This window comes from Strix aluco, chromosome 7 (genome assembly GCF_031877795.1).
Source record: "Strix aluco isolate bStrAlu1 chromosome 7, bStrAlu1.hap1, whole genome shotgun sequence".
NCBI lineage: Eukaryota > Metazoa > Chordata > Aves > Strigiformes > Strigidae > Strix > Strix aluco.
In genome coordinates this window covers 17,102,762-17,173,570 of record NC_133937.1, presented here as the reverse complement: position 1 = coordinate 17,173,570, position 70,809 = coordinate 17,102,762, and the positions used below count along the sequence as shown (strand labels likewise).

Genomic DNA, 70,809 nt, shown 5'->3' with positions numbered 1-70,809 from the left:
TAGGCTTTTACCCTCTGCAGCATCCTGTGGCAAGGCATTATACAGCTCACCTAAACCCCCTCCTCTTGTTTCTACTGACATAATCTCATGCCCTCAGTTCTTGTACTGGAAAATAAAATTAAGGGAAGTTTCCACTGGAATTTTACATGGCTCCCCTCAGGTGACACTGTGGTTTTGTGATTACTTTAAGCAGATTTAAGTCTGCCACAGCTGTGGGTGGGACAGTCCCTTTCACTGTGCTCTCTGCTCACAGGCACACCCTCGCAGCTGCCGCTGAGCTGGCACTAGCCCTCATGACCCATTTGGTAAGGTGGTTCAGGAACAGGATCTAGATGAAAATTGCTCTCAAAAGAACAAAAAATTGATTTTCAGATCCTCTTCAGAGGACGTCTAACTCTTCTTTCTGGTATAGGCCTTTCCCATGGGAGTAGCTCATTCCTGAACTGTATGCACTCTGCTGTGGTCTTTGTCAGATGTGTTCCTCAGCTAAACACTATATGAAAAGGGATAAAGGAATTAAGAACAGATTGAGGAAAGACCCCATAATAAGGCAAGCCTGGGGCAGGAAGTCCTGTGCGCCTGTTTGTTTCAGAGGAGATGGAAGGGAATCAGCTCCTGGCCTGGCTGGATGTCCAGGACTGACAGTTCCTGCAGTCTCCTGGGAAGGTACGTAGGCACTGCTGCATGAGCCATGGTGCTCTGGCCAGCTCAGCAGGTACCCAGCTTACCTTTAGGTACTTAAACATCTTTCAAAATGGAACCATCCCTCAGTTAGGAGTTAACATTCAGTGCCTTTGGTCACCTGGGTGCATAGACCCTGTTGACAGATGTGAATCTTCTGAACAAAGTGCCACTGATGAGGCAGTATTTTTCTTTTGTGTTGATTCCTTAGTCCAACTTGCCAAACGAATATTTGAAATACAAGTTTTCCCACTGATAGTGGAAAACAGTGAAGTGCTAATGTCACGTCACATCATGACCTGAACTATGAGTAGTGTGACAGGTGAGAAGGTCTCTTTTTGTCCTAGCACATCACAGCAGACATTGTTTTCTGTTCTAAGTTACAGGACTAATTCTACCACTTTTGCTTATGTTGACCGGAGTTTTTTACCCTGAGCAGACCTGGAGCCAAAGTTAAACTGTATATAAGGAAGGGAGCAATACAGGCAAGCAGGAAATATATGCAATACTAGCTTCACAGATTAAAAACACTTCTGTGATTTGCCAGTGCCCTTGAAAAGAGTTTCTAACTAATTAATTCCCTCCACTGGTGTAAGTCTTGCTGTACAAGATCACTACCATGTCATTGGTGGCATGGATGCCATACTGACTCAGCTTTGCTCTGTACTCTTCTTTTCTCTACCCCCAGTGAAGCAATACTCTCCCAGGATGAGCAGTATCTCCAAAAGCAGGTACTAATTTACAACAGGAGCAGCTTTCACAGCTGTGGCTTTGTGGGACAGATGTTCAGGGGCATGCAAAGTATTATCCTGATGGGAGGTTCCATTAATCTTGCTCACATGTGTCTAATTTTGCTCAGCCTAAAGGCATTAAGATGCATTATTTCACTCACATGAATTTCAGATTTTTCAATGCCATGTCTTCAAAAGGTTTCCAGACTAAAATCTACTGTAATGTGAATGAAATATAAATTACAATGAAATATTAACTCATAAATCCCTATTAACTCTAATGGAGAATTTAAAAGCAAATCCAGCTCCTCTTCCACCACTCTGCTGCTTTGTGAGGTATAAAGATTTTCCTAGCACTATTGGGTTTTAAATGTGATTTTTCTATCTGATCTTTTTACACTACAATGTCTTCTCCTTCTCTCATCAGTGGCGCTCTTTGGCAAGATTTAGGAAAATCTGAACAAACAGTTGAATTAGACCTCTGAAAGGATCTTAAAGATACTTATTTTGCAAAGCATTTGTTACACTGAAATAGGGAGGGATTTCTACATTCCCATAAGTGCTAGGCAAAATCAGCATTTGTGTCATAACCTCTTCAAGAATTAAGGAGGATAGGGGGTCTGGAAAAGAAGAGATTCGACTCACTCACAAGTCACCACTATCTAAGTCTTCTAATAACCTTGTAAGTCTCTTCCAGTGGAAAGTGATGAAAACTGATGCTTCAAATGCAAACAAACAGCAGAAATGTATTTACTTAATCTGGCAGGGAAGTTTTATAAGGTCAGTTAATCAATGAATCAAACCAGTAGCAAAGGGAAAAAAATAGATTTGATTATTGCTTCATGGTTCATCACAAGGTAACAAGCTGATTTTCAGGCAGAGCAGGAGCATGAATTTCAAATGCTTTTCTGTATTAAAAATCACATTGGTTTAAGTACTGATTAACTAGTGACAGGAAAAGTGACATCCTCAAAACAGCTTAAAACTAATTTGTATCAGTTAAGCCTAGCCATCGATGTAAGCTAAGTTCCTACCTAGTTTAAGCTAGGAATGATTCAAAGCCACTTACACAGAACTGATTTGGGATAATTTGGAGGGAGAGTGAACCAATGAGTTCAAGCTCACAAAATGCTTTGAGGATCTGATATCTTTTTTTAATGTCCTCAATATATTACATAATATACATTATCTTGCTGAAAACATATTTATACAAGAAAAGGTTTGTGGGTTTGTTGACCCAGAGACTGCAGAGAGAGCTGCACAGAAGTTTATTCTGCTGGTGTGGGTCTTCAGACTGTCACAGCTTCCTGTAGCACTGCGATAGTTAGTGGACCAGTGAAAGAGGAATGTTTCCATAGCAGTGCTTGGGCTCTTAAGAAATTGCCCTTGCCACATCACCAGGCCTGGAACACAAAAAGCTCTTCTTATGAGAGCACGCACATGAAAACTGTAACCAAACCAAGGAAGCTGATTATGTTCACTCCCAAGTAAAGGGGACTCAAACATACTGTACAGCTAGATGTGACTATTGAAATTGCCTCTGTCATTAGCACAAACCAGGAACAAATTCAGTCCATCTTAATCACTGCAGTGGAGTCATCTTGTAGCACCACGCTAGGCACAGCAGCTCTGCAGCACACGGTGCTTATGGTGTTGATGTTGGCTGTGCTGGTCTTGGAGGAACTGAGCTGTCAGAATGAACTCATTTATGGTTCTTTTCTTTGATGCATAATTTTCTTCATTTTTGCAGCATGCATTGATCATAGGAAGCTGTATATACACAATGGCTATGAAGGCTGAAACTCAGAAAAGTGAATGTAAATGGGTCTGCCTTTTCAGCAGTCCCTCTTTTGCCGTAGCTGAACATCCAAATTTCGCAGGTGTTTCAGAAAGCCGCGATTGGGTGAAATCCATCGATGTTCCTTCACTGTTTTGATGGCCTCAACCAATGGCAAGTGGTGATTTATCATGAGATATGCTAGGACTAGGGAAGCTGACCTGCTTACTCCAACGGCACAATGTACCAAAATTTTAGCTGGTTAAAAAAAATTTAAAAAAATATTATAACCACAGAAGAGAAGCAATACAGTGGATGAAGTTCAATTTAAAGGGAAGGCAAACCCCTTCTGCCTTCTCTAGCTTGGTCAGAGTAACACCACAAACATGTATTTCTTACCCTTCTGAGAGATCACATGAAGTGCTAACAATTAAGTCTAATTTGCAATTATTACACTCGTTTGACAAGTGCCATGAGATCCCAACCTGATCTCAGAAACACTGGTAAGTCAAAGAAAACCCTTTTGAAGCAATGAAGTTGTTCTGTTGTGAGCAGGAGGAAAATCAGACCCACTGATTTCAGATGGGCTTACCTGGGTGAAGAAGAATGCTAAAATCTGGCCTGTAAGGATGGCACTAACACATTAGCCACCAAGAAAAATGACTGGCCTAGTACCATTGCATAATAAGGCAATTTGCTGCAACTGTAATTCTCTTTTGAAGGCAGAACTTGTGATACAGACTGAGACAGCTCCATTAATGCCAGTTTACTCATGCTAAGAAATGGTCTTTTATGTAATACAGGTTAATTAGTATTTTATTGCACCAGTGCCAAGAAGCTCAGTCTCCTGTGCAACACACCATAAATCTCCTTGGGTAAAGGTAAATCTTCTCCTCAGGGGCACAGCTCTGCAGGCCCTGTTCATGCAAGATCATCTGCAATACATGAGCCTCTTTATGCAGTTGGTGGCTGTACAAATGAGTCTCTTTATTCATTTGTTCTTACAAATACGGTTGCCATAAGAGGGTCTCAAAAGAGAGTGTTCATTGTTTCATGTTTTTACTTCCCCCTTTTTGAACCAGCCTTTCCTTCCAGATATTTGTCTTTCTACTCCGCCTCCTCTCCTCTCTGCCCATCTCTCTTTCCTGCACTGTTCATCCCTTTTCTCAGGCCAACTTTTTGGGACCTAGTTAGAGCTCCATCCATGTACTCAGAACTCCCTCCTCCTGCCGCCCACCATGCAGGTGACCAGCAGCTGGCAAGAGAACAGGTAGTGATTTGTCCACCACTGAGCTCGTGGAGCTGACCTCTTGCAAGATGCTGCCAACTCGCATAAAAATGTGACCAACAATAATTTCATACCTCCTGGTGTGTTCAAAGCGTTGTGGATAAATTGTGCCGCAGAGAAAAAGAACTGGCTTATATCAAAACTTGGGAGATCATGGGCTGGTACACCATAATAATCAATGGTTGCTCCATAAAAGTCCTGGCCTCCGTGGCTGTATGCTGTGCCGTGGGCAGCATTTAAAACATGGGTCACACCCATTTTCCACAAAACAAATCTGTTGTGAGCTGTTACTCTAAGGAAAAGACAAAGACAAACAAAATGACATGGGTGCAGAGATATTTATGGAGCAGGAGAAGCACTGCAATTGCATCTCCAAAGCCATTTGCTGGAGTGTCAGCCTGTGAATTGCTTCTAAGGGCTAACTAAGAAACAAGTACTAGCATAGTCATAATTTTATCTCAGAAACAGCAATTAGCAAAACTATCAGCTGTCTAAAGCTGCACCTATGAGGCATACTAACAGACAGACTGTACAACAGAGGTGTGTCTGTAGAGCTGTACTTACAGGTCTCCTAAAAAGAGATTAGGCCATACTTCATCAACGTGGTTGCAAGACGGCCGCCCGGTGTTCAGGAGCTGCTCAATTTCTTTAAGGGAGGGGATGTCCCCCGTGCATGCCCCGGCACCTTCGGGTCGCCGGAGATCCAGTGCCTCCGCCCCAGACATGCCGAGTGCCAGGGAGAGACCCCACTCCCACCAGCCAGAGGCACAGTGCTGGGCACTGGGGTGCTGCCAGCCCCCGGGGCGGTCACGGGGGAGGCCGGGAGATGGGCTGGGGCAGGTGCCAGGCATCAGCTCCTGCCACCGAGCCAAGTCCCCTCTGCGCTGCGGCTCCCCCCGAGCCCCCTCCCCAGGGCTGGCTGCTTGCCTGTGCATTGCACTGACAGGTACAGCCAGTTGAAACCGATGCATGTACTAAACCTGGCATTACTGGGCCCTTACTGGTTCCAGTCCACTCCCCAGGGCTCATCCCCAGAGCTGCACTGCTTTGCCATGCAGCAGCCTCGGTGCCAGGAGCATCAGCCGCACGTGGCAGCAGCCCCCTTCCCACAGGATGCCCACCAGGACATGGCTGTGACTGTCCCCAGCGATGTCCTCAGCACAGCAGCAGCAGTCAGCAAGATCTGGCCATTCACAAGCAATTAAAGGCCCAATAAAGGAAAAATAGAAACCTATCCAGTGCAAGAAGAGTGGCAACTCTCCCTCAGTAACAATTGTCTCCCATTTATTTTGAGGTGCTTAAAAACATAGGCGCAAAAGTGTCAGAAACGCACCAGCGGGTCCCACCAACTTGGTCACCAGGAGGTTAAACACCATGTGGATGATGATGTCTTGCCTATCACCAATAATCTAGAGGAATGTATTTTTTGAAGCTACTGTTTTTTTCACCAAGAAAAATTATCTGACTCTAACTGTATGTTACACATTTAATCTTTTCTATTACAGTCACTTCTTTCATCACTGTCTTAATACAATATACCTGCCACATATTGTACGATAGTTCCCTCTGTTAAAAAGAGAACAAAGAACGAGAGTATAATAACTGTCAGGTGAAACTTGTAAGCCACTGAGTTAATTTATATAGGAAGGTCTGATGAGCCACAGGTTGGAGACCCATCATATCAAATTGTAATATTAGTGGGCCCTTTCAAGTACAGCAGTGCGTGGGCTTCTGGTTTGTAGGATGTGTGACTCCTGGCAGGGGACTGCAAGACTGCCAGTGATAGAGCTACAGGGCAAAACACATGAAATGCTGATATTCTTCCTTTGTAAGCCTAGCAGCTGACATGCAGAGTCATGGTTCCTCTACCAAAGCAGTCTAGAAGAGAAGGTGACTCAAGAAAAGCTTGCTGCTGATATTATTGCCTGTAGAAAAAAGGCGATGAATGGAAAGAACCCTTGATCAGGTCTGAGCCACCTTTATTCCACATGTGTTGATTTACTACAATGGAGAGAGGGTTTGCTATATTTTATTTTATCAAGACACATATAATGGAGAGCCATTTGAGACTGTATTAAAGTCTGGGCTAATTAACTATGTTTAGGAGTACTCAGGGTGAGAGGTCACCCTAATACAAGGTAATAATTTGCAGCATTAGAGGGCAAAAGTTACATGCAGGAAAAAGGAAAAGTGACTTTGCTTAGAGCCTCTCATGAAGCAGAAATTGTTAAAATTCTGTGGATTTAGAGAAAAAACTGTTTAAGAGCCTCCAGTATACAAAGAGTCTGTTAGTTCCTACTGCCGTATATGTTCTGGCCTAAAAGGTCAAGTAAGAGAAACTACAAGCAAGAGTGCTGTAGTACTTATCTAGAGGGAGCAGTGGGACAAGCAGCCAGGCTCTGCTGTGAGTGAGGCAACCAGCTGGCCAGATCCAGCAGAGGGGAGTGTAAAAATGGTTATACTTCAAGCACTACATATACGTCCTTAATATGTTTCCTTGTTCTTCTGTTTTGTTCTTTTGTCCTTCAGTAAGCTAGTACTTTTTAAGATTATTTATTTGTGCTCATGAATAAGGAAAATTAACTGAGCAGGTGAAGTTGTTTAATTTGGTTTACTTTTCTCAGGTTTCTGGGTGGAGGCTCAAGGTGAGGTAGATTTTTTTTTTTTTTTTTTTTTAATTGTAAGTCTAGCCCATTTGTTGCCAATCAAGTTCTGTCAAGGTGACACTCATGTTTAAGTCTGGCCTTTTTCAGCTGTAAAACTTTTATTGGCCTCTACCCCAAATGCACAATGAATTCAGAGTTCATCTGTGGCATGAAAGCTGATGAGCAGAGAAACATGAACTCCAGAAGAATGATCTCCAAACTCTGTGTGTCTCCAACATTTGTATGGCATACAGACACCTGCTTCAAACTTTGGCCTTCCACACCTAGCATCTTCTAAACATTTAATAGTCTGTAAACACTACTTTGGTAAAGCTGTGTTACAGACTTTTTTTTGCCAGGAGCTGCCTTTGAAATGGACAGGAGGCAGAGATGTGTCTTTCAAACCAGCTCCATTACACACTAACCCACAGGATGTAACCTCACTAGAGGTTACTGCTCCATGCTCTCCCTTGCCTGCTCTTCTGCCTGTGGTCCTGGGCTCAGATGTCTCAGAGTATACCTCTCCTTCCATTTGTTTAGGATTTAGCCATCACATCTGTGGGCCAATGCAGGACAGTCAGGCTCTCTGCTACTAAGACATGCCTTGACAAAAAACCCCTAGGAAGCTGGAGATCCTTCTCAGCAGAAGTGCTAACTCTCCTAAGTGAAGCTGCAGGCTTTGTTCCATCATCTCTTTGCTCGTGCAGTGCCTTATTTTGTCCTTGTGTTAACATTCAGGAAAAGGCCACGGTTCCCTGACTTTGTGAAGAATTGTTGTATTTTAGTTTGTATAAAAGTAGCCTGGATGCAAATGTTAAAAAAACTATGATGAGCATGAACTTAGCTTTGTCTTCAAATTTAGCAGGAGGTTCCTTCTAGGTGTAATCTTTTGTCCAGATGGATTTCGCTCTCTACAGCTTTGCTTTTTTCCTGGTCCTTTCAAAGCTACTAAGGATGGATGTAAAAAGCAACAAACTGATACATGGTTGCACTGAATAGAGGCAAAATTAGCTCTCTCTGCAGTAGGGACTTTTGAGATTCCAAGAATTTGGACATTCTCCTGACTGTTGGAATGATGGGCAGCTCTAAGCCAAACATCTGTATACAATTATATATGATCTTAAAATAGCTGCTGTTTCAGTTGAAATTAATGCATGATTAATTTCAGAACACTCAGCAGAAGGCATCCTTCTAATTGGTCTATGCCTTTGTGATTACTTTGTAGGTAGTGCTTGGTGCAATAATCTAAATCAAACATTTCCTGGCTAATAAGGTATTAGGTGGCAACAGTGTAAAATGACATGGAGCGCTCTATTAGTACGCAGCGTGGTATTACCAGGAAAATGTGCAGCAGCTGAAAACAGGACATTCATGGAGGATCTTCTATTGAATACTGCTGTCAGTACTAACTGATGCCATTCCAGTGACACCTTTCCATCTCTCTAGTGAAAACAGTGCCAAAATCAAACTCCTTTCACATATCCTGAAAAAAGAAAGCTTTTATAGCAAAAACATTACAGCATAGAAGTTCAGCTAGCTATGATTCTATAGGCATTCAGTCTCATCTTCCATTACAGGAGTAAGAAATTTCAAGATAAAATAGTTGCTTGAACGTTTACATGTGTCTGATTAAGTATGCTTCAACAGAAGTACAGAGATTACAAGGAAATTGTAAGGCAGAACCTGATCTGTACAAAAATGAGATTACCAAAAAACCCCACCTCAAAACCCAGAAAAAGAAAAAAGCATGATTTAGATCAATTAGCACTTCTAGTGAAAGGTCCCCCCCTTGCCATGTTGTATACTTTTCTGGAAAATAATTTTTATAAGCAATTCATTCTCTGTTCAGCTACGGCCTTTCTTTCCTGCATAGGGTCTCGAGATTTATTTGAGATAGATCGATTATTTCAAATTATTAAATGCTAACAGTATTACTTAATGACAGCAGAGTGGGTTTTAAAAAAAAATACATTAATACATCTCGTTTTCCTTTGGTATATAATATATTGTAACTGGAGCTAGTTGGGAAATTTCAATATAAATTTCCTTTCTTTTTTTTGATTGTCAGCCTGAACATTGAATCAATATAACTATGTGAATTGAATAAGTTATTTTCAATCTAAAGATGCACCCAGCGTAATTACACATTTTAAAGACTTTTTTTCTTGGCAATACTTTAAAAGTATCTGTAGCATATAATTTGTCATAAATTCTCAGACTGACATGTCAGCATTGGCATTGCCTGTCAAACTTACATCAATGTCACATGGCATGAAGTGACATAACTCAAAGTGACAGAATGAGGTTTATTGGAAATTTCTGTTAAATAAAGCACAAACTATTTAGATAATTCAGCCTTTTAAAGCACGTCAAATGTTAACAAGGAGAAGCAGTTTTCAGCTTTCAAGTGCAGTGGCTAAGCAGCTCTTACATGTCTACTTTCATTTAAGAGTTACAAGTTTTAAATTGTGCTCTTTATCACTTTTCTGTGCAAGATAATTTGGTACTTTTCAAAATATTTGTTAGGTGATGAAACTAGACAGAGCAGAAGAATGCCATTAACAGTGATAACTTCAAATAGAAACCGGCCATTGAGGCTTTCTCCAGTGCTGAGGTTGCCAAATTGCTGCTGCAGACGAGCCCAGCAGCCTCCATAGGCAAGCACAGAGCTCTCTCCAGTGATGCCTGCCCCAGCTGAGTACATCTGTCTTCTCCACTTTTACAGTGAATGTGACTCTTAGCCAGGGATTCACTGCATGGAAATCTATCGCTGATACAATGCACCTTAGGGCCCGTAAACTTCGGATACTCCTGGATTCACATGGATATATAATCACAGTTCATTTTCCAACCTGGACTTCTAAAGTCTGGAGACTGAATCTGGGAAGTCGTTTGCAGGGGGATTGCTGGCCTTGCTATAAACAGTGCAGGGAAACAGGATAAGGAAACTTTTGCTTTCATTTTTGCTTCCATCCTGCAATCTGGTGAGCTGGTGGACTCTAGTGCATGTTTATATTAAAAAAAACACACAACAAAGTAATAGCACTCTGAACAAAGCAGCACTCTCCTGGCACCTCCCACAAAAAGGCTGAGATCTGAAAGGAGTGTTAGCGCCAGGACTGTACTTAAGACACTGACACCATGACCTATTCTGTGATAAGACAGCTCTGTAGCCTGCTACAGTTCTTTTAGCAGCAATTTTTAATTTCAGTTTTTAACTTATTTTTACATTATTAGTTTAAACCAGTTTTTTGCATACAAGCAAATGTATCAATGTATTGTAAATTGTACCAACTTGGCACGTGGAAGTGTGCAAAAAGTTGTGACTGACTGACGGTGAAGAAAAATTCATGGCAGAAAAAGTGGAGAATGCATGTAGTAGAGAAACATAAACTCCTGTTTAACTAAATTGTCCTGCTCTCCTATAGTTTTGTTTTCCTTGTCAGATAACTGTTAGTTATTTTAAATATGAATATGTGGACCTGGAGTAAGCAAAATTACCTCAACTTTCAACCAGCTTTATTAACAGGCCCATTATTAACGGGAAGACAAAGTCCATTTGACTTCTTTTGTTTGTTTGTTTTTTTCAGATTCATATGTATGTGTGCTGTGGTTTGTCACTGATGAATTCAGACTTGTCAGTTGTTCATCTAGTGCATGTAAAGGGAAAGAAGGGGAACATTGCGAGGACTGAAATTGCACTTAATTCCTACACTGTTCACAGAGGCTGCTAAACTGGAAAAGAAAGCGGAACATTCCCTCCAACTTCAGCAACTCACCTGGGAAACTACATATCATTTTGTGTAACAAATGAAAGCAGGATGGAACAGACTGCTTGGAGATAAGCGTCTTTGAACCAGTATCAGGGCATGTGGCAATGAGCAGAAGTTCTTACAGCTTCTGTTCTTGAATATCTAGTATTTGATCTATTTGAAATGTATATAGCCCATTACAACTGAGATTGTGCAGTTGTGGACATTTGCATCAGATTGCTCGATGACTTGACGTAGGTTTAAAGAATTTTGAAATGCAAAATTTCCTTCTTTCACTGTAGCAACACGTAAGCATTGCAAAAGATCTTTTTTTTTTTTTTTCCTTGTGAAGAAAGAATACAAAGCCAAATTCTCTGAAAAGGCTAGTGTTATTAACTTAATGGACCTACACTGGCACCTGCTTTTTACTTCAACTTAGACTTGTCTTGGACCTCATAATGATTACATTATCAGCAAAGCAAATGCTGAATGTTCCTCAGACTGCATTATGCTGCTGCAAAGGGCTGGCTGCTACCACAGTCAGTTGATATACAAAATAAATTTACTTCTGGAGTAATTTTTTTCTAATTCACCTGTCTCTTTCTGTTCCCTCCATTTGTATTATTTATAGGTTATGGAGCTCCTGAAGTTATGGTGCCTTGTTGAAGCTTTCATAAGTCATCTCTGCTGTTCATATCTGTTCTTTGGATCACCTTGGATAAACGACTGACTGAGTGCTGTCAGCCAGCTGCCAGTTTTGATTTATTTTTTCAACAGACATCAGAAATGAATAGTGGTGCAAAAAATGGTGCATCTAAAGAGAAATGTTTTGTAATGATTGTTTGATATGAAAATTGACAGGATGAGGGTCCTGTAAGTCTTCTCTGCTATTTTGTCCTGACATATGCCTTTAAATGAAGGATGGGGATATTTTCATTACTACACAGGTGGGTTTTTAAATTATGTCAGGGTCACTCTATGTGTTTATTCATGTCTCATAAAAAATCTAAGAAAAATCCTATTTAGTGTAGTTGAAAACCTTCATCTTTCTCACATCCAGGCTGTACTAAGGTACTTCCCAATGATGGACAAAAGATCATACTGGGAAAAAAATATACTGTAGTATCTTCCAGGAGTTCAGTTTTATATCCTTAGCCTGGTTTAGACATGTTCTGTTCTTCAGTCAGAAGAGCAAGATACCCTTGCTTCCCCCTTCAGCTGATCTCTGTGGGGATTATGGATGATTTATTCTCTTCTTGTTTTATGACTTCTAAAAAATATGCTGCCAACCGTTTACAGATTTTGAGTTTCTTATAGAGCTCGAAGGAGTTGTGACTGTACTTCCACATACGTAAGACCCACATTCCAGTGAGTGCAGGGTCGTGGCCATTCAATGAGCCATTCACGTGCTGTATGGCCTGCACCCAGTGGGGAGGTTCACGAAGGGATGGATGCTGGGGCGTAAACATGCCCGCAGGCCCGGGAAGTGAGGCCCCGCTCAGTGCACAGGCAGGGCACCAGTGGGCAGCAGCCCCTGATGATCAGGGGGCTGGAGCACCTCCATTGTGAGGACAGGCTGAGAGAGTTGGGGTTGTTCAGCCTGGAGAAGAGAAGGCTCCGGGGAGACCTTATAGCGGCCTTCCAGTACCCTACAGAAAAGATGGGGAGGGTCTTATCAGGGAGTGTAGTGATAGGATGGTTTTAAACTGACAGAGGGTAGATTTACATTAGATATAAGGAAGAAATTCTTTCCTGGGAGAGTAGTGAGACACTGGCACAGGTTGCCCAGAGAAGCTGTGGCTGCCCCCTCCCTGGCAGTGTTCAAGGCCAGGTTGGACGGGGCTTTGAGCAACCTGGCCTAGTGGAAGGTGTCCCTGTCCATAGCAGGGGGGGTGGAACGAGATGGTCTTTAAGGTCCCTTCTAACCCAAACCATTCTGTGATTCTATGAATCCCGTATGTGCTCTGAGCCCGTGTCGGCAAGGTCCGCGGTAACAACCCGGCAGGGACCCACCACCCACGGCCTGGCCCTGCACTACGCCGAGGACGGCAGAGACCGGCGGGAGGCCGGGACGCCGCAGCGCTGCAGTGAGCAGACACACACCCCGCTCCCGCCACCGCGGCCCCTCCCGGAAGCGGCGCCCGCGCCGTTCCCGCCCCTTCCGCCGCCCGCGAGGCGCTGGCGGCCCCCACTTCCGGCCGGGTGATGGGGTGGTGGCGGTGGCCGCCGCCGCCGCCGCCGGAGAGAGGGAGGGCGCGTAGGAGCCGCCGCCGCTGCCGCCGCTGCCGCCGCTCTGGGGCCGGGCGCTGCGCCATCGCCACTTAGCGCTGCAGCCGCGGCGGCAGGTGAGGTGAGGCGAGGCGAGGCGCGGTGCGGGGGCGCGCGCCCCCCCCTCCCCGCGGGAGTCCGGCGTCGCCCGGCGGCGGAGCGCGGTGCCCGGCGCCGGGGCCGCCCCGCTGCCGGCCGGGGGCGCGGAGGGCCGCCCCGGCGTTGGTCGCCCGCCGTCGAGCGGCCGGGTCCCCGGGAGCTGCCCGCGCTGCGGCGGGGCCGGGGGCAGCGTGTGCGCGCCCCGGGCTGCGGACGGGCTCCGCGGGTCTCGGGAGGGAAAGGGCGTCTTCGCTCCGGCGGCAGCTTCATCTACCGCAGGGTGGCGGGGGGAAGCCTCTCGGATTGTCAGTTTGCACGAAAATCCGCTCCGCCGAAATTAATGCGCGTATCTTGTGCGGACACATCTCTCGTGGGGTCTGACCCTCATCCCGCGTGGGCTGGCAGGCTCTCGGCTGTCGGTGCCAGCTCCTGGGGAAACCAGCTTGCTGAGAAACTAAAAATCCTGCGCGTCTCTCGCTTAAGTTATTTCGTCTGCTGTGGCGAGGATGAAGTGGTTTAGGCTTTGTGCCTGGCTGTGTCGATTTCGTTCAGAACTTAGTAAATTTTCTACTTCAGCTGTGATCAACGAGGGAAAAAGCCTCATTAGCAGACAGGGTGTGAACGTGTTCGTCGGAGAGGTGGCAGGATCCGCGGTGTGCTGAGCAGGAATGGGAAAAATATCGGGTAGGTCGGGGGCGTGCTGCTGCTGTGCTTTTTCGTTATAGAGAGTCTGGTAGGAGAGGGAAATCGTTTGGTTTCCCGTTCCACTGTCAGCCTTCACAGGAAACTAATCGTTTTTGGAAATGGTGCCGAGTACTTTGTGTCAGTCTTACAGTCAGATATTGAAACACTTGTACCTGGGCAAAACAGATATTCAGCTGTTTTACTCCTTTCTCTGCCAGTGGTGTAAAACTGGTGGGTTTTCTGAGGGCAAGGTATTGTTGAGTAAAAAAGTTTTTGAGCATGTAGGATTTGCTAATTAACAAGGCAGCATGCCACTGGTCTGCATGCATGCTGTTGGAGTTTCAGGTATAAAGGGAGGAGTCTGTCTGTGAGTTTAAGGCCCGAGTGTTTTTAGAAAGCTGAAATTCTGCAGGAACTGTCACCCACTCAGTCTCTCAAATCTATATTGTTAATGCATTAGGTGGCCTCACAGACTAATCACTTAATAATTGCTGATTGCTATTTTTAAAAAAAATATTTCAAAAGGGTAGGTTTATTCAGCTCTATAAGTTAATGGAAGACGAGGCAAATGAGAGCCAATTCTAATGTTCACGTTTATCAGTTTGTAATTGGAATTGAAATGGTCTCATGGTTTTATATTTGATGCTTCAGTTTGCAAAACTAATTTTATAAAAACTCAACACACGAGCTGCGTCGTAAGACGACGTGATGGAGGATTTCACTTGCGCTGAGTATGCTCCATTTCCACAGAGCTCCCTAGTGCAGCTGGGTACGGTGTCTGTGATTGTGCTTCGCTCTGGAGTGGCAAGAGCTCAGCAAGACATTTCCTGGCATTTAAATACCCCTCATGTTTGGGAGGGGGTGTCTCTTGCTGAATACCAGAGGTGAGGAAATTCCCGTGGTTTGGTTCTTCCTTTTGCTTTCTGTAATATAGAAAAAAGGTGGAATTGACTTACAGGATTGGGGCAAAGTGATTTTTATACCCAGTGAAAGGAAATTCTTAGGGAAGTTTCGTAAGTTTGTTGCGACAGTCCTACTTAGATGTGAAGGAAACATTCTGTAGATCTGTAGAGAGCAAGAATTTTAAATTATCTTGATTTCTGTTCTATGTGATCTTCTTTTTGCTGGCTGATTGGGTTTTTTTTTGGTAGTATACAATTAAAAACCCAGCTTGGCCTAGGGTTTGCAATCTGTTAGCCTCTATATTATCACTTTTCTTTGTACAGAGCTCAGTTTGGCAGCCCGTATAATATATATGAGCCATATTAGATTACAGATGTTTATTTGATAATCACATAACTTTAAAAAGTTTATTTATTTCTTATTTATTTTAATGCATCTAAAATGAAGAAGACTTCTAGATTTTCACTAGACCGGAAAGATGAGGTTGTAAATGATTGTGGAGAGCAAGAACAAACACACTTTCACTTCAGATATTGTTCTGGTATTGATTTGGATGGAGAGTTTGTTCATGTCTTCCCCTATTTCTATCCTAAGATGGGGGTGTGGGAAGAAAAGAAAGAAATGAAAGGGGAAAAGCAAACCTGAATTGTTTTACTGCCAAGTTGTATAAGGATAAAGAGCAGCAAACATTTTGTTAGGAGATGGATATACTGTTTCTTGAAGTTGGAGGAAAAAATACTTGACACTTCATATTGAGCACGTGATATGCTTGAGATCTTGTACAAATGTTAATACTGTAAATTACATCCTAAGGTAAGTGGTGGAGTACTTGATCAGTTGTTTAAAAATCACTTGTGTGTGCCTTGAATTAGGGTGGTAGGATAAAATATGTTTTGTTAGCTGGTAAGTAGATCAGTAGTTGAGCGCTCTTAGTGTTCATTCGAGTATAGTACAATCCATTTGGTTTAATGAGGTGTAAAAGTCAGGGAGCAGTGTGTATTCTCTTCAGCTTGCTGCAGTTATGTAACTGCACTTAGTGGTTCTTAAGACAAATATGTTTAGCTTTCAGGACTTTCTGTAGTAGCTGCTGTCAGTTTTGCATGGAGGCGTTCCAGCAGACTCTTCTAAGCATATAGAGCTGATCTTTGATTTCACAGTATCAGTTCTATATTTTCCACAATGCAGCACTTAAGTGAATAATTCTTGAAAAGCACATCTTGATGGTTTAAAACCTAAGACATACGATAAACTAAGCAAGTGTTACTTTATGAGATTTCTTATCTTACCTTCATAAATAGCACTGAGACCTTTGAGTACGGTTAAAATACTGCTGATAATCTCACTAACTAGAAATGTTTATGAAACAGCTCTGATAGCAAAGTCACCAAGTAAAACTGAATGCAAGTTCTACAGGAATATTTCTGCATTTTAAGTTGTATGCTTGCTTCAGGAGAATACCCAATTTTTTGGTCTCGTAGTGGGCATTTTGCTGGGTTTGATCAGTTTTATGTATAGCATGGTAGCTATTGTATTAAACCCTTGAAAAATCATGTATTGTTTTTGCAAGTGTTCTTTTTCTACTTCTGTTTTACAAGATATTGTACTATATATGGTGGCATTTAAAAGGTAAGGATTAAGTCACTGTATACTATATGGCAATGATGAAACCTTTGGTGCTATTTGCTTTAAACAAGCACTGAAGAATTTAGAGTTTTCAGGAAGAGCAAATGACAAGCTTCTGATACAAGTCAGCAGAGTATTTGAGACTTGATGTGTAACAAAGGCAGTGCTGTGTGTTCTTTTTCCAGCAGAGCATTCCTAAGTTGGTATGTGACAGTAGCCTTATTATTGCAGGCTGACTCAGCGCACGTTTTTGTGTATGGCTTCTTTGTGTTGGGAGCCAAGGCCTCAAACCTGGGTCTTGTCCACATTGTGAACCAGCAGCCTTTGTACAGTAAAACTTTTCCCCCAAGGTGTGCTCCTAGGCCTGTGGACCCAGCGAAGGAGGGGCTGAGTTGGAATTGCCTATATTCAAACTTCAGCTTGAAACCTTCCACAGAGAAATATAGGTTAAATCACTTGAGATCTGATAATTCTTCAGTGTCCTTCCTAAAATTCTTTTCAAGGATAGTGAGAATTGAATCTAGCTGGGGAAAAAAAGTCGAGGCATGTCAGCAAGGAGAGCTACAGGCTCTCCCAGGCACATGAAGGTGGGTGGTGAAGCAGTAATGGTGCCAGTAGAGTTTTGCATGCGTGTCTGGAATAAACAAATCCACTCAGCATTCTGCGAACTGCTGCGGACATAACTAGGATCTTATTTAACCCTTCAGCTACGATTCTGGTGTAATCAAGTGTGGTTTCTGTAACAAGATTGCAGCCTAATGTTAGTGTGATAGTAATGATACTTTTCCTTGGCTAGAGTAGTGATAATCATATTCAACTTTCCACATTTTTTCCTCAGTATACTGACTCAAAGTCTGTATGCTGGGAAAGTTAGGGACTTAATGGTTGTCTGGCAGTAATTCAGTAGAGGAAGACATGGTAGAATTGTGGATAATAATTTTGAGAGAGATTAATTTTCCATATTTAAATATACATCTAGGAAAAATATGTGCTAACAGCTACAGCTAACAGATGCTCTCAGAGGCATCTGATTTCTTAAAATGCCCTAACCAAATTGTAGAAATGTTCATGGCTCATAAAGTAACATTTTTCTTTTTTAAAAAAAATATTTTTACATATGCGAATCAAGTTCATATTCAGTTGTGTTCATGCTGTTAATTGAAAGGCCAGGGAAGGAAAAAGGGAAACGGGACACATGATACGTACTGCTGATGAGCTGACTAAGTATAAAGTCACAGTAGCAGGAAAGTAATCAGCCAGCTAGCTACCAGACATTGCTGATGTCAGGCGAAAAGTATATTTTGCCCTCTGACGCTTAAGTCTGTGCTTGCTCTGTGTTGCTCACATGTGTTATTCATCATTAAATAATGTTATCCATTATTTGGTTTCAGCAATAAGACCAGTAATGTGGAAGGCAGAGTAGTTACCAGCGCTGCTTTCTTTCAGAAGACAAGTGCAGTTACGTAGGTGACTTGATCTGTTCTGCTACGTTAGTCAGTTTTGCGTTGCAGACTGGTAGTGTTGGAAATGCTATGTAGCATTCTTAGGCTTCAGAAATGAACAGGAGCAGCTGGGCACAGAGATCTGTATTGTATTCCAGGTGCTAAGACTATGAAGGAAAGTGCCTTTTACACTTTAAACTACAAAAGTGGCACTAAATGAGTAGTCTGAAGGAGAAGGCAGTTTCTGAGTTGAAAGAAATTGCCTTGTCATCAAAATTGAACTTAACTGTTGCTGTTGGGATGAAATTAGCTACCAGCTGTATGGAATGGTTTGAGTTCCTATTTTGTGTAAGTGCTTGTTTCTTTTGTTGATTTCTTTGTCTTTTCCAGTTGGTTAAATGTCTTGTCTTTGACAGCATTTAAAAACAGGAGCAGGTCCTATCAGATGCATCTTAAGATTAATGTAGACTTTCTCCCAGGTCCAGCCCATTCAGTAGTGACCTTTGATGGGTATGCTTACTCAGTGTTTTAAGGTTACTTTTATTGCATGTTTGGTAAGGGTTGATTTTTATTCCTGCAGTGCCAAATGAAGAAACACTAGCCTGGTGTTAGGCTACTTGACTTGTGACAAATGAACGTGAATTCTCGTAGGTTAGGGAGAGTTTCCTGCCTTTTCCCTCAGAAGTTGCTTTGGTTAGAAGACAAATCAGTAAGTTGAGTGTATTTTTGGTGAGTCTAAATTCACTGCTTTTTAGAAGACTTGTGATGATTAGTGTTATAAAGAAAAATGCTGTGATTAAGAATTTTTTTCAGTATTTCATCTGTATTTCTGAGTAAGGAAAACTGGAAGTCCAGATAAGCAACTGAAGTTTGTTTGTTTTACTGGAGTAAGATAAAAATGTAGTACAAAAAAAGGTCAATTAACTGATCATTAATTAGAAATTAAATGTCATCATTTCTCTTGTTAATAGCTCTGTGAGCAACGTAGTTGTTACAGTTGTTTTGAGGAAAACTTTCAAAAATAGTAAGATAACATAGAAATGAGAAAAGTAACTGCAGAGATTCTAGTAGTGGTTTGTGGATGTTTTGGCAACTATTTAAATCAAGGTATTAAAGCTTATATGCATATTGACTGTATATGGAGTTTGGAGAAATTAAAACTATGCATTTAGTACATGTTGTTAATATACAATCCACTGCAGAGAGAGAATATCTTCATAAGTACCACTCCCTTAATTCTTTTAGAAGGGCAAGTTTGTTGGCTTTTTTTTTTTCTTCTCATTTTTCTTCTGAACTGTTTCTTTGGCACTGCTGGGAAATCTCACTGAACAAATTGAATCATCTCTCATATAGAACAAAATAGTGTGTGGTCCTATTAGATTAGATGTAAGCTGGAAGAAAAAGTTGCATCCAATAATTATTATAAGAGCTACTTCTAACAATAGGTACAGTACCTCTTTAAAAAGAGAAGTAAGAAGCAAAGAGCCTCTGTTTTTGGAAGAGCTGTGTCCCTGAAAAAGATGTAAAACTCTGTTGAATATTCATGATGGGTTTGAGTACCTGTTTATACAGAAGCTAAATAATAGATTAAATAGACTGTTTAGATGCTTTCCTTCTGAAAATCTTGAATGATGTGTGTGGCACTAGTGTATTGTACTATGTTGTATTTTCTGAGATTTGGTTGGCATGATTGAAGCATTCTAGTTAATTAGACATTTTTTGAGTACAAAGGAGCTGTGAAATTGTAGCTGTTTCTTAGATGGTAGCTGTACATAAGCCACCAAATATAAATTATGCATAAATCCATTCTGTACTGCTGTGGGTCTTAAATATTGGATAAGCTTTTTATTACTTTTACATACTGGTAGCCTGTCAAAGTTTTTTCATGTATTCCATGTAACGTTCTGTGGTTAACTTTTTTCTGGTGGTTGTTCTAAGTTATTCTGGTGACTCGTCACCTCCATGTGACTAAAATGTTGCTGAGATGTCTTGCCTTCATTCAAACAATATTGTAGAGTCAAGAAAACAATTACTGAGAAATCTGTATGAAGAGAATACATCTTTTCTGGTTTTGGTGTGTTGTTACGTTATCTATTACGACATCACTTTTGAAGATGCTTTGGAATTAAAGCTAATGCTTAATTTCTAGCAATGTTATTTTGAAAGCTGAATATTTTAAAGGATTCACAATATAATAAGCATCTAAATTACTGAGATCAAACAAATATAGAAATATGATGGCTGCACCATCAGCATACAACTAAGATGCCTCAGGTCAATATTATTGTAGATACCTAGTCCTAGGTTTGCTGGGGAGGGGTGGGGAATGTCATGGCACCTAAGCTTCAGTATATATTTTAAAACAGCGGAATGTATTGGACCTGTAATGTATTATTTTATCTTTAATTCAGTTTTACATGGTTGCTGGCTATACTTTCTCTCTTAGTTTATGAACTGCAAACAGTGGAAAAGGCTAATGATTAATCTGGTATTTAAACAGAGTAATCTTTGTTTTTCATTGCCTAGTGTAATTAACAAACTCGGATTTATTTATTTTTTTAACAAAAGAATAAAAGTAGACTGGGTACATCTAGGAAATACTGTGCTTCTTGGTAGCTTTAAATTTCTAGTTAGGAACAGGTGAAATAATTTAGTTTTTCTTGAATAAAAAGTATTTTAAGCCTTTGGCTAATTAAGGATCTAAAATTGCACAAAATACACTGGTGTTTCAATAATCTGCGTTAAACATTGAGGTCTTATTTCTTTCCCTAATATGTAACAGGTCAATTTTATTGGTCGATCAAGAAGGATGATGGCAGGGAATAACCAGCTTTGCATTCGACGTTGGACTACCAAGAACGTGGCCAAGTGGCTGAAGGAAGAAGGCTTCTGTGAATATGTGGATGTTCTGTGCAATAGACACAGGCTAGATGGAATTACACTACTGACACTTACTGAGTATGATTTACGATCCCCTCCTTTGGAAATCAAAGTCCTGGGGGATATCAAAAGGCTGATGTTGTCCATACGCAAACTACAGAAGCAACATATTGATGTCCTAGAAGAGCTGGGTTACAACAGCGATAGTCATGTTGGCACAGCGTGCCCAGGTGTTGGTTCACTGCAGGGTACAGATTGGTTTTGTAATGGTGAAGTACCTCGGGACTATGACGGACCAATTACTGACTTGAATGGTGATCAGTATCAATATGCAAATGGAAAAAACAAACACCCTACACGAAGACTGGACCCCGAGTATTGGAAAACGGTTTTAAGTTGTGTGTATGTCTTCATAGTGTTTGGCTTTACATCATTTGTTATGGTTATAGTACATGAGCGAGTACCTGACATGCAAACATATCCACCTCTACCAGACATCTTTCTAGATAGGTAAGAAATTTTCTTTTAAAACAAAATAGTAACTTGATGGTTAAAGTATAGGCTGTCTCTTCTTCATTCTCAAAGTTTCGTGTGCTCTTGAAGATGCCTCTGCAAAATAGTAATTAGAGTGTAGTAAATTGTTCTGCTAAGACTGAAATGGGCATCAGTTAGATGCAGAGATTTAGTCTTCTTGGGTAAATAAATTGAGCTGTTGTTCTACCTAGTTTATATTAAATTCTATATCTTTAGCTAATGACAACACAGGAGTTAATTTGTCCATCCTCTCATTCTGGTACAAAGAGTGATGGTCAGCTGGCATCGGTAAGCAGCCATACACTTTTTCTGAAATCCAGATGCTGCTATGAAGCTTAACATGTCTTGATATAGAAAAAGTTTTGATGACGGTGTATATTTTGGTCTGCTAGTGAGCAAGGAAATTGGAAGGGATAGCATTGATACTGTATTTTTGCTGTCTCCCCACTGTCAACTTGTTGAAGATGGTTTAGCGAAACTCTGAAGTAGACTGAATAGATCAGCATCTGTAACCGTAGAGTATCTGTGTACTAAAACACTGCTGCGATTTAGACAGTACCTGCTTGTTTTTTAAAGAACGTGTTCTACTTCAGGCAGAAAAGAGACACAATAGCAAAGGTGAAATTCCTAGTCATTGACTACAGATTTAGTAAAGGATAAATGCTCCCTTTGGGGAAGTGCACTTGCACCATAGAGAACTTACTGTTTAGAGAGTTTTAAAATACAAGATAAACTAAGAGTTCAGTCTTCATGATCTCCTAGTTCCTGCCAGTCACTTTCATTTTCATCAGTGGTTTTCATGAAGTCAGTAGGAGTCTAATCTTTTGAGTAACTGCTGAATCCCCCATAAATTTAGATATAACTCAGCAAGGATGGACCACATCCAGCAGAGTGGAAGAGGGGAGAGAGAGCGGGAGCTATGGCATTACTGGATTTTGTTCCCGGGACAGTACCACGTATTCAGTGGCAGGAGGATGGGGGAGGTCAGAAAGCAGCAGCTCACAAAACAATGCAAGGGGATTACTACAAAGCCAGCCATTTGAGCAGCGCTTTGCTACCCCTTTGTATCAGGGAACACAAAACTAGGAGAAGCAGCCTCCTGAAATCTGTTGATCTGTATTTTGGTGAAATTGCAGAGTGGAAATTGTTATTGGTGCCATATGTGTGCAAGAAAATCTTAAATCTTTTGACAAGCAAGGCTAAAAGGTTTGCATATAGTGGTTATCACTGAAATCTAACTTGGAAAACAACTTTTATTTTTTCCTAAGTTTCCTGTGCAGTTCTACTTCATTACAAGTATTTAGGATTTTAGGCTTTGCAGCATTTCATTAATTGTGTGGACATGGCATTCTTATAAGCATAAGCAGCATAACTGACGTGATGCAAGTTTGTGTCAGAATGGAAAAGGTGGTTGGGAAGCAATGTTAGAGGAACACCTTGTTAGTAAATCACACATGTAAATTAAGAGAGCATACTAGAGATTTTCTTTGTCAGTGAATTCTGGGTAAATGTCTGCTGAAAATACATTATTAGAAATGAGATAATGTAATTAAAAATGAATTCAAATTCTTATTCAGTCTAACAAAATAATTTTTTGTTGTAGTTTAAACTATTGTCAGATTAATGCAAGTTAGTTCTGTAGTTAGAACTTTATATGCCTTTATTCTCAATATTGAGACTAGAAAGAAAAATTAAGCCTTGGTAATTTAAGTTAACTTTCTTGCGTCATCCTTTTTTTTTTTTTTAGCGTCCCTAGGATACCATGGGCTTTTGCTATGACTGAAGTATGCGGCGTAATTCTTTGCTACATTTGGCTGCTGGTTCTTCTGCTTCACAAGCACAGGTACAATATATACAATATATAAATATATATACAATATGTAAAATTCAAATTAATTCAGAGAAAGGACTGTAACAAGAATTTATTATGATTGTTTAAGACTTTCCATTCAATAAGAATCTTGTAAGCTTCTAATATGTTCTGTTAAAATGGATTAGGGAGGATTTAATCAAGAATGGTGACTCGTGAATCTTACAAAGGAGTAATCTGAATTTACTTTTCTACCAGATTTATATGTCATTTCCTTCAGAATGTATGCATTTCAGAGAATGTCAGTATATACTCTCATACTGTAACAATTTTGTACAGTAAGAAAATCCTACAAGAATGAAATTTCACAGGATGACTGAGCCAGCCTAGCAGCTTGCTGTCACCAAAGGGTAGAAAACCTTTTTGTGTGCATGTGTATCTTAAGTTAAATTTTTACCAGTTTGTTGATTTTTATCACTTTGCCAACGGAAGGTATGAGTGCCAAAGCTAGTACAAGTATAGCTTCAGAGGAGTGTAGTTGTACCTTTTGGTCACAGTAAGCCTGCTACAGTGTCTCACTCTGTCCTGTGGAACTATATCTTTGCAGTACTACTTAAAAAAAATATATATTTTTTTTTTACTGTGAAGCATGCAGCAATGATGAAGGAACTTCATGGGACTAAGTTGGAGTGTGGGGAAATGTTTTTATCATAACTTTCCTGATTTAAAAATACAATCTATTAGAATTCTTGAAATCAGTTCCTATGTACATTTCCCAGATCTATACTTCTGCGAAGGCTGTGCAGCCTCATGGGGACAGTATTCTTACTACGTTGCATTACAATGTTTGTTACCTCACTCTCTGTGCCAGGCCAGCACTTGCAGTGTACTGGAAAGGTAAAAACTTAAAATTATTTTTCTTGTTTCCTTTTTTAAAACTTTATTTAAGATATGATTAAGATTGTTGTGACCATAATGTTAAGTGTGTGTTTGTAAGAACAGTGCTGTTTCTCTCCTGTTCCCCTCCACACCCCTTCATTAACTATCAGTACGCAGGCAAGCATCCTTAGGGGTCTTAGAAGCACTTGCCACTTTGGAGAGGAGATAGTTACTTGGGGAAGGCTGTTCAGAATATTTCATAATGTAAACCGGAGAGAATACATCAGAGAAGTGTGCACTTAAGATACTGACTTAATGGAGAAATGCTGTAAGTGGAGTAATTGTTTGTCTTGTTGGATGTGTGCTTTTGAAAAAAAACCCCACGCTGTTATTATTTCACCCCTTCTAATAAGGGATACCCATAGAACATGGGATTTTTATGGTTTTATCCTAACTTTTAGTTAGAAGAGGTTTGAGCTGAATATGTCGGAAGCTGGACAGTGATGCATTGAGATGTTGAATATATTCAAAAACAGGTGGCAGACTGTACATAAATCACTTGCAACAAAATACTTGTTCTAAATTCCAGTATTCATCAGAGGCAGAGGTATGATGAATACAGTTAGTAATTGCAGTTACTAATTTGACTCACTACCAAAATAAAATCCAGTGATGTGCTAACCTGCATTTTAATAAAAGACCCAACACGATAAATGTTATTAAACGTACATAGTGCTATACAGTTAACTTTAAGAACATACTGCTCAGGCATTGGGTTTGGAACTTAACTAAAGGTTAATGTTGCTGTCTTTTAGTTGTATGGCAATGTTTGGGCAAAACTCCAGCGGGCATTTGCAATATGGAGTGGCTTTGGAATGACTCTAACTGGAGTACATACATGTGGAGATTATATGTTCAGTGGCCACACTGTCGTCCTGACCATGCTCAACTTCTTTGTCACAGAATGTAAGTACAGAGTGTCAATACTTAAATGTCCTTAAGTGTTAAGAATATGTACTGCTTGTTGTCAACCAAGGGTGCAAGAGTGTAAATATTTAAATGTCTTGCAAGTATTAAGAATAGCTGCTGCTTTACTTTCTCAAAAAGTTCAGAGTGTAACATTTAAGCAAAGAAATATAAACTGAGTTTGCTGTGCTCTTTCTCAGGTTTGTGATTGTTCGCTTGACATGAAAGGAACAGCACCACCTAGATTAATGGAAGGATGAATAGGACACACTTGAGAGACCATGTGAGCCAAGAAAATTAGAAAGTTTTTCTAGCTTGCTACTAGGAGAATACTAGGGAAGATACTTAGGATTGTCAGTCCTGAACATTTCCCTAGGTATCGGCCACTGACCCCTATCAGGCAAAATACCCATCTAGGTGGCTGTACCTTTAGTATCATCCATAAAGCCAAAATACCAAACATGATAATGACTGAGAATATATGAAACAATAGTGCTCTTCTGTAAATACGAAGTGTGATTTGGTACATTTGGCAAGCTAAGATAGTTTGAATTCACCTATGGTGGAATGACTGCAATAAGAGAGTTATGTATGCTTTATGACATTTTTCCCCTTATTACATGGAAAAGGCATGATTTTCATTAAAAGAAGTTGGTTGAACAAAAAATTCTGCTTTACATGGTCCTAAACCATTTTAGGATGCTCTGTTAATCCAGAAATGTGTAACAGCTGTATTTGTAAATGAAGTCATGAAGTGATAGACATTTATAACTTGTGTGGTTGTTTTCATTGGATTTATTGGACCTGTAGACATAAACAATATTTCCAGATGAAGACAGTAACTTCATCACATGTTTGGATGAAAATTCTGTACAAAAACTTGCAATGTCTAGACCTGGATTTTGTAATAACCCATATTTTTGAGACAGTCAAGGTTAGTCACTTTCTGTTTTCTCCTAGATACACCAAGGAGCTGGAACTTCTTGCACACCTTGTCCTGGGTCCTGAATCTCTTTGGAATCTTCTTCATTTTGGCTGCACATGAACATTATTCTATAGACGTATTCATTGCCTTTTACATCACTACAAGACTCTTTTTGTATTACCATACGTTGGCTAATACTAGAGCATATCAACAGAGTAGGAGAGCAAGGATCTGGTTTCCGATGTTTTCTTTTTTTGAATGCAATGTTAATGGTACTGTTCCCAATGAATATTGCTGGCCCTTTTCAAAACCTACTATACTGAAAAGATTGATTGGCTGAAGAGCGTGTGGGTCAGTTCAGATTCTCATGAAGCATTATGACTAAGATCCTACAAGGCTAGCTGCAGGGGGATGTAAAATAACATTTTTCACTCCGTGACCACCTCCTTCTTGTCTTGTTTCTTAGATTCTTAGCCATAAAATGGGGTTTCCCGTAATTTACAGGGATGTGTTTTGTTTTCTTGTTGCTAAAATAGAAAACAATGCAGGGACTAGTAAAGGCCATCAGTGAACCATGAATATGAACCAGAATACTGTTACCCTTAGTAAGGTTCTATGTGAATGTTTATGTAACTTTAACCTCAAATACATGCTTGTACTGAATATAATATACCCCTTACAGGTCCAAATACTCTCCATTATCTGACATGCCAGCCTTTACATATACTGACTGAAAAATTAGAACTTTATGAAGACTTTCTTTAAAACAGTCATAAATTCAAAACAAACTCTGTGTATACTTAAAGATTGAGGAGTACTGTGTCATATGAAGAAGGCAGTGTAGCTCCTTGCTAAAAGGGTCTCTTAACTGTGAAATAACAAGTCTTAAAGTATAATTGACAGTGTAAGCGGTCTGCATACAGGTTGCCAAAACTGAAGGTCTGCCCTGTGGCTGTGCAGTGATGATGTGTTTTTTTTTAATGAGAGCTTATTTAGTCTAGTGTATCAGTTGTCTGTATGGTTGTTCTAGCACTTTGAAGTTTTCCCTTTTGTGTTTAAATAAATGAGTTAAAGTAAATGCTACATCCACTGAAAGTAAAGTTAATTTAGCTTTAGTGAGTTTAAAGCCACAAAATAACTTTTGTGTGGTTTTAATTGCTTTGTATCCAAACCTGTGCATGCTTTTTAGGAGCAGCTCTTTAACATTGGAAAAACAGAACAGTTATCTTCATATATCTTACTGTCCCATAAATGGATGGGGAAAATGCATGTAGTAACTCTTTCAGGAAAAGTAATAATAGTGAGTATTGGAAATAGTGCTCATATTGATGTATGTTTTAGCACTCTGGTGTCAACAGTGTTGAATATCTGTGGATATATATATACACGCAGTATATTTGTTTATATATATATATAAACACACACAGTGTATGTTCTTCTAACAAATATGAAAAGAGACTAGTTCTTACTTTAAGTTGCTCATTTACTACACTGAAGATAAAAGTACCATAAGCAGTTAAGTTTTGGTTGTTTAAAAGAAAAAAAAAAATAGAACAAAACACCCCCAAAACCCCCAAATCAACGCTCCTTGTCCGTAATGCCTAAGCAAAGCTGACACGGTGATCTCTTATGTGGTGGTTTGTAAGGAGACAATACTAATGTTGGCTGTAGAGACTTTAAATTAGAGTTACGCTAAATGAAAACTGATAGGTAAAAGGTGCAAAACATAAAAATGGTATGGACCTTTAAATTTGGTTATTGCAACTTCAGAATAGGTGGTATGGGCAAAAGTCAGCCAAGGAAAGTTATACAAAACACTTCCAGCTTGGTACAAGCTGACTTAATGGCCACAATGTTTGCATGGAAAAGAATCCCTTTGGAATTTCTCAAGACAGTCTGTATTTGGAGGCCTGTAACCTACTGTGGGCTGCTCCTCGCTGTATTGTGTTCCTTTTATAAACCTGGCTTGTACTAACTTGACTATCTTCCGCTCTTCATAGTATATTACTTTTGTAACTTAATTTCACAGAGGAATTTTCCATCTTAGAGTATCTCTGCCAACTGTATTGAGCACACATACTTTGTACTATTTGGCAGACTTTTATATTTGTAGCATTCCAATGTTTTAGCAAACTTGCAGGTTTAATACTGTATTGTTCAATCTGACATTGACTGACAGCTCTTGCTGTCCCATCCAAACTGGGGGAGTATGCTTACACTTAAGGAAAAAAAAAAAAGAAAATATTCTGGAAGATTTAGACTTTTCATTTGCTGTTCTTACCTTTCTGAAATCAGAAAGGTAATTTGAACATTCCTCTTGAGACTTTATAATTAAAGAGCTCTATTAATTTATATTTGCCTTTGCAATGCACACACATGCTATTTTTTTAAACTCTAGGAAACATCCGTTCTCAGGATGTGCAGGATTGTATTCTGAGTTATAACATGTGGAGAGGTATGCAGTTAAACTTGCTAAGCTGTTGATTCTGAAAAGAACCATGTCACTGCTAACTGGCATAGCTGTGTCTAAACTGAAAAATTATTTTGCAACTTAGACATGCAGAATTTTCAAGTACAGCCCAGTGTAACAATGTTTACATGAAGTAAAGCTATCATTTCAATACTATTTTTTAAAAATGAAGTTCATATACTTTGAAACATAAGGCTTCTTTCTTTGTTCTAACTTAATTTTTCAAATTCTGTTCAGTAAATCCATGTTTTAAATCAGCATTGCCTATCAGTGTTTTTTAAAGGAAACTTGTTCTTTTGTGTTGTTTCCCTTGATGCTAAATATCTGAATCCAAGATAAGTAATACACAGAGGTTGATTTTGTGAGCATTGAAGCAGACTAAAACATTGACAGGATAATTGTCCTCATCTATTTTGGAAGTTCATTTTGTCTGTCTATAAGCATGCAAGAAGAAAGCTTGAAATTCATAGAAACTAGAAAAATCCGATCTCACATGCAAAAGAGCACAGGTCAGCCTGTAAAGTTGGTAATGTAAGCTTTATTGTTAATTAGATGGAAACAAGTTGCAAGTAACGGACAGGCTTAAAATTCTGTACCTCCTTTTTAAAGAGTCAGTGTTTTAGAAGCATTTTGCAGCAGCTTTGCTGCTGTCAAACACTCAAGGCAGCAGAGCATCGTTGGGCCTTGGATTCAGTGATAAGCATGTTTAGGGTTGCCCTTCTCCCTTACATTCATGCACCAGTCTTTTTGCTGTCCTTTAACTTGCTGTGCTTATTTTGTCCAAAAGTCATCTTCTGTGGTCTGTGGGAGTGGACACATAATCTGAATTCAGAGTAATGAATTAATTATTGTGTTATTCCAGCAAGTGCAAGTGTCTAACATTAGTCTAGCACTACAAAGTGCACGAACTAATAAAGTGGAAAAGTCTTAACTGAGTAACTCTGGATATACAAAAGAAGGGGAGGGTCACATATTTTTGGTAGCCTAGCAAATCTAGCAATATTTGAGACTTGACAGTTGTTTGGAGCTCTTCCTTATCATTATGTTTGGGGATATGTATGCACATACCTGCAAGTGATAGAGACATAGGCACTCCCCCCCTGTCGGTTTTTTTTTGGTTGTACCTTATGCCACAGCTTTTTATAATAGTTTTTCTAAACTTTTTGCCTTTAGTTTTTCCTTTCTGGAAGATCCCCTAAACTAGTGGGTTTATGACGTTACACCTGCATACAGAAATTAGGCTTTCATATATATGTGTGTTTTAGCAAATTCTGGTTACGCTGACAAAAGCTTATGGAAGGATCTTTAAGCAAGGTTCCTACAACTGTTCTTAAATAGTGATATACAAAGCTTCCATGTATGCTAATTATCTTCATGTCCTTTGGCAAACAAAATAACACTTATACAGTGTTGGTACAGAAATGTAGGTAGGCCTGAAGTTTGTAAATGTCCAAGACTAGCAAGAATTGGATCCTGTAAGTATACTGCTTGTGATGAAGCAAATGATACACTTTAAATCACTAAATATTCTTGACTTCTGGAAGGGTCAGCATTTTAGTTTAAGCATTTTCTTGGATAAGGCCAAGTGCATGCTGTGCGTGGTATACTGCTACAGTAATAAGAATAGGTAATGTCACTTCCTTTTTGGTTTTCCATTATTTCCCCCCTGCTCCCTTCTACTATAGAAAAAAACATTCCAGTAGAATTTCAAAGAAACCACCACTTAACTGGGTTCTGAGGGAATAAATCTGTAAAAAAAAAAAAAAAAAAAAAGCATCAAAAAAACCCCTTCGTAGTTAGCTGCTTTAAGAAGCAAGAGTCAGTTAAATGATTTAAGAAAAAAAAAATATTTTTTTTTTGATGCAAGCATGTTAAGGTTATTTAGAAGTATTGAAACCCTTCAATGAGGATAAAAGCACAGATTCCTGTACTCTTCTGTATGGCTGTGTCTCATGTGCCAAAAAGAGTATTGAAGGGAAAGAGGGAAGGTTTGAACTTGGACATCAGTACCAGTCTCTTACAACAGTTAGTATCTACTTGGATTTTTTAAGCAGTGCTTGCATACTTAGTGGTACACCTGTTCATTACTATTTAGCTACTTTTTTGATACATGAAAGTCCACTAAGTTTTCAAGCACCAAAACTGTTGTGGAGCTGAGTCTTAATCATTAAATATGCATTTGAAGAAATAGCAGATGTCTTAAGCAAAACAAGTAGATTTTGTGGACCTGGAGTATAACAAAAATATAACAACTATGATAGCTTTTCATGCTGTCCATGTAGTTTCTACTGAAGAGTTGGTGAGAATTTGCAATAATTTACAGACAATATTGATTTTTCTGGATTTTTTGAATAAACTAGGATACTTTTATAGAAACTTGACCTGTAACTACAAAAACCATCATAGTTGTGTCAAGATGGAAGTATATTTGGCAGAAGTGCTAGCAGTGAGCCAGCTTACCGTCTGAATCATTTTGTGCATGTAGACTTTATCAATCAAGGGTTAATTGATAGACCACTGATGATTCATACAGATTACTATTTCTGATGTATCTTTGACATTGTCAGTATTCTAACTGAAACAGTATTTCTGGGGAAAAAAAAGTCCTTTGGAGTGAACCTACTGATGTCTAGTTCATTATATGATGAATAAACACCAAAAAACCTTTCACAACTCCTCAAACGCTATAGTATTGTGAACACTAAACTTTCCATATAGCAGTATTCTGCATACTTATAATTTGTATCTTAAGAAATTTGCAGTGAGTATTATGTACATAATTCAGTGACATGCACATTTTTAAAACCAGTTTGTAATAGGTGTGTAAGAATTTAAGATGATAAATGTGGAGCACAATAATCTGACCTATTAGCCCAGTGACTGCGTAGTTAGAAAGACTAACTGTAACTTAGTTTTGCTCTTTCAGTTCAGTTCTGTCAAATACAAGAAATTTCTCAATTGTGAGAAATCACAGACTGCATTGTACATGGTACTTAACATAATAGGGATGTAGAAACATAGCTTTTCACACTGAACAGTTACTTCAATTTTGTTCTGACAGAGAAAGTAGTATTACCTAATGGCTAGAAGGTATGGCAGTAAAGTTTAAAGCAAGTACTGTAAATAAGTAAATATTGTTTTGATTCTAAACTCAGATTGAATTAATATATTGTTTTATATCTTTGTTGTATTAAAACATATTTAAAAGTACTAAAATAAAATACTTGAAAGATGACAAGTGTTTTTATTTATATGTAGAATGATGTCTCATTATCTGTTAGTGTTGTGACCATAAAGGTATACCTGAGTAATCTAGGTTTTAGAGTTGTTTTGCCCCAAAGCTCTGTTTTACTGGTGTGAAAATGCATGGTCCATAATGCATGTATCTGTGTGCCTAATGTTTTTGTCAGTTGTAAATTGTTTTGGCAAATCACTTCAATATCTTTGTTATTAAAAAGGTAGAAAATGTGTTTCATCTTGTAATATCTCAGTTAAATATGACAAAAGGCTTTCAAAGACTTCAGCTGAAGTAACTGTAATGTCTCTAGGTATTGGTGGTGAATAGTGTTACAGTAAATCAATACTCTATAAAAAATATTGGGAAAACTGAAAGAGTAAAGTTAACTTCTGAAAACTTACCTACTCTTCTGTTGGGTTTGTATGTTAGGTTTGTTGTTACGTTCGGTCATGGATTTCAGTCATCTGGTATGTGAAAGGATGTACACTTATTCCTGTGGAGAAATTTAAACAGTATACCAAGTATGCTGTGTGCCCTGGAGTTGTATGTTCATATTTGTAAATCACAATTTTGAAATATATTTTGTGACCTTAATCCAGCTAAAACATTCTCTGATTAGTGTGAGCCAGGTAAACTTAACATACTGAACTGTTAGAAATTTTTTTGTTTATCTCCCTCTGAATTACAAAATCTTGATCAGTGTGATAATTTAGAGAACGAATCCTGAATATGAAGCCCTTCCTCAGTGTGTGGGGTTTTTTTTAAAAAAATTGGTTGTTAAAAGACCAGATTCAAAAAGGAAAACAGATATGGCAATACAAAAAAAAAAAATTACAAGGAAGAAGGGGAAGCAAAAGCAATAAGGTTCAGTGTGCCAGTTGCAGAGTACTTACTGTGGCCTTTGGTCTAATATTCTGGGAAGCAGTAGCTAGCTTGTGTTCTAGGGAACTAAGCAAGTATGTGTTTTGTGCGTTGTAAAACAGATTGGGAAAACTTCCAGGGAAAATAGCTGCCTGCTTCCCAGAATATGTTACAATACTGCTTAGACATATGAATTTTGAATAAAAAAATCTTTCCCCTCCACAATAACTTGCACTTCTCAATGGTACTACTACAACCAGAGCTAGAAAGATAAATAGTTGCTGCTATCTGTAATGAAGAAACAAAACAGAATCTATGCAGATGGGCTTAAGTCTGGTGTGAAAATGCAGGTGAAACACCTCTCACTAGCCTACACTCTTAGTTGATAGAATCTGGGGATAATCAATTTCAGATTATGTTTCTTGGACCACTTTGTTCAGTTTTATTTTCAAAACTCTCATAAGGAAATCGGGTACAGAACAAACTATTCTCCTGATTAATTAAATGAATGACATTACAATACCCTTAGCATCTGCAAGCTGTTTAATTATATCATTGCATCCTATTTCTTTCTTCAGTGAACTCCAAGGAAGTAGTTTATTCTTACCTATTAAATGTGCAGGTATCAGTCTCATTTACTATTCATCATTCAAAATGTATATTGAATTGTTAATCTTGGCCTTTCATAGAGCTGTCAAAGTAACTCACAAAGACTGAGCATATTTTCACAACTAACTTTGAACTAACTGAAATTGATTTAAAGCATAGATGTGATAGTGTTATGAGTTCTTCCTCCAGTATGGAAATTAGTAATGCTGACAAAATATAGTTGGCACATACTATGTGAATCTGTTACAAGTATGTGCATATACTTCAAACTATTTCTGGAGAAATAACTATTCTGGGTGATGTAGTAATTAAAGGTTACAGCTATGGTCTTAAGTCTGCAGCTACCTATGACTGATTTGCTTTTTATTTTGGCACTGATCTATGACAAATTCCCATGAAATTAATGTTTCTCTCTGGATTGCTAAACAGCTGACAAATACTAAAGTCATTCCTGTTGCTGTCAAAACTGTACTAAAGTTTGATACTAGGATAAGTACTCACTGGACTATTCACAGTAATCATTTGACTTGTGTAAAATATCGACAGACAATTTGGTAACAGGTTTGTTTTTTGTAACAGTGTCATTAGTTTCTTTTCAAGCTCTAATCTCTAGCATACCACAGCAAGCAAGATCAATTTGAAAGGAAATAGGGAATGCTTATTTTCAAAGAAGCATCATTCAATTTAAATACAAAAAGCAATTAACTTTTCTCCCCTCACTCTGCTAGATCAAGTCTTCAAAACTGAATCTGTGTCTCTTGATCACTGGTAGATTCTCAGATACTATAATTGGAGGCAATAGACCTAAAAAGAAAGGGGCAGAGAGGAAGAGAAGACAGCAGCAGGCAAGAAGTTTGCTATTCTTACTGTAGCACTGAAGAATGGTCTTTAGTAAATGTAGGGAAAAGCAATTCATTTCACAGATACTGTGAAGGAGAGTGAAGAATGAAGCTCAGGGAGTTTACCAAAAAGTATTCAAGAGGTGACTGTGTCCTCTAAGGAATCTCTTGTGTGTGAATGGAAACATGGAAAGGAACTGATAAAACTGTAACCTGCAATTTTTCTGGCTTTTGTAACTTCGTTACAAGTCTCATCACAAAGGCCACCTCCAGAGTTTAAATTTTTGGATTGAAATTATTTCATGATATTAGGGTTTTGTGGGTTTTTTTTGGGGCAAAGCTAAGAAGGTAAGACTTCTGTATCCTAATGGCACTCTAAAAGATTTCTTGGTAGTTGTTGTTTTTTTTTTTAATATTGGGGGACGCTTGTAATACTGAATATATAGAGATCAATAACCTGATATAGGTATTGTTTGTACACGCATAAAAATTGTTAACACATCACAAAAACTATTTTGTGCATGCTTCCGCCAGAAATAAGGTGAGTGATGTTCTCCCCATCCTCCTGTGCTTCACCTTATGGTGGAAAACAAAGGAGAGTAGGTCCTGCCTGTGGCACACAGGGTTATGGCGGTGCTCTGCTCCAAGAGGCTCTTGGAGGCAGCTTGAATTGTTTGCAGGAAGTGACAGTTTGACTTAGAAACAGGAGCTGAAGTTATGGAAAGAGAAGGCAATAAAAACAAAAGCACTAGCTTGAGCATCTGTAAAACTGCAAATGTTATTTTGCACCAGATCAGGCTGCAGCCCAACTAAATGGTAGTCGATGCCCAAATTAGGCCTAGATACCTGCAGCCCTTACACTGAAACCTACTGAGAAGCAAAGTATCTTAGCAAGTTCCATTAGTATCTTGCAAGATACTAACTTGACTTAGGGGGATGTCAGCTCGGTTAACTGTGCCTTGATGGATGACTCTGCAAGGCGTGTTCTGCTCCCCACCCCACGGTACAACAGCACTTCAGTGTGTTACAGGGGAACTGCTTGCTGATACCAGTGTTTCTGAAGAGGAAAGCAAACAGTTTGTTAACTAAATGCTTTTATGAGGGTGCCAAGAAGTGATTCAATCTGTAACAGGTTTGCAGTGCACTCACCCGAAGGCTCTACCTCTGTTTCTGTCCTGCCTACTAAAAATAGCCACCCTGGCTAATGCCCCTCATGTGACAATCGTAACAGCCCCTCATGTGACAATCATAAGCTGTCAAGCATGAGACTGGAAATGCTGAGAAAGTGTTTGCTCTCCTGCAGGCTGCATTAAATAAGCAAGAGGAGACAGCAGAGGAAGAGGGAGAGTGGTTTGCAATGGGCCCTGCTAAATGTAAGCCTTGCTGAAGGCCTCTGGCCATTCCTGACATGACTTCTTCACAAAGGTGGTTTTCTGTTTGGTTGCTCTGGTTTTCTCTTAATCAGGCTGTTTCTCCAAGCTGGGGGTTGCAGTAATTGAAAACCAGAGCTTTAGCAGAGGCTGGTGTCTGCTTCTGGCCAGCTGGCAACGTGAAAGACCACTCATACCATCTCTGTCGTGATGTTTCAGACTGGGATTGTCAAAGCAGAGACAGGCTGGTGTGATGGCATGACCAAGTTGTGGCAGCACTGCTGCACTGATGTGGTGTGCACACTGACGAGGAATGGACTGGGGTTTATATGCCAGAATTAACTTACTTTATTCCAGGAATAGTTGCCTACAAGACAGAGTTACACCAGTAGCTAAATCCATAGACGGACTCCTACTCAGGCATTATCCCTACCATGTCCAAATGCATTTCAGTTAAATTCAAACCGGTGCTAGCTGGTGTGGTTGGTGGAAGGTTCACAACTTGCATCATTTTCACTTTGGCTTTTCAGTGTGGATGTAGACTGTATCATCTGATGGCTATTGATTTGCCCTTGGTTTTCCACATACTATTTATATGCACAGATCACTCCTCTGCTTTTCCTGTGGCATGGGTGAACTGGCGAGGAATGACAGAATAGCCCAGAACACTGCAGCACAAAAGGAAGTCGCAGGATATTCCCTGCCAGCATGTGGTGTGGTGAGTATATTATCCATAAGAAGATAGTAGCCTGAGCTTACCTGTAGCTACCTGGTGTCCATAGTCACATCCCGTGTAAGTGTTCAAAGTCCAATGCCAACTCATCCAATACTAATAAATGCTACCACATCAGATGCAGGAAGAGTTTACACCTAGAGTTACACAAAGACTAAGGAACCCTAAGGAAGCTAGCTCAGCTCTTTGACTTGATCTTAAGAAATGCCCCACATAAGATGAAATGCATATATAGTTTTCAGTATCATTCTTGGTTTCAGCTCTTAAGAGGAGGCACTAGTCCTTAGTCTCCAGATGTGTAAGATGTGGGAATTTAAACCTCATTGGATCCTGGGGCAGTAGGTGGTTGGGATGCAGATCCCTGATACCTCAAACTCTGATCTGAGAGCTGAAGAACTGTTAGAATTCATCTGCAGACAGGTAAGAAAGATGCTGGCTTAGGACGGAGGCTTCCTTAACTCCCTTGGTAAGAAATAAGGCAGCTTAATGAGAATGCATTGACAAATAAACTCATCAGTGTTTCTGAGGGCATTTATCAGACCCAGAATAAAGGTAGTTTGGGTTCCTTAATTGAGTGTGCCAACTTTCTTAAAATGTTTAATCTTAATGTTAACTGACATGTAGTGTTCTTTAAAAGTTTTCTAATTTTTAGGTCACTAAGAGGAATTTAGTTTTGCCTAAGGATTTCTTGTATATTAATGTTTCCAAATGCAGGAAAGAAAGGGCTGAAGTTGACTTGGATTTGCGTCCATATTTTCTTGATTCTTTTTCTTACTTTTTTTCCCCTCAACCACAGAAGTCTTAAAAAGCTTGTGACACATTATCCATCTTCTAATCATCATCCCTGTGATAATGTCTTGCCAGATCTCTGCTAGGCATGAACTAACTTGTCAGCTAGCTACAAACACAGGCAGGGTAACCGAGGACTAACACCCTATCTAGATATAGAAACCTAAGATGTGGTGTGGCTGACAAGATTGTTGAGTATTCCAGGATGGACCTGTGGGGAATCTCATGGCAAAAACTCTGAATCACGGTCTCTGTTAGGCCAAAGATCCCTTCTGGCACAAGACGGATGTTGGATGTTGCTACATCCTTTTTGCTGCTTGAGTACAGGCCAAAGGTGAAAGATCTTTGGAAGGCCTTTTCTTCCACCGGAAGTGATTAATGGAAACCAGCCAGCCAGCAGATCAGAATAACAGCTGGAGTGCCAGGATCCTGCCAAAAGAAACGTGTTTGTGCATTAAGATTACTGGGCACTGACTTTTGTCACTTGAACATCTGTATCCTGCTCTGAGGATTTCAAAGCACATTTGAAATTCATCCTCCTGGAAAATGAAAGCACAGAAGTAGCCCCAGGCATGCCAAAGATTGCAGTAGACTTAATCAGACAAACCTATTGTACCACATCTGGCTTCTCAGATAGCTTATTTAAAACAGCAAGAGTATCTTCAAATCATAGTCTCTTATATATAAATTCCCTGATGCAGATTTCCTGCATAGCTAAATCTCTGTTACTGCTATTATTTGTAACCTTGGTACAGCATAATCTTTTTTTAAAAAATCTCTGAAGGAATGAATATATCTAGGTTATTCTAATTAATAACTTTCTCTTTCATTCATAATAAGCTTTAAATTTTATCCCTATTACTAGGGGAAATAGGGAGAGACTGTACTGATAAAGAAAGCACAACAGTTCAAGCCTGACTCAGAACTATAATTATTATGGCTTGGTTGAATCACCAAGCCTGTCTGCAAGAAGAATGGGAGTGCTGAAGTAAAAAAGAGTGGTTTTTTTTTTTTTTTTTTTTTTTAATCCTTTCCACAGGAATACTTGGGGTGGGATAGCTTAAAGCAGTTTGGTATATTGAACTGAAGACACATGAGAAGCCAGATTTAGAGCAAATACACAACAGAAAGGAAAGCTTCTGGTTTTGTAAACTTCTGAAATGCACAAAGTCAGATATCAGCATCAAAACAATTTCTAACAAAAACAAAAAACAAATTTCTAACAAAAGAAAAGTGTGTGGATTCACACAAGGAGAGCCCTGTATGTAGTGGAGGAGCATGATACTCCAACTTCAGTGTCACTTAAAAAGCATTGCTAAGCTTTTGGTAATACATTTGTAATACATGATACCTTGATAATACATTTGTAGATAACCAGTATAAACCACTATGGTTTATAATATGTTCCAATATTTTAAAATGTGGGAAGTTATTTCAGTAAAATATTCAACTTGCTTCAAAACACTTTTTTTTTACTATATGCATAAACGTAAGATATGTAGTATGTACCTAAGTTTTAATCAAAATGCAGCCAGAAATGTGGAGTTTAAATGTGTATAAAGATATATTTAATTGAATTGTAGTTCTGTCTTTTATTCTATTTCTTAAGGTTGTATTTTCTGCTTGAACCACATAAGTTACATGGAAGCCTGGAAACCTTCCTCCTGGGTCTGAAAATATCCTTGTAGAAAACTTATCTCTATATGACAAAGATGGAGAAAAGGCTCACTTTTCTCACTGAAAGGACTCATTCCTTGTGATCACTCCTTATGATCAACGAACCATGTGCTATTTCTCTATATATGCCCTAGCTAGCCTCTTAATGTTTATGACTTCCTTAATCTGTTGCTGGGTTAATTGAACTGTTGACCTGTGTCTTGCTGTGAGTACACATCAAGTGACAGAGGTCTGTTTGGTTGCCCAGTAGTCAGTGAAGTTATTTTTAAGAAATGTGTATTTTGTGGGACATTACTTGCAGGTCTTTGTTCTAAAGATACATCTTTGGTTCTGGTTGTAACTGACACTGATGAAGTAAGTGACATTGAATTTTTCCACGACCTGCACCTGTGAGCCCATCTGCAAACACATACTATCCATTTTCCCCAACACAGGCTTTTCAAGTCTCCAAATCACACTGTATCTGAAAGACAGTAATTTTTAGCAATAGCATCTCCTACTTAGTTATATGTCACATTTGCTATATCTGACTAATGCAAGATAACTTCTTGAAACAAAGTTAATGTCCATCTGCTTTCTAGGCCACATAGACAGTAACACTGTGGTCATTAGAATAGTTCTTGATATTTTTCGTAGGTTGATGCATACTGTCTAGACTAGTTTAGAAAAAACATTTATATAGAGGTATCTATATAAAAAGTATTTCTTCCTGTTCCTCCATCAAAGTACAAATTTGCAAAATTTGCCCTTTTTTAATCTTACAGTGTACTAAGCTTTATGCTCTTTGACCATAGCCACTTATACAATAATTTTTTTTTTTTTCTGGGTGCTTGGGCAAAGCCAATGTGAAGTAAATTTCAATGTGAAGTAAAGCTGAGTAAATGTCAATTTTCACCTTATGCTTGTGAATATTGTCGTGGCTTGAGCCCAGAGGGCAACTGAGCACCAAAGAGCTGCTTGATCACTCCTTCCCCCTCAGGAAGGGGAAGGGGAAAGAGAAAATAAAACAAGAGGATTGCGATAAGGACAGAGAGGGATGACTCACCCATTTCTGTCAGGGGCAAAAGACAGACTCATTAGGGGAAGGAAATGAACATCAGTTTAATTCAAACACTAACAATGACACCAGTTAACAGACTAGGACAGTGAGAAGTATAACCACATTTTAGAAACACCTTCCCCCCACCCCTCCCTTCTTCCCAGGCTCAGCTTGGCTCCTGACTTCTCTACTTCCTCCCCTCCAGTGGCACAGGGGGGTAGGGGATTGTGGGGGGGTTACAGCCAGTCCCGCCACTCTTTCATCTTCAGGGGGAGGACTACTCCTCGCACTCTTGCCCTGCTCCAGCATGGGGTTCCTCTTATGGGAGACAGTCCTCCATGAACTTTCTCTGACATGAGTCCTTCCCACGGGCTGCAGCTCTTCCCGAGCTGCTCCAGTGTGGGTCCCTCCTGCAGTTTGCAATCCTTCCAGCACAGAACTACAACAGCAGGGACTTCCCCCAGAGCCCCAGCCTCCTTTGAGCACAGCCACCTGCTCAGGTGTGGTGACCTCCACGGGCTGCAGGGGCACAGCCTGCCCTCTCACCATGGGCTGCAAGGGAACCTCTGCACCAGCGCACCTCCCCCCGCCCTTTTCTTCCAATGACCTTGGTGTTTGCATAGGCATCTCCTTCATGACCCCTCCTCACAACTTCAAATCCTCCTCTCAGATTCCCCTTCTTAAACATTATTACAGAGGCGCAGCTAATTGGCTTGGCCTTGGCCAGAGGTGGGTCCAACTTGGAGCCAGGGGAGCTTTGAGAAGCTTGTAATAGGGGACAAGTGCTGTAGCCCCCTCCCCTGCTACCAAAAACCCCACTACACACACAAAGCCAACACAAATATTTAACCCAAAGTAGTCATGTGCATATTTAAAGCAAAGCTTCAGGTATAAAAGATGGGGTCCTCTATTTTGGTAAAAACCTTTAAGATGTTACTCTTGTTTTATTTATTGTTTTGCTATAACGGATTCTACAGTGAAAATGAGGAGGGACAGTGTCCCAATCCAAAGATCAGCCTTCATGCAATGGGTGTTTATGAATGTCCAAATTATTTGTGTTAGCTTACCACCAGGAACACCACAGTTCCTCTCCAATCCCAACTCAGAGAGATGGAGCTCTTTCGGACTCTAATAAAGCAGCATGTCTGTATGTCCATCTTCTGCTATGCTTGAACTCTTGGATGATCTAAAATTTATCTTAACACTTCAGTATTTAGAAATTGCTCAGCATTTGTGTTATAAACACTTGGAATACATTTTAAAACAAATATGCAGCAGTGCCAGACAAACGTCTCTCCAAACCATGGTGTAGGAGAAGTTTTTTTAAATGCCTGAATTCTAAGAATGTGGTGAATGCATTCTCCAGGTATGAAATAGGTATGCTTAGACACATCTTCCTTCCAAACAGAAAGAAAAGGGGACAGCTAAGAAGTTGTTTAGTGTTATTTAGAATGGTGCATGATTTCTCCCAGTAATTTGGTTGTATACAAATAATATTGCCTCTTTAGACTGTGATAGGCCACATTTATTGTACCTATCTTGTCACGTTTAAACGCAGAGGATTTTTATTTGTGTAGATTTTTAAGCAATGTCTTATCTGTCTTTCTCTTACACGCTCTGTTAGTTTTACACCTGGGTGTGCAAGTTTTCCAATGTGACTTTAAAAAAAAAAAGTTGGAGTTAAGTAACAGCTGGAAAGCAGGACAATTTTTTTCAACATTCACTTTGTCCTGGGCTCTACAAAAGACATCAATATCATTACTCCCTTTTTGCAGAAGGGCAAAGAATCTTAAAGAGAAGTGAAATTAATTGCTGCAGGTAAATCTGCAGTAAAGCCCCACTTTCTTCATTCTTGTCAACAGACACCTTTGCCCTTGTTCCTGTCACAGTTCATTATCCCTTTGTGTTAGTACTTACTCATGTTTCTGTCTGTCTTGCTCCTCAGCATAGGAGGCATTTGGGGTTCTTACACTCCTGAATGGTTACCTGTGGGGACTTTCTGTTCTGCTTCAGAATCACAGTCAGGTTTACAATACAGAGTTAAAATCTTATAAGAAATCTCATCCCACTTCTTCAGCTGTGGGATGAAGCATGCACAGTTGCTCCTGGGAGATGGCTTAGACCAATTACGTTAAGTGCAGAGATTAAGCGTGCTCCATCAATACACCCTTCGGAGAAATCAATTGCCAAATTGTACCATGGGAGATCCTTCTGAAGTTTATAGATTGAATGGGTGAGTTTTACTAGACAGCAAAAGGGATTCCTTCCATGTGATGTCTGAAATACCTGTTTACACATAATAAGCACAGAGTTTTTCTCAATTAAACCTTTATAAGAACTATTTCAATTGGGTAAACAGCATTTTTCCCTTATAAAGCACTGAGAATTTTAATCAAACTTTTGAAAAAATGTTCAGGCTGATATAAATTTCTGGACTGCATTCTGAGTAAATAAAAAGGAGTCAATGAAATAATGTGTTAATAAAATATGACAATTTACTGAGGGTTGTTAGGCAGACCTAGTTATAAGAATCACTATCATCAGCCCTGCTGCACTGAGACCTGCACTGAGCACCTGACAACTAGCTAGAACATGATTGTACATATACATAGTCAAATTTCTGTGAAAGAGGGAAAATTTGCCATAGAGAGAGCATAGATTACCCCACAGGTCCTTATTTTTGTGCTCTAACATCTTATATTCAGAGGAAAATGCAAACCCTTGAAGGACTGTAGAATTCACGTATGTTGGCAAATGTTGCTCACTTCGCACATGCCCATGCCATGTGAGGGTGTGGACTATACAGTCTTCCAAGGAAATCATGCAGGTGGAAAAGGTAATTCATTCACTACTTTTGTATTTGTTAGCATGAGAGCTGTCAAAATATATCTGCAGATAAATCACTTCTTGTAGGTTTTATAACAGGTTTGTCCTATCAAGATAAGCCTTTCCTCCCAGATAACCAGCTGTGTCAGATTGCTCAGGTGAAACTCTAGCTGATCACAGATCAATCGGTTTTAGGTCAACTCCATTGACATTGGCTGTTTCTCCATGGGATGTGCTGCTGGGTGGTGTTGCAGCTACCAACGAGGCCTCAGCGTAACACAGGATGTCAGTTTGCTTTTACAAAGACGGTGGAAAGAAACCCAGCTTCCCCCCTCTTTCCCTGTCTCTTTTTTTTTTTTCAAAGTCTGGGCTCTATCTCAGTATCTACAGTTCAGTTTCCCTCCAACAACCCGACGTGGCAGTGCTCAGCCAGCCGGGGAAGCCTGCCCTCCACTGCCTGCACTCCTGAAAGGCAGCAGCCAGGGAATTAATTGTTCAGCAACGTGTCTTGATTGCTGGGTCCGAAGAACAAAGCGGACATGTACAGCCGTCACTTTATTCCTATGTACCTATGGGATGAAATTGAGGCCACTCCACACTCCTTATGGGTGAGTGATGGCTGGTTCTGAGCTCGCTCAGGGGTCACGGGCATCACATCCACCCCCTGCAGCTGAACGGTGCAGCCAGAACCAAAAAGGGACCGCTGCAGCATGGTGCAGGGCCCTGCTGACTAGCTCAGCCTCGTCCTGTTGCTCAGCACCACCGACCTACCCCTAACATGTCTGCTTCCAGAAATCTGCTGGTTTCACTTGTTGAAAGACCCATGTCCCATAGTGTGGCCCTACCCGGAGCCAACCTGCCTTACCTACCCAGGGGGACAGCCTCCAAGGAGCCAAGGCACGCACCCGCGTCAGACCTCAGCCAGCCTGTCCCCAGCTGCAGCTTCCTCGAAGTCCGAGGCCATTCAGGGCAGGAGCTCAGGTTGCAGCAGCCTGAAAACCCTGCAGTTTGAGCATTGCAAATGGCCTCCCATCACTTGCTATGGTTGTACAGCTTGCTACAAACAGGCACCCTAGAAAGAGAGGTGACCTTAAGAAAGACTTACCTTCACAGAGAAACTGATTGAAGTGCAGGTTGGAATTACAAGAGATATTACAATTTTTACATTGTATATTTGTTGAAGAAAACTTAGTCCCTCAAAAATCAAATGGCCAACAACATGTGCTGTTACTGTACAGATGCTTTCAGGTTTGGAGCTGTGAATCCAGAGCGGTTTACAATAAAGACCATCATCAGAATACTCTGATCATAATAAGGACACCCTATAAATAATGTAAAAAGCTGTGATGTCAGGGAAGGATTTGCCTGGGGGCAAACTGTTGTCCATTCCCCCTCCCCAAGCCCCCTGTTAACACTTCTGAACACAGTACATCACTTGCAATGGCTTGGCCACAGCCCTCCAGGTGTTCCTCCTCCTCTGCTCAGCTTTACTTTGTTCCCCCCCACCTTTACAGTGTTATTTACAAAATTTAGGCTTAACCCTGGAGTGGCTTCGGTGAGAGACAAGGCCATAAAAACACTGTTCATTGTTCTTGTGCACCTGTGTCCCTCACCAGGTCAAGCTTTACAATGAGAGAAGCAATCAGTTTCATGGAGGCAAACAAACTGTTTTCAGCTAGGTGAGTAAAGTCTTGGAGGCCTGCTGCTCTGCAATGTAATTTCTTTGGTGTGAAATGCACTGAGTTTTCTGAGGCATGTAATCCTCATTCAAGTTCTTATGAAAAACTTGAGATAATTGAAAAATTTTTAACCTCTAAAACTAAGCATCATGCATCTGTCTGACACAGTAACTGCTACAGTCTGCACCATGTGCAGAAATGTCAACAATACAGCAGAAATGAGTAGTTGTTCTCATATTTACTTCAGGTAAGAATTGTTGCACCAATCACTCAAACCTATTGCTCCACATAAGTGATTTAGGAACACTGGGCGTATCTCTTTGAGTTTCTCAGTGAGTTTTGCATGGATGTTTGTGTTTTGCTTACAAATCAGCATTTGATTACTTGATTACTCCTCCCTTTCCAGGACTTACCTCCTCCAAGGAATGAAGCCTATTTCAGGGTGTCAGGAAAACTGATGGTTTGTAGGTTTATCAGGTAATAGTTAGCTTTGTTAAAAAGTTGTTTATTCCTTGAGCTACTGAAGATAAAAAAAAAAAAAAAAATCTGGAGGCAATGGAAACCGCAACAGAAAGAAGAATGAAGGAAAAGAATTTACGGTCAACCAAAGATAAATCCAGAAGAAGGAAGTACAGGCTCTTCTGTGTGGGTTAGTTTTCATTTCAGTTTCTTCTTGCTCTTTAATAGAACTTTTCCACATCCCTTTTACTGTTTATTTGAAAATAGGGTGCCTTAGCATTGAACATGCACTAGAAGAGTGCACAGTGCATCCACAGATCATAACAAGAAGGACTGGATTTTTAGTTTGCTTTGGCTGTAAAGCTGTGGGCAATCAGCTTTCATTAGCTATGTAGCTGTAGGGTACTCTGTGTCTCCATTAGCTTTAGTAGGGCCTGCAAACAAGTGGGTTCCTCGTTGGCTTTCTCAAATTTGCTTTCTGTTTGCCTTGTCAGCTCTAAACTCACAGGCTAATATTTGTTGGTATTCTTCTGAGTTAAGGGATTATCTGCGTATGCATCTGATTCAGGTGATTTAAATGTGTTGGCTTCTGTGTCAACCTGTTGGTTTAAGTGTATCTTGGTATCTGGTTTAAGTTAAACTTCTTACTAATCATTTAAGCTAAACTGAAAGAAGACTACATAAAAGTGCTTGGGGAAAAAAAATTAAAAGGCTTTAAATCTGTCAGTCTAAAGGATCCTGGCAGTATGGGCCTGCCCTGGTTGCTCTCCCAGGACTTTCCAGATGCCTGGTTTGCATAAAGGCAGTTGCATGGCATCGAACAAGAGGTGTAGCTAGCCTAATATTCCTGCTTCTGAGATGATGAATTAAGCAATTATTTAGGCAGTGTGTGCCTAAAAAAAAAAATGTAAGAACAGGGTAAGCTTAAATGATACCTCCATTTGTAGCTCAGGGATTTTCTGACTCCAGAGAGGCCATACAGCCATACGCAATGATTGAATGGATTAGTAATTAGCGATCCTCATGGCATTTCTCTTCCACAGACCTGTCTAGTTTACCCTGGAGCCCATTTAAACACTTAGCTTCTTGTGGCAGGTAATTCCACTGAATGGCATTCCTTTGATGGAAAAAATCCCTTTGCTTTGATTGTTCTGAACTTGTTTCCTGCTAGCTTCAACTATTTCTCACCTTTTCCCTGCTGGTTATACTTTCATAATCTCTGCTATATCCCTTAGGTCAACTTGTTTCAGAATGGGTAGTCCTAATTTACGTAGTTGTTCATTGCTAGACTTTTGTTAAGGTTTCTTTTCCACTGAGTCTTCAACTTGAAGGTCTGCATCGGGAGGGGAGAGCCAGACAATGACTTCAGCTTGTGTTAGAAGTGAACATAAACTTATCTAAGATGTTTGATGGGCACTGATACGCACTGTATCCACTTGCTCTCTTTTTGTTGATCACATACATTACTTAAGTAATTGTGATTATAATATATGGAGAGATAAGCAGAGTTTGTGTTCAACTGGCAGTAAACTTATGTAATGATGTGTGTGGGTTTTTTTTCAAATGCACCAGTAAAATATAAGACTCTGTGATGTCAGTTATGCATATACATGGGTATATTAATAAAAAGTGGTAATAGTTGCAATGCAAGTGGCACAAATACCGAGAGCTGCTTAGTTTCAACAGAAAACCAGTCCATTTAGAGTGAGCACACCTGCACAGGGTGTATGTGCACTGAATGCAGGTATGAGGAGAGCGCTAAGAAAGGTCCAGAATAATTTAGATGGCTTGCTATTGCAGGACTGAAGGTGTGCCTTTCTAGGCGCTCTAAGCTTTAACAGATATGCTGTGAGAAATAAGACATGGTTATACAAGTGAGAGTGAGAGGCTGTTCCTACAGAAGCCTGGAATGTTAATGCAGAGGAGTTTGTGTGCTGCTGTCTGGCTCAGATTCTGTCTCTGCTTTGTCTCACAAAGCAAGTGATTCATTACTTTTTTTGCTCAGGGTGGGGCAGTAATTACTTTCCTGGATTGCTAAAAATAAAGCCAAACCATGACTAAAACATTAATCTTTAAAACAAAAAAGGTAAAAAGCTGATGTCTCATGTAAGTAACTGAACTTTTATTCAGAATGGATTTATACTATGGGTATGAATAATAAATGCATGTCTTTAAATAATGAACAACTTATGCCACAATCTATTTTTACTTAATCAGATCTCTATTTATTCCTAATATATGTTCCCATGCACAATAAGATACACTAGGTTTTTTTTCCCTACTGCTATTTATTGTCTCAGCATGTGGTTTTCCTTTTTGATTCATCAATACACATCCCTCTGTGGAATGCCAAGCTGTCCTATTTAAAAATATCAAAATGAAACATGCTAACCTGTTGGGTGTTGTGACGTGAAAATATTGGACTTACACCAAAAAAAAAAAAAATCAGTTGCTTATCTTTTGATATAACTAGCAGGTGCTGACTGGCATTATGCTGGGCCTTGCTGCTAATCTGCTCTCTTATTAATAACCTGGAAAATTACTGTTGTACCATGTGTTCTGGTAAACTGGTAGTGTTGGATGATAATATATTTTTCTTACTATTCAAATATAATTTGTATTTGTAAAATATTTTTACTTTCTTGAAGAATTCTGATCATGTCATAATACAAGTAAGCAAGGGAGAACTATGAATTTCAAAAATGCCTATCCTGCAGTTCCTTGGCCTAGCAGTGGTCTGCACTGGTGACTCAGTGATTCCTGCTGCAGAGTGTGCAGTGACTGCTGCAGAACAGCCATTTGACTGTTTTCTCCAAGATGTCTTATTTATGATCTTGACAACAGTAAGAAAGCTTTCTGAGGGTTACTGCTTTGCCTGACCAGAGACACGCAGTCTTCTCGTGGAAGTGACAGGAAGGTAAAAATGAAGCTTAGACAATTGGAGAGACTGCGGCACTTGTCTGAAAGAGGTAGCAAACCTCGTTAGATGGTGTACAAGCTGTCAGATCAGCTGTGGGTCAGCCATGGTGCTGGATTTTGCCATGTGTCTGTGGGTTTTGGGGTAGAAACAGGAGAGCATGTTAGGTGTAATACGTTCAGAGCTTCAGAGAGTTGTGAGAAGTGGGAGAGCAGAGGAGAGCAGCCCTGCAGAGGGATGCAGGGCAGCGTGTCATGGCCCCAGTGCTCTGCAACGGCTGGCCCTTGTGGGGAAGGGGTCTTGGGGGCTGTGAGGAGCAAGGGCTACCTCCAACAAGCGCGCTCTCAGCAAACACTACCAGCATCACCTTGGCTGGCTGCAGACCTGGTGTCCGCGGCTGTTCCTAGGTGAAGCACTTCACAAGCCATTGCCAAGACTAGAGGCAGGGGAAACCTGAAAGGAAAATTAGTAGTTTCTCGGGAAGGGCAGTGGCCCTGGGCATGGATCTTCCTCTAAGTACAGCCGAGAGCCGCACTTCAGCCTCCCATGCCCATGTGGAGGAGTATGTCTACTTAAACTCTCCTACGGAGAAATGCTCCTTGGGTGTGGCCGCCACAGGCCCGCTGAGGAGCCGGCACCCTCTGCCCCGCCGTCCCTAGGCGGCGTGGGGCTCCCCTGGCCGTTCCTGTCACTCCCCAGCTCCGCTCCCCCTGAACAAGGGCACCTGAAGGCCGCCGCAGCCCGAGCAGCCGCTCCCGCCGCCGCACCTCAGCAGGCTTCGCCCTCCCGCCCCGCGGGCGCCCGGCGCGGCCGTCACGGTCCTCCCCGCCGGAGCGGCCCCGCCCGCCACCGCAAGCCCCGCCCGCCACCGCAGGACCCCTCTTCGCCGTCGGGGCTGCCCCACCGAGCGCCTGCCGGACCGCGGCGCCCCTACCCGCCTCCTCGCTCGGGGCTGCAGCGTCTCCCGCCGCCCCCCGGCTCTGGGCCCCGGGCGGCGACGCCTCCCGCAGGCCGGACGGCGGCGCGGTGCGGCGGGCGGGGGGAGGCGGCGGGCGGGGCGGCCCCGGCTCGTTGGGGTCCTGCGCGGCGGCGGCGGGCGGGCGGATCGGTGTCTCCTTCAGTTCGCCCTCCAGTGCCAGCGGCTGCAGCAGCGCGGCCTCCTCACGGCGAGACCCGCCTGCGCCCCCGGCCTCGCTCCGCCCGGCCCCACCGCCCTCCCGCGTTAGCCAGGTGCCGGCCTGGGCTGCAACCGGCCCCGCGGGAGCAGGGGAGGCGGGCGGGGCTCGCCCGTGTGCGAGCGGGCAGAGGGGTGGCGAGTGGGGCCGGGGACCGCGTGGGGCTGGCGGCGTCTTCCCCAGCGCCCAAGCTCACGGCGCGGACGAACGGGCGGGCGGGCGGGCGGGCGGGGCGGCGGCCGGCAGGGGGCTGTGGGGGGGTGTTTCTCCGCACGCGTTGCCCCTTACCGCCTCCCGCCGCGGCCTCCGCAGGCGCCGCGCCCTCCTCGGCGTGCGAGCCCGGCCCGGGCCGCGGTTACATAAGGGGCGGCGGGGAGGGCGCGGCGGGAGGGGGTCAGGCCGGGATGCCCAAGATGGCCGCGTGGAGGAGTTCACCTTGCGGCGGCAGCGGGCGCCGCTGGCCCTGGCGGCGGGCCTGGCGGCAGCGGGCGGCCTGGGCGCGGGGCAAGGACCTGGCGCTGGGCGCCGCCGCCCGGGCCCTTCCCTGGTACGGTGTGCCGCCTCCCCCTGCGTCCCGGCCTGGCTCTTTGCATCCCCGTGTTCCCTTTCGGTGTCCTTCTTTTCTGGGAGGTTCTGCTTTACGTCTGCTTTCGGTTTCTGAACACGCTGTTATTTTCAGATGTTTAATTTTCTTTCCCTTCTCCGTAGAGTCTCTAAATCGGCCTAGCTATGGCTACTAGACTAGTGTGCCCACCTGAGAGATGTCAGTAGGGAGAGAGCTGAAACAAGGGTAATGAGGTGGTGTTTTTTCTTTAAGCTTTAGTAGCAGTGTAAGTCTAAAAGTCAGCGTGTGTCCAATGTATTTTAGCAAAGTATTTTTTGAATATTATCAATTTCTCTGTTGCTGTTTACACTGCTGGAATACAATTTCAGTGTAGTGATTGCCATTTTTTAAAAATTACATGAGCACTTAAGTGGTTTTATTATAGCCTGATCTTCGATATCCTGAGATCTTAAAATTGTTAGACATCTTTACAGAAGTCTTTGGCATTCCTTCAATTGTAGGTTCTGAGAGAGTTTTGACATACTACCTGGAAGGACAACTGATGTAATAATTCTGATAACATGAATACATTTTCCTGTTCTTGGGATGATTTTTTTTTTTACAGAAGAAGGACGCATGCTTGTTGCTTTTGAGTAACAGATTAATTAAACTTCTTTTAGGAGGCATGAAACAAAGATCAGGATGGAGCTCCCACTTGATTCAAGTAGATTCTGTGTTTTTGAAATGAGGAGTAAGATTATCTGATAGTTGCTTTCACAACAAACCTCTTGTTAAATAGTACTTATTTAGTTACTTCTAATTAGTTTTTAAGTGAAAGACACTTCAAAATAGGGTTGAAGAAAATTACTTCTGATTATAAGAATTTGTAAACCTAGGTAACTTGCTAACATTGGAGGACATGAGAATGATTTTTTTTTTTTTTTTTTGCCCTGTTTTCATTTAATGAGCATTCTGATGATGGCACTGGCTTATCAGGTATTTAATATACCCAAAATTAACTCTTGGTTTCCCCTTTTGTCCTCATCCATTCCTGTTAGTATAGCATTAGAACAGCAGTGTGACAGTTGTACTCTTTTTTAACTTTTTATCACAAAATTTGGCTGTAGGCTGGAATGTCTGACAAATACTGTTTGGCTTCCTTGCAATGGGAAGGATGCCTACCTAGGCCAGATAAAATGGCAACATCCTTTTTACTGTAGTAATCCTTTGAATTTAGACATAGATACCAGCTTGGTAACTTCTCAGGACATTACTGCTTAGCATAAATCTCTTGTCTGTAATTGTTGTCTAGTCAGATTGGGAACATTGAAAACAAAAGTGAAAAGCTCATTTATATATTTATACTGTAAAAGCCTGTTTGTTCTAAAGGCTAGTATAAAACTTTAAAACCAGAAATAATTATTCTTCTGAAGATGCTAGTTGGAAGTGAGACCTGTTCATTAGAGGAAAAATACATAGCTAAACCTTCTCTAAATTATTTTAAACTGCTACTCAATTGTACAGTTGCTGTACAGCAGAAATTTAGAGGAGGAAGAGCAGTGTTCCAACACTTTCTCATAATTTGGTCTACCACCTGTTTATTTTTATCAAATAAATAATAGGATCCATTTAATGTCATGTCACTGGGGTTAGTATCTGTCCTGCTGTAGAATTTTTTTCTTATTTATTTATATTTTCTTATTTATTATGGACTTGAACTTGGGCTAGGCCTTTTTAAGCTTCAAATGCTCTAAGTCATTTTCATGTCTTTTTTTTTTTTTAGTTTACTTTAACTCTGGAAAAACAGACTTGTTTTACGTTCTTGAACAAGTCATGCATGTCTTGTTGTAGTGACCTGCTTGTAGAGTTTACAAGTTGTTACTAATGAAGGGGTTTTAAAATTTTTTTTTCATTAAACTATAAATGTAAATGTTGTTGTGCAGAGGAGGTTGAAGTTATCTTCTTACGGCTTAGGGAAGTGGAGTAAGGTACTCTGGAAGACTGCATTAGAAATTGTAAAAAGATAAGAAACAGTCCTATGCCTTACCAATGATTGCTAAAATATTTTTTTTTAAATAGCAGTTCATACAATTAGGCTGTATATGGCAGGTGTAATTTGGTGGTGTTTTTTATATGGATGCTATTCTGAAACAACAGTCTGTTTAGTGGAATGGTGCCCTAAAGGAATTCTTTCTGAATCGAGTGTTCCAGGAAAGTTTTCCTTTTATAGTAGATAAGGCCATGAAAAGATGGAAAGAAACTTTAAGGGGGGGGGGGGGGGGAGCTTGCCTTGATTCCATATTATGGAATACACTTATCTTCTGCAGATCTCTGCAAGATAAACAATTCTATAGCCAGGTGTTGAAAATTTAAGTATTGGATAAAAGTACTATATAAAAATGAAAGTTATCTTTTGTGCTTTCAGTTGAAAGGTAACTGAAGATATTTTTCCATTTACTTAAACAAAACCAACAAAAAACCCCAAATGAGCAAGATAAACAGTCAATTATGTTAATCTGACTTTCTCTGCAAAACAAATGTGACCAATCATTTTGAAAAGATAAGATTTTTGTTTGCTTGTGTTTAGCCTTTTAATGGTGCTCTATCTAGTTAGTTTCATTGTTCTTCCCCCCCCCCCCCCCCTTTTTTTTTTTTCCCCACTTTTACAGCATGGGGGGAGTTAACTCTTTGAAATATGCTCTGTTTTCTGTATTTTAAAATGTTAAAATACAGTGCCTCTGTAACAGTGGCCATTTGCTATTGAAATCGTGGGAAAACAGTCACTGAAGGAAGGTACAGATAGAGTGTATCTTCACTGGGAGGAGAAACCATACAGGCCTGTGTGAGACCTTAGGCTGGTATCTGTCCTTTGGGCCAGGGAGGCTGGGTCATAGCTAGTCTTGAATGACAGATTCTTTAACAGTGAGATTGCCAGAGGCTCCCCATCTGAGAAAGGGACTTTTAAAGAGAGCTTTTGTCACTCACCCAGGACTCCTACCACTTTGTTTTAAATGAGCAAGACAACTCCCCAAATATAAACTCTTGTGTGTTAATGGAGGCGGGGAACTTAATCAGATTTATTACTAGTTAATGGTATTAGATGTTCCTTTTTATATTGTATGTGTACCATTTAAAAAAATGGGGCAAATGATGTTGCAAAGCAGATATGCACTCTTTTTACATTTTGAAAATGACTTTGCAGGTCCTTTCAGGTAATTTTCATGAGCATCTGTCAAATTTGACTTTGTGGAACTGCAGGAAGTAACTGTCTGCATTATAGTCTTTCAGATTTACAGTTTCCTGGTTTTTGGTGGTAACTGCCAACTCTGGAAATGTGAGCTATTAGTTGATTTCTGGTAATTAAAAATGTATGGAGAAATCTACTTGAAAAATCAGGAACTGGGTGGTCTTGCAATGCCTTTTCTCTACAAGCAGATTACCTAAGCCGAGAAAGCATTTAGTATTCACAGTGACCATCGCTGAAAATCTGTAGGTGTTTCACAGAATACTGTGATTGTTTGAGCCATCTGTCTATTACCTGTCTTCATATATGAATCTACCTTAAAGAGTATCTTCAAAGAGTTATGGTAGCATTTTCTTTGTGCTCACACTGATAAAAGGTTCACTATTAATGAGCCCGTTACCTTTCAGCTCCAATGGCGATTCCTCCATCATATGTAGACCTTGGCAAATCTGCCAGAGATATCTTCAATAAAGGATATGGTAAGAATAGTACCTTTTATAAAACATTTTGTCTGTGGTGCAGCAATGAATTGCCTTTTTAAGCCTGTATGTAAAATTGAATGCTCAAATGCTTGTGTTTGAGGAGGGGGAAGGTGTGTTGCTTTTATATTATTGCCATCAACTAACAGATCACTAGAGGCTTTTTGTGGGCTGTTTTGATGTGAAATCTGTTAAATCTTACTGCTTTAGACACATAAATGTCAGGTGTACAATATGCAAGAATGTAAGCATCAAGTGTAATTTAACTTAGGAGTACACTTTGTTTACCAATCTGTGCCACTACATTTGTTGATACAGAAAGGGAGGGATATATACCACTGTAACATTACAGCCTTTTTTGAAATAGAAAGAGGAATAGCTGTTGGGATAAAGAATCCTTTAACATTTTAAAATGCTTTAATACCAGGCAGTTGCATAGTTGAATTCTGCTTTGTTACAGTGCTGTTTGTTTTTGGTCTTTGGGAATGCACGTGGGGGCTCTTTCACCAAGACTGTCACTCAGCTCTAAGGGTAACAGTGTGAATTGACACTCCTATAAAACCTACTTACATGACAGTTCCAGTGGCTGTGTATTTCCCAGTGACTTCAGTTTTAAAGTAGTTAAATGTACAGTGTACAACTGAGAGATTATTCTCCACTTTCGATGTGGTGATGATAGAATAGAACTCCTGGCTTGCTCCACAGTGGCCTCCTCTACCCACTGTGGCATCTAAAATTTGAGTGTTACTGAAGTCAGCCTTATTTTTATTATATCTGTATATATATATGGCACACTGCCGAGACTGCTTGGAAAATGTGCATGGTCTCAGTTAAAGCCTATTGGTGTAACTTTGTCTTCTGTTTGTTAAGGTTTTGGGTTGGTGAAACTGGATGTGAAAACAAAATCTGCAAGCGGAGTGGTGAGTTTAAATACCTTTCATTATTTTTTTTTTTTTCTGGATATGTTCTGATATTTAATTAGAAAGGACACCTTCCGTATGCTGTTGAATAGTTTATAGGTTATATGAATGATAAACTTTTGGTGTAAAACAATTTCAGAAGTCCCTAAACATCTGAATGTAACGGGGTATCCTATCGCATTGTTTAGTTTATTAGTTGTCCCTCACCTTAATGTCTGAAGGTGAACAAATAGCTGACACATTTTTGAAGTATTTTAATGTATCAATCATAGTACACAGAAATTATTTCTAAAGTACCTTGTGATACTACTTGGAGGAAATTTGTGGCATCTTGATGCTTGTGTGAAGTAGTTGGCAGTGAATTAGCACATTGAGTCTTTGGCTCCTCTTTAAAGGTATTAGAGTGCTGCAGTAATGTTTTGTGCAAGATGTCTTGGTCATGCAAGCAGTGCCTCCTGTAACTTCTCTATCTCTAGAGTAGACTTTGCAAGATAGAAAGGTAGATTATTTTTTTTTCCATAACTGGAAGCTTTAAGAGTGTAACTGGCTGTTAGAAACAAGGTGCATGGGTTATATGTTGTGTCTTTTCTAGAAGTCTGTATCTCCACTGAAGCACAGTTTGCAAGAACCCTATTATAGGTGTAGCTATTCTTATTTTAGCCTGTTTCTTTTGAGGACTACCTGTATTACTCTGAAAAATCCAAGCCCTCATGTGAATCCCATATCAGTTATAAGGCATCCTTCCCAGGAGGAGAAAGCGTTGGCATGTATGTACTGCAGATGCTTTAAAGCAGAGATAAGAGATAATGTAATAATTTGCTGCTCCTAAAGCTATTACCACAATGGTTGCGGTCAGATATGCCGTGTGCACTAGGAATAGCACAAAGCAAGAAGTTAAAGCTGAAAGTTATTTGGACTTGAAGTTGCATAGTCCCTGTCACTTGCTAGGAAATAGGCCTCACTAGAATTATGCAACTGTGAAGATGGTTTAGTGGTTCACTAACATAATACAAGTAGATGTCTTGGCCATGGTTAAATTTGATCAGCCACTATTAAAGAACAGTGGGCGCTTGTGATGTGTGGTAGGTTTTGGACTGTGAGAATATGGATGCTTAGGGATTTGTGATTTCAAATCCGTGTTTCCTTCTGGGGGAGGTGAGTGTGAGGAGTCAATCTGAAAAGTAATACTCTGCGTGGAGGAAGTCAGAGATAAAAATTTTTATTTATATGCTTTAAAAAGTTGAAATAATAAACTTTTAAAATCATGAAGGCAATAACATTTCAGTGGAAAGAGCTTTTTAACATATATTTGCAAACCAAACTTCCACTTCTACCAGATATTGCCTTTAGTTTCTGAGTAGTGGAACACAGAATTTATTCATTCTGTCATTGTGAGTAACCAAATAGAGACATCAAAGACTGCTTAGTTTAATAAGGAGATGTGAGTGATAGTGCTAACTTCTAAATTGTTTCAAGAATTCTAAGTAATACTTTATCAGAAGCATACAATTAAACGTTGCCTTAGTTCACAATTCAAACATGAATGTTCCTCCAGTGTGTCATTAAACCTGACAGGGGAAGAGGAATTTTATAGATGTCAGTAAAAACGCATGTACCTATGGCTTGTGTGAAAGTCTGCTGCATTGGTTAGACTAAGAACTCTCTCAAAAAGCAACCCCCACCCCCCCAAAAACCCAAACCACCACCTGCCCCACCCCTAATTTGAAAAACAATGACATTCTGTGACATTTTACAGTTGTACATAATTTATCTTTAGAGGTGGTTGACTGGAATAATGAAAATATATATGTGATCCTTAAAGAATTTTGCTGGAGTTGCGTTATGTGCCTTAGGGCTCTTGGTTTCATTTTTAATTTGCTCATTAGGAGTGTCAGATTAACCTTATATTTCAGGAATGTGTTTCTGCTTTTAAGGAGAATACTTACAGTAACTACTGTCTTGCTTCTGAAATATGTTGCAAACCTGTACATTTTGTAATAGTGGCAGAAACACTGCAATTGAGATGGGGAGTGGGAGGAGGCCTCTGTGGGCATGAATTGTTTAGGACTTCTTGTCTGTGTCTTTCCCCCACCTCCCCCCACAAGTTGTCTAATGTTAAAATTGCTGCATAGAATAACAAGATCTTAGAGTTTGCTGAAGAAAAGTCTTTTCTCTTTTGGCACTGTGTGATGCTTTCAGGACCACATGTATTTTCTGTATAACATGGACACTGTCCTCTTTAGGAATTCACAACATCTGGTTCATCGAACACAGACACTGGAAAAGTGAATGGGAGCTTGGAGACCAAATACAAGTGGGCTGAGTATGGGCTGACTTTCACAGAAAAATGGAACACAGATAACACTCTGGGAACAGAAATTGCAATTGAAGATCAGGTAATAGATTAAGAGAGTATTTATTTGTGTTACTGAGCTAGCAGAACTGAATTTATAGCTTTATCTTATCTTCTCCCCCTTCAATTAGATTGCCAAAGGTTTGAAGTTGACATTTGATACAACTTTCTCACCAAATACAGGGTAAGAATTATTAGCCTTTTCACCTTATTTAGGGCAGTAAGAACACCCATGATCAGTAAATGTTCATCTGGTCTGTTGTATTGACACTTACATGGTTTGCTACTGATCCAAATGAGGAAATCCCAGTGCTAAAGGCTTCTGCTCTTTACCATCACATCTTATTCTATGGGCTTAGTATTGGACATTTCACAACAGTTCGCTTTGCTTATTTTTTGGGATAGAAATACCTGTAAGATTATGAGAGGCATGAAAATGTCTCTGTGTCCGTCACAAAATGCCTGTTTGCAGTAGCCCTGTACTTACTTGATGGGCCAGTCTAGAGGATGTATGTGCATGGCATTTAGATACATTGTGTGGAGTCATATGGCTCGATTTTGACAGTTCATTGAGGAGGATCAAGCTTTGTCTTAAGATAACTGTTTCTCTGTTTCAGAAAGAAAAGTGGTAAAATTAAGTCAGCTTATAAACGTGAATGCCTAAACCTAGGTTGTGATGTTGACTTTGATTTTGCTGGACCTGCAATCCATGGTTCAGCTGTCTTTGGTTATGAAGGCTGGCTTGCTGGCTATCAGATGACTTTCGATAGTGCCAAATCAAAATTGACAAGAAATAACTTCTCTGTGGGTTACAAGACTGGAGACTTCCAACTGCACACTAATGTGTAAGTACTGAAAATTGTGTCCAGATTTACAGAAGCAGGCTTTTTCTACCTTTCCCTCTAGTCAGAATACAAATGCTTGCAAGGCCATTAGGTGGAGTGCATTTTTCAATAGGAAACTCTTAGCTAAATGCTAAGTGTTACTTTGTATCTCTCTTTCAAAACAGTAAATACTCCTGGCTTGTTAGCGCTTAGAGCATGGTATATGCTACAGCTTAGCAAATAGCGAAGTACATCCAAATGAGAAGTGCAGTAGTTCAGTTATGCAGAGCTGATCGTAACCGTTTTTCCAGCTTTCCGGTTACCGTGAATTGTATCTGACTCAAATCTACTGCCCTTAAATTAGTTAGAGGTAGTGATTAGTGTCAGGCTGTTTAAGTAGGCCAGTAGTAGTTTCTGGAGCAAGACTAGAGCTTTATTTTTGGACTTCTTGAGTAGGTTCATCTTCTTGCCTGTCTGGGACGATGAGTGCATGAAGCACTTAGAGTGTGTAACTAAAGTGTAAGACATCTTGTTTATGAACTTCTTTCAGACTTGCTGCATTTAGATCTTAAATGCTCTTCAGAGCAAGCTGATCAAAACCTACTGAAGAACATGGTGTTTTCAATATAAGTTAATAAAAATTGGTGGTGTTCCAGTGCATTTAATTAGGAAATAACTTATCTGATTTTTGAGGTAGAAGTTTGCCCTTTTGGAGGGGGAGGATGGGTATTGTATCAGGGTTTATAGAGGTCGAGGGGTATGGGAGGAAGCTGCAAAACACTTGTATAGTCTGGGCTGTGAGAATTCCATTTCAGTTTACTTATGTCAAACATTGCAACAGATCTTTAGAAAGGTCATCTAATTCTTTAGGAATATATGTATTCAGTAATCATAGAATTCAGAATGCCTGTTTCTGAACTGTTAACATTCATCTGTTTTGTAAGGGTGTGATCTGGAATTACATTCAAGTACTTGGTTCAACATTAGTGTGAGAATTAGCTGTAGCACTCAAATATCTTTTTTTCCCATGAATTACTGCAGTTTTATTTTGCCTTGAAGCCTTTGTTCATCTTCCCTTCTCCTATTGAAAAATGTGAAACAACTGAAACTTTTGGAATTCTCATTTGAATAAAAATGTGAAGTAGTTAAAAAAAAGAAAAAAAAACACCCAACAACCCAACCGTTGGGACTATGTAAATATAGGAAACTAACTTTTTTCTTAATTTGTGCAGCAATGATGGTTCAGAATTTGGTGGGTCAATTTACCAGAAAGTGAGCGACAATCTTGAAACTGCTGTAAACCTGGCCTGGACAGCAGGTAGCAACAGCACTCGCTTTGGCATTGCGGCTAAATACAAGTTGGATTCCACTGCTTCTATCTCTGTAAGTATGGCTCTAACCAAAAGGGTTATGCAAAGCACAGTGTTACTTTCAGTGCAAAAGAAGGTAATAGGTCAGGAAGTCTTGTAGGAATTACTCTTACAATCCAGGCAGTTATAATTAAACCAGCAGTATTTAAATTCTATAATGTTGCATGCAGCAAACTGTCTTTTAGAATCGGACTGTCAAATGTTGTGCTACTCTAGAGGACTCGATGTATTTATTTAAAAAAAACAAAAAACAAAAAAACCCCTCATGTCTGGTTCCATAAGTTTACAGAATTTCTTCAAAACCAGTTTTTGGGAGCTCCGTCATGTTCTCATGGTGAGAAGTCTGGTGATACTGTTTAAAAAGGCAATATGCAGAAAAGTTTTCTGTGTTACAAAGTATAGAACTGAACCTGGATTGTGGGAATCAGCCTATAGAGGAAGTGATGCCAAGCAAGATAAATAATTTTGCACATATTGTTTATGATGATATTATGAAATGTTTGCTGCTTGACTGATTGGACCTGCAAGATACTAGTTCTTTTGTAATAGTATGAACACGGAGGATTCTTCTGAAGTGGCTTGTTTTGGGACACTGGTGGTAAATTGCCATGGCCACCTGAAAAGGGGAAAGTGGGGAAGTTCACCTGCCAAACTATGTTCCAATAACAGTACTCCCTGCCCTTACATTCTGTCTGCTCTTAAATAGGTTACTACTTCACCTGTAAGTTGGGGGGCAAGGCCATAGCTGGCAAGAATTCAGTAAGCACAGAGATACTGAAAGGACAAGTAAAACTTGATTAAGTTGATAGTGGCAGTTTTGCCATAGTTATTCTAGCTTCTGAATGATAACAAAGAACTGATCAGTTCCAACATTTCAATTGCTTTTGTCTTGGGTTTTTTTCAGGCAAAAGTGAACAATTCTAGTCTAGTCGGAGTGGGTTACACCCAAACCCTGAGGCCAGGTAAGGGTTATCACATGAGTTATGTCACATACATCCCTTTTATGCATCACAAAGAAAATCTTGGACATCTGGCATTTATATGCAACTATTTCCCTTCTTCAGAATAATTTTGTCTTGAAGGCAAAGTAGGTGTTTTATAAGAGCTTATGTTGGACATTAAACCTTTATCTAAACAAGACAAATTCCACTGTATCTAATAGTATTTCTGCATCATTCCTCATTGATTTGTGTAGGAATGGACTGTATTGTGTTTTGATAGCTTAGCTTTAGGCTGGGCAAAGCAGTCTTTCTTTGGCATAGCTTTCTCCAGTCATATCATATTGAATGATAGCAGGTCTTGAAATAATGATTAATCATCAAAGAACATACTTCCTGCTCTTCATACTTAGTAAAAAAACCTCCAGAACTTAACTTGTTCTGCTTAAATATGGAAAAGACCTGTTAATGCTATATTACCCTTGGTTAGTTCCTTACTTGAAAACCATAAAAATCGTAGTTTCATTCCATCTTCCTTGGTACAAGTGTCTGTCTTACTGTGCGTAATTTTCCTCCTTTGCACACCTTAATGTAGAAAAGGAGAACTCTTGTGTACTTAGCAATTAGAGACTTCGTATATCCACTCTATAACGTGGTGGTATTTACAAAAAGCATCTAGCTTGATTCACATGACTATAGGCTTCAATAGATTTCATGGGTAAATGTATTTTTGTGTAGAAATCGTTAGAGGAAAGTAATGACATGGAAAAGGAGCTACAACTGGGACTTGTAATGATGGAGGTTGAGTTGCATGAAAGATACTCTGCTTGTATGTTCTAAACGTGCTGTTTAAAAATTTTACAGGTGTGAAGCTTACGCTGTCTGCCCTGATAGATGGAAAGAGCATCAATGCTGGTGGCCATAAACTTGGTCTTGGCCTGGAATTGGAGGCTTAAAAAGGCAAAGAAACTGCTGCAGAGAAGGGATATCAGAAGAATTTGGCCTTAAAATGTATTTCCAATGTGACCAGCAGGCTTTTTTTCCCAAGAAGGATGACCTAGAACAAGAGCTGTATTTGGAGTATTTAGACAGTTACTTGTTAGCTGGTTTCTAGTTAAATTGGTTACCCATCTAGTTAAAATTCTGCATTAGTGCAGTCACTTAAACATTATTTAAATGTATTTAACTGTTTAATGCGCTACCCACAAATAATGAAATAGACATTTATGAAAACTGTACAATTGTGTGCATGTTTGTTTTTATGTTCCTTTTAACATTTGATATTGCCATTGAATGAAAAATGGATCAGTGGATGTTTTGAAATGAGGTCAACAATTTTGTTAAATCACCTGAAGTAGAAGTACGTTTGGTATCCCAAGACAAATTATGAATAAAGCAAGTACACACACATACTTGTGCCTCAGATATTTTAAGAGTTAAGATACGAGGGTAGTGCTCAGTTAAGTTTTAGCTTAAAATAATCCAAGAAGTAGTGCTCTATACCTTTGTGCAATTAAGGACACCACCCCCTCACCCTCTTCCCCGCCCCTGACAACACTGAATATAGGTGGTTTTCACTGAACAGTTGGATTCCTCAAGCAAGTTGAATGTGCTTTTCTGTCAGGTAAGACTTGTCGTGACACAATGGTTTAATTCCCCCTGCGTTCCATGGGCAAGATTTACTGCATTACTAGTTGGCCTCCTGATGCAAAGAGTGCAGAATGATGTACTTGGCATACTGAGACATTTAAGAACTGCTCCTTGATGCTTTTGGCCAAGGAGTGAAAAACCTCACCACAAACACACCTTTTGCTTATTTGTATGAAGTGAGATGTATCTCTGCAATTGAACATAACAGTGTAGTGGTATAACAGCCTGCTTTTATCCGAGCTGCTGTGAGGTTTCTGCTTACAATGACCAAAATAAAGGCTTAATTTAAGTGGAGATGAAGGAAAATACATCTGATTTTGCTTTCCTTTTGACTAATAAATCTTGGCAGATAGACATTTAAGTCCAGAAACATGCAGAATAATGGAAAAACTCTCTCATGTTTTTCCAAGATAGAATTAAGAGAATAGAAATGTGAGGGATATTTGGTCCCTGAGCATAACATCCCTTAAGGTCAAATATAACTAGCTGTGAATGCTTTAAATGTGGAATATATTAAATACATGTAGTTACAGTGCTTACATTTAAGAATAGGGATTTATTGAGTTCAAGGGAGTGCCTGGAGCCTACTCCTTACAGTCTCTCATGGCTGAGAAGGATATCTGGATACTTAGTTGTGCGGTCTGTAGTTCACAGCAACCTCTTTTACAGAGCAGGTGGCTAGCTTATGATCAGGAAGCTTTATCTCTGGTTTGCAAGCTGTGTTTGGTTCATGCTGGATTAGACTTAACCCTCATAAAAGTCCTAGTGATTTGTTCGAGGTCTTGTTCCAATCTTGCACTATTGCCCTCATAGTCAAATTCTCAAGTACTCTGTTGTAAACAGCCTGTGTTCAGGCTTTAGCTGTGGAATAGCTGAGCCACCTTCTTTGCAGAAGATGGAGTAGAGCTTAAGCTTCCAGCTCAGGCTCTTGAGCAGGCTTGCTAGTGTATTAGACTAGTTTTGTTACATGGCAAAGCGAAAGTTTGGCAGCATTTGTGCTTTGGAGTACCTTTATTGATGTTCTCGCTAAACGTCCTTTTCTGAGGAGCACTTCCACCACTTGGTGATGGAAGAAGCATGTAAGGTGCAATTTTTGGCACTCTTATTGCATATTAATGTTCGAAAACTGTATTTTTAGTTTGAAGTGTTCTTACGTGCTAGACCACTTAAAGGTAGAGACTGTGCAGGCAGACATTTGAATTTTAGTACGGGTTCTTTTCAGTATAACCATCTCTTGTGCCTCACAAAGTGTGTCCAGGCTTCTGAAAGAAGAATAAATGCTGTGTGTCTGTATGCATTGTCCAGCTATAGCACCTGGGCAAATAAAGGACTTTTGTCTTTTATTTATGAATGATGCCTTGTTTGCATCCTTAAACCAGCATAGCTGCAACACTGATGTTTCTCATTTTTTGGAAGCTTTCAATAGGGCTGTAGTGGTCTAGTAGTCTGACACTTTTTTATGGTAGTATTTTGTATTTTTTTGTGGGTGGTGTTTTGGTTGGTTTTTTTGTTTTGGGTTTGGGTTTTTTTTTTTTTAGAAACAGCTTTTTTTTTTTTTTTAGAAACAGCTACTCTAACTGTTACTTCACTACCTGCTGCTCACCTCTAGCTGTTTTTCCTGAGGGCACAAAATGGGCAAGTGAAATAAAAGCAGATATTGCAGAGCTTCTCTTCAACTCTTCATACAAATTAGTAACGGAAAGCTTGAACCGATTCATTTTACTGTTTTCCTGTGCATCACTTCACTAGTCCTCAGCCTTTTAACCTTAAGTAGTTTCATTTGTTATAATGCTGATAGGCAACTGGAGAAATAAAAGGGCTCTGCAGTAGTTAAGACAATTGTGAAAATGTGAGTTTTCCTAAAATATTCTGTCATAAATCACTACTTTGAGCATGAAAAGGAAGTTCAGTGTCTATTGACATCTCTCAAGTGAGGCTTATAAAAACGGCTTTCAAACTTTCTTTTCAACTGTGTTACAGAAGCTGGTGGTGTAATTGGAGTTTTGTGGTAAGGAATGTTGGTAGTTTAAATAGCTCCATTTTGTTAGAACATGTAAAAAGCCTTAATGATAACTTTGAGTGCTAGCCAGCCTTTCCTCAGGTGTCATTCTGAATAAAATAAAAACACTTGAGATAACCAATGACCTGAGCATGGCTGTGCATCTTGTTTGTGTGAACTGTAGCATTGCATTCCTGCCTGGTACAGCTGGACTAGGGGTTGTCCGTGTGCGTATTGCAAGGAGACTTAATTATGCTTTCATAAATAAAAAAACCTTTCACATGAGATTATGATGCCCTGAATTTTGCAAGTTACTGAGTAACTTGAACATTTATGTTCTTGCTGTGCTGTAGAAATTCTCCAGATTGTTTCAATGAACCTTGCACTCTTCACATGGTTCAGCTTGGTGTAGTATACTTTTAAATCTGCCTCTTGTGCACTGCAGTCATTCAAAACCAGGAAGTTTGTCTGGAACTATTTTGGGATGGGCATGGAAACCTTTCACCCCTGAGCATTGGGGTACAGGTTTTTACCTTTCCCTTGGCTGTCGCTGGGATAAATCCAGGTAGTAGTAGTGTGCTTACTGCCCCCTCATGTCCTGTTCTGGTGTTTGGCTTCTTACTGCAATAGTCTGTCTACTGGGCACAAGGATGCATTTATATCTATGGTGACTGCACTTCTATAGGAAGTAGATCTGAGCAAACAGAAGACAGCCCATGCATGGATGATCCAGCCCTGCTTATGTCAAAGGTCCTTGTTTCCTTATTGTACCAGTCAGCAAAGACAGAAGCAATCCATTGCAAAGGTAAGCCACTACTGATGACAAATACTGGGTTGCACCTGTGGCAGCAGTGTCTTAATGGCAGGTACAAATGCTTCCTGTGAACTGGCAGGAAGGACAACCCAAAGAAAAAGCTGGTTGTGTTGTTATATGGTATGAAAGGAATATGTTGCAAGCGATTTTATTGTGTTTGTCAGCCTCCCTTTGCAGTGGAATATTTGTTCTTCATCTGGAATAGAAATTAAAACACGGATTATGTCAATTATTGTAGTGTGAATTCATTGTATTTTAGTGGTTTCCCTTCTCATGGTTGTTTCTGGGCGTGCCTTTTAGTTGCCCGTTGTGTCCGTCTTTCTACGTGCTGCTGGGTCAAATGGAAAGCAATAAACAATTTTTGTGAGCCTAATGTACAGCATCTGCTTTAGCTGTGAGTTTGACACTGATGCTCATGTAAAAAGAGGCAAACCTCTTTTTGCACAGTGATTTCTGAAAAATAATATGCAATTAAAACTTATAAAAATGCTATTAGGCAAAATATGTGGTGTTACACACTAGGATTTGGTTCATATCTACACTCATTTATCTACTGGTGTTGGGAAAAGTGCTGACAGACCTTTAAAGATGGCAAGCAGTCAGATTTTGTTTCAGCTCCAAACATTTGACCTTTCCTACAGCATGTGCTTTTAAATGAGAATTTTCTGCTGAAACCAATACCACGGCAATACTTGCAGTATGATTACTGCTGGTTAACAGTAGCGCACACATTGGAAATCTTTCAAGGGTTTGTGGGTGTTTTCATTGGCATGTTCTTTGTCCTGGATCCATGGGGGAAGATCCTAATGGTAAAGTAATGACTCTGTTTAATGATTTTGCATTGTTAACAACTTGGAACCTTTTCAGTTTACTTTGCTTGTGCTCCTATGAGCATTAAAATACTAAATGGCTATTATGAAAACCTCACTAATCTTGGTGAGCTCCATGGAGTAGGTTTGGGTGTGCTAGTGTGAGGCAGGGTTACAATGCTCAGCCTGAAGCTGGGCCCAGCACAGGTGGGAGAGCTGAGGAAGCAGCTCACAAGGAACCAGTGAGATTTGTCCTGCGATGTTTTACTGATCCATGGTGGCATTACTAAAAACACAACTGAATATTAGGCACACATAACTATTTAAGAAAGGGTAAGTTTTGATATTTTGTGTTGAGGGCTTGGCTGTTGTGCGGGTAAGGGGTGGGGGGAGGAGGGGTGCTTTTCTCTGCGTAGATGTGACCGAGACTTCTTGCCTTGCAGCTGCTGAGAGCGTTATCGTATCTGACTCCTGGTGACCCCGCCGGGCAGCTGCCAGGGCCGGGCTGGAAGGGGGGAGCGGCCCCCAGAGGGGACGGATCCCGCCCGCCGGGGGGCCCCGCCCCGCCCCGCCCCGCCCCGCCCCGCGCCGCCCGGCCGCGGGCTGAGGGCGCCATCTGGTGGCCGCTGATGTCCTCGTCTCCCTCTGCGAGGAGCCGCCGCCACGGGCGTGGCGCGAGCGGCTTCCTGGGGCGCTTGGCGCGGCCCTCCCCTCAGCTCCCCGGCCGAGAGAAGGCAGCGGGAAAATAGGAATTGCAGGAGCCTACCCCTGATTCTGAGCTAAAGAAATAAACTAGAGGAGGAAAACCACTCCGTACGCTGGCACTCGGATGTTCTCCAAGCCTTGAGTCTGAGGGACCCGGCAGCGTCTGTCCGCTTCTGAAGGAGCAGCTGGTCCCGTTCTCTACATTGGACTGTTGGCAGCTCATTCCTGGGTGCAAAAATTAACAAAGCAGGCTATCCTTCCGACTGCTGCTCTGCTTCTGGCTTGACAACACTTTTCTAGAAGCCTCCAAATGGCAGAGATCCCTTGATTTCCAGAGATGTTCTGGCCACCCTTACCTTTGAGAAGCACTTGCTGACAGGAGGACAGGGCACACTAGCTGCTACAAACCAGAAGGCAAAGGATTCAGAATGTTGCCAGACTCATGATCTTCCTGTGTCTTGATCCCCACGTTGTGATCTTCCCATGTACCAGGCACCGCGGAAGGGCTGGACTGGTGGCCACGTGGCATGCCAGCACTGTGGGCTGCAGCCCAGGGACCTTGCACTGCCACAATGTGGGTAGCTCACAAACTCTTCCTTCATCTTTCAATTAATTTAAGTCCCAGTCAAGCAATTGGAGCATGGGGACAGAGAAGAGAGGCCAGCAAGTCTGCTCAGGGCCTGTCCCTTGGGGATGCTGTGGTGAAGCATGTGTACCCTTCTGGCTGCTTGAGCTGCCAGTGCTGTGGGGCAGCAGCCTCTGACCAGAAGCATTTACAGGGTGGTCAGCACTGCTGTGAGGAGCAACTCTACCACCATCCCCTTCACATGGAGGGGCTGTTAAAAAGCTGTTGTGCAGCATGTGTCAGTTGAGAGTAGGAAGAAGAGAACGACCCTGTCTGGGCTATTTTGTTCATGAATGTACAAAATTTGTCTTTCCTGGACAAAATCAGAAAACTGGTGCTGGGCAGTGAACCCTGTGGCCGGCACTGCTGCCCTGGTCTCCCCACTGCCTGCTGCTGGAGGGTGCCTCACCTTGTCCTGCTCCCTTCTTTGGGGACCCTTGTTGGTCTTTGCAAGCAGAGCATGCAAACACCTCTTTGTCAGGCACACTGAAGTCCCTCAGCTGCTGGGGGGTGGGAGGAGTGGGTGCACTGCCAACTGCCTTGGTGCAGGGGGCTGGGCCCAGGCCAAATTTACAGTTATAGTAAATCTTTACCTTGCTACCTTGTTGAATGGATTGGGTGGGTTACAACTGATCATGAGTCACCTGGTACCATTTTCACTTCTCTAATTGGCAGCATGTATTGTGGGGAGCAGGGCACGGAGTGGTTTCTTCCCTCCCTTGTTGTTGGTGCTTGATGCGTGTCCTCTAGCCTGCACAAAAGCCTGCTCATAGCAGAGGAGGGTGTACTGGTGTTCGCTGTAGTGTTTGGATGCAGGCTGCTCGTTGTCGTACCTGAAAGGTTCATTGGTTGAGCTGAATGGGACCAGCTCTGACAGATATCCCCATGGATGTGGCAGTTGGAGGCAGTAGCCCTCCATACTGCCAGCTACAGAGTCTTCAGTGGCAGAGATGGCACCAGTGAGTGTGAATGGGCATCTCCAGTGTTTCAAGGATCAATATTTTATGAAATGTTTTTAAGTAAACTGCAATTCACAAATACCTCTTCAGGGTATTGCAATTTATTGTAGATGTAGGCTTGTATTATAGCTTCTGTAACAGAAGGCTGATCTCCTTACACTGTATTTTTGTTTTACTTTTTTGAAGTTCTTTGGGAAATCTGGTACAGCATTCAGTCCTGGTGCAAGACTGGTAGGCTTTCAGGTGAGACCTAAAGCTTTGTAGCAAGGCTCTCTGCATTTAGGGTGCATTTAGGCCATTTCATGCATTCAGCATGCTGTTGAAATTGTTTATAGCCCACTTCTGTAGCCTGAAGCTCACCCGATTTAACTTCATCATGCCCATTATAAGGCGAGTTCATGAGCATGTGTAAATGTTGGAGTCTTGGTAGGTCTTCCTGCCAAGCCAGCACAGCACAACTAACCCACCTTCTGCTTCAAAATTTCTCCCTCTTGTGGGCTGTCTAAATGATCTGGCTCAAAGTCCCATTTCCTATCATTTCCTTTTCTTTTGTGGGAAGCTGTAGCAGAGAGGTGTACCATGCAGTCCCACTGCAGTCATTCATAGCAGCCTCTCCCAGAGGCACAGCTTCTTCTAACTCACAGTACAGCCCCATCCCAAGAGGAGTGCCAGGGAGTTAGGTGGTTGCTCTTGGTTCCCCCTGTGTTTAACAAAGCATCACTCACTATCGAGCACAGAGAGCGGTGCTCTGCAGGAAGCATGAGCTCACTGCCTTGCAAGGCTTTTATGTTAGGCTAATTCAGTTTCTTCTTCCTGGAATGAGATTGCACTCGCATTTCTCTCTGGGGTTTCTTGAATTAAAAATATGGTGTGTCACTATAGGACACATGCTTAGTTTGGTGGGGTTGGGGCATGCCTGGCCCCTGCATGCTGGCTGCATTGCAGAGCGCAGCCTTGTTGGTGTTTGGTGCAAGTGGGAATGTGCCTGCCTTGGCCATGGGAGCTGAGCTGCCTGCACAGCAGCAAACAGGTACCTGAGGGGCAGGGTTTCAGGCACAAAGACTTCAGTCTGGCTAGCAGCAGGGGGGAGAGAAGGAAAGAGAAGTGGAGAAGCATTCAAAATGTAAACTTTCTGAAAAAGAAAGGCTTTATTTTTAATACTTTCCTTCACAGAATAACTTTCCTGTTGCATAGGAAAACCTATTCTTGCCTTTCCTCTGTTTTTCCTCCCTTCTGCTTGATAGCCTCTGATTCCTTAGAGGAAACAGGGAGTTAGCTGAAATTATTTGCTGTTGCTCTAGCTGTTACAGTCCAATTTTCTTTTATGGAGATGAAGTAAGATAACACAAAGCAGAAAGATAATTAAACATAGAAAAAGCAGTTATAACTTCTGCTAGTGGTTCCCTAATTTCTGCTACCTCTTCTGCTGGAGAAATGTGACCACAGCACAAGGCTGCTTGGCCCTTCTGAGACCTAGGAATCCTCTACTGGCTCAGGCTGCTTAAAGCCAGCTCTTTTCCTGTTTATATGTTCTCACTTTATTAGCCTGAAGGCAGAAGAGGTAAAGTGAGACCTAATAAGGTCAGGAAGGAGCACATAAGAGGTAGAATGCAGAAATGCTTGATCATAAAACTAAAATCTGTATTATAATGCCTATATGTAATAGGGATGGCAAAATTAAGATTGCTTGTGTCAATTTAATTAGTGTTTTGTAACCTTCTGAGTGCTTAGCTTTGAAGCCTTAATCATGTACCTTTAATACAGTTTCTGGAGGTGACCATACATGGTTCCTAAGGTCAACAGGCAGACCCTAGCTGCAAGTCTGAAGCTTTCATTAAGAGTTTACCATAGTCCGTGTCTGGAAGGTTAAATATACATTTGAAGTTAAGCTTGAGCTAAAGGGCTTCACTCAGTATCTGGTATGTGAGTGACTATGTTGAAAATCAAGAAAGGAAAACTTGGTAGCATCCATCAAAATAATCAAAGCTGTGAAAGAGAGGGGAGCGTGACAGGCTTGGTGGTACCTGGGATCCTTTCTTTAACACCAGAACAAATTTTGGGACCCCAGATCTCTGGGTGTTGATTAAATGTGTCTACACTTTTACTTCTTTCAAGTTAGTCTTCAGTGATAACTTTGATCAGTCTTGGATTGTGAGGATAGGTCCAACCCCACACAGCAGTCCTTAATGGGGACCAAGGGAGCTCAGTTTTGGTACTGTGGCCCAGGCCCTTAGCAGGACATCTCACTGGTTCCATCTTGATGGTCCTCCCAAGCTGAGGAGAAGGACTGTTGCCTGTTGGTGGGAATAGTTCCCAGGAAATGACTGTTCCCCTAAAACCTGCAACAGCCATGGGAAGACCCAGAGGTGATGTAGAAGCTGGCTCTACACATCTGCAGAGAAAAACCAGCTTTTTGTAAAGGAACTGTTTTGTCAGGAGGTTGACCTAGTGAGTATTTGTAATTTGCAATTGCACTTTGATAGTGAATTAATGCTCCTCTGTACTGGGAATGTCTTTGAGGTTCACTGGAATATAATCTATGCTGTTCGAAGGAAACCAAGGAGGGCCCTGCAATTTCTTTCAGGTTGTATTAATCTCTTTGATATAATACATGACAGCACAGTAGTTGCACAATTAACTGGCTTTCTGCTTTGGAACGACCCCACTAATTACTCTACATTGAAAAGATGGATTAAGTGTCTTGGGAGAGCGTTTTATAGCAGCTGACATTTAGATGGCTAGAGGACATTGAAGGTGACGCTGTGGAAATGGCACACCAATACCCTGCTGATGTGCCCAGGAGGCTGAGGAGACATTGGTATCTGGGTGGAAGGCACCTGAGGGACCCTTTCTCACCTCTGTCTGTGGAGCTGGATCTTGCCAGAGGTGGAGGCAGATGTGGGTCCCTCCACACAGAGCAGTGTGGTCTCACTGCCCCCTCCCTGTCCCCATATGGTCCTCACAGCTCTGCCTGGAATCAAAAATGTCCATCGCCATGTGATGGAACTTTCCCCTTCTGCTGGTTACAGCTCTTACTGCTCCTCCTGCCTTCCGGGTTTTGGCCTGTAGCGGACATAAGCAATGTCAACTTGTAGTAAGCAAATGCAAAAATATGTACCTTATAAAGAAATAAAGTAAGCATTGGGTGTCATGAGCCACAGCCTGTATGAGTTTAGCTGTTACAGGGGAAAAAGGTAGGACCTGCAGGGTACACAATAATGCTTAGAAGTCAGCATTTTAGATATATATATATTTGTCTAAGTTTTGTAATTTCTCCATTTTGTTTTTCTAGTCCAAGGAGCTATATGTTTACCTTTAAATGTGAACTCCTAATGTTTGCTTCCTAAAAAACCACACATTAAAATATACAAGTGACATCATGGACAAGCATGAGGTTCCTTACAAATAAGCCTAAATTTTACCTCCAGCTTTACTGGGCTTTATTTCCTTTTAGATTTGCAAGCATTCATTTCCCTTCTACAGGTTTCTCTGCACCTGTTTTAAAATGTGGTTCTTTCTCTTTTTTTTTTTGTTGTTGTGGTTTGGTTGGTTTATTTATTTTTTTTTCATGCTGGTAGAAACCCCCTTTCTGTTGCTGGGGGTTGCGCTACAGGCCAGTAACATCTGGGCCATAACCCTATGGGCTCCTTTGGGCTCCTGTGGCCATGCCATGTGACATGACACATAGAGCCTGGGTGTCCTGTGAACCAGTCTTCCCCTGAGAGTGGACTTCTGTGATGTTTTCATTTGTGGATTTGATTCAGATTCTTGGTGTTGTGAATGTACAGCCAGGCTTTATCCTGGGTAATGAACACTGTGTTGTCATGTGTGTGTGCAGTAGTTAGGCATTGCATTTACTTGTGACAGCAGCAATAACACTCTCATTAACTATCTTCTGCAAATCTAATTTCATGATGTCAAGAAGTTACTACTTTCAGCTCACCAACATGACTGAAGTCCCTACCCCAGCATAACTCAGAAGGCTGCTGTGAAAATGCAGTCTCTTGG

General features: G+C 40.8%; 3 protein-coding genes across 10 annotated transcripts; 2 read left to right on the top strand and 1 right to left on the bottom strand.

Annotated features, from left to right (window-relative positions):
- Window positions 1-2,544: 2,544 nt before the first annotated feature.
- Window positions 2,545-5,448, bottom strand: DUSP13A (dual specificity phosphatase 13A). The gene is made up of 3 exons (XM_074831631.1): window positions 5,042-5,448; window positions 4,552-4,769; window positions 2,545-3,447 (listed from the first exon to the last, which is right to left on the bottom strand). Exons 1-3 carry the CDS (start codon window positions 5,446-5,448, stop codon window positions 3,248-3,250), a joined length of 825 nt encoding a protein of 274 aa, XP_074687732.1. The 3' UTR covers window positions 2,545-3,247.
- A 7,604-nt stretch (window positions 5,449-13,052) lies between these two features.
- Window positions 13,053-31,995, top strand: SAMD8 (sterile alpha motif domain containing 8). 8 transcript variants are annotated; one of them, XM_074830587.1, is made up of 7 exons: window positions 13,053-13,219; window positions 20,676-21,283; window positions 23,055-23,150; window positions 23,897-24,014; window positions 24,812-24,962; window positions 25,163-25,245; window positions 25,923-26,017. In XM_074830587.1, exons 2-6 carry the CDS (start codon window positions 20,703-20,705, stop codon window positions 25,168-25,170), a joined length of 954 nt encoding a protein of 317 aa, XP_074686688.1. In that variant the 5' UTR covers window positions 13,053-13,219; window positions 20,676-20,702; the 3' UTR covers window positions 25,171-25,245; window positions 25,923-26,017. The 8 variants fall into 8 exon arrangements, with proteins under 8 accessions (XP_074686688.1, XP_074686681.1, XP_074686687.1 ...); XM_074830583.1 differs by lacking the exon at window positions 25,163-25,245 and adding an exon at window positions 13,818-14,809 and having other exon boundaries at window positions 13,072-13,219; window positions 25,923-31,995; XM_074830582.1 differs by lacking the exon at window positions 25,163-25,245 and adding an exon at window positions 13,818-14,809 and having other exon boundaries at window positions 13,072-13,224; window positions 25,923-31,995.
- A 16,469-nt stretch (window positions 31,996-48,464) lies between these two features.
- Window positions 48,465-63,031, top strand: VDAC2 (voltage dependent anion channel 2). Its single transcript, XM_074830579.1, has 9 exons — window positions 48,465-48,623; window positions 52,764-52,835; window positions 53,706-53,755; window positions 55,999-56,151; window positions 56,240-56,292; window positions 56,726-56,953; window positions 58,165-58,315; window positions 59,207-59,264; window positions 60,105-63,031. Exons 2-9 carry the CDS (start codon window positions 52,769-52,771, stop codon window positions 60,194-60,196), a joined length of 852 nt encoding a protein of 283 aa, XP_074686680.1. The 5' UTR covers window positions 48,465-48,623; window positions 52,764-52,768; the 3' UTR covers window positions 60,197-63,031.
- Window positions 63,032-70,809: the final 7,778 nt, after the last annotated feature.

Excerpts from the sequence above, each read along its gene's own strand:
- DUSP13A (XM_074831631.1), bottom strand. The coding sequence starts at position 5,448 with ATGCATCGGTTTCAACTGGCTGTACCTGTCAGTGCAATGCACAGGCAA. Across the intron at positions 4,770-5,041 it reads AATCTCTTTTTAGGAGACCT|AGTAACAGCTCACAACAGAT; the intron begins GTAAGTACAGCT and ends TCTTTTCCTTAG. Across the intron at positions 3,448-4,551 it reads CGCTTTGAACACACCAGGAG|CTAAAATTTTGGTACATTGT; the intron begins GTATGAAATTAT and ends TTTTTTAACCAG.
- VDAC2 (XM_074830579.1), top strand. The coding sequence starts at position 52,769 with ATGGCGATTCCTCCATCATATGTAGACCTTGGCAAATCTGCCAGAGAT. Across the intron at positions 53,756-55,998 it reads CAAAATCTGCAAGCGGAGTG|GAATTCACAACATCTGGTTC; the intron begins GTGAGTTTAAAT and ends TGTCCTCTTTAG. Across the intron at positions 56,954-58,164 it reads TTCCAACTGCACACTAATGT|CAATGATGGTTCAGAATTTG; the intron begins GTAAGTACTGAA and ends TAATTTGTGCAG.
- SAMD8 (XM_074830580.1), top strand. The coding sequence starts at position 20,703 with ATGATGGCAGGGAATAACCAGCTTTGCATTCGACGTTGGACTACCAAG. Across the intron at positions 21,284-23,054 it reads CCAGACATCTTTCTAGATAG|CGTCCCTAGGATACCATGGG; the intron begins GTAAGAAATTTT and ends TTTTTTTTTTAG. Across the intron at positions 24,963-25,922 it reads CAACTTCTTTGTCACAGAAT|ATACACCAAGGAGCTGGAAC; the intron begins GTAAGTACAGAG and ends GTTTTCTCCTAG.